This window comes from Lithobates pipiens, unplaced genomic scaffold (assembly GCF_037356315.1).
Source record: "Lithobates pipiens isolate NorthernLeopardFrog02 unplaced genomic scaffold, aLitPip1_a1.2 Scaffold_27, whole genome shotgun sequence".
NCBI classification, from domain to species: Eukaryota; Metazoa; Chordata; class Amphibia; order Anura; family Ranidae; genus Lithobates; species Lithobates pipiens.
In genome coordinates this window covers 31,443,126-31,515,214 of record NW_027507788.1, presented here as the reverse complement: position 1 = coordinate 31,515,214, position 72,089 = coordinate 31,443,126, and the positions used below count along the sequence as shown (strand labels likewise).

General features: G+C 44.7%; 1 protein-coding gene and 1 pseudogene across 1 annotated transcript; both read left to right on the top strand.

The window, feature by feature from the left end:
• The first annotated feature begins 12,914 nt into the window (after window positions 1-12,914).
• LOC143933143 (phospholipase A2 inhibitor and Ly6/PLAUR domain-containing protein-like) lies at window positions 12,915-33,282 on the top strand. The gene is made up of 5 exons (XM_077456078.1): window positions 12,915-13,026; window positions 19,099-19,230; window positions 23,068-23,229; window positions 28,363-28,506; window positions 31,759-33,282. Exons 1-5 carry the CDS (start codon window positions 12,978-12,980, stop codon window positions 31,893-31,895), a joined length of 624 nt encoding a protein of 207 aa, XP_077312204.1. The 5' UTR covers window positions 12,915-12,977; the 3' UTR covers window positions 31,896-33,282.
• A 14,715-nt stretch (window positions 33,283-47,997) lies between these two features.
• LOC143933142 (prefoldin subunit 1 pseudogene) lies at window positions 47,998-48,312 on the top strand (annotated as a pseudogene).
• The last annotated feature ends 23,777 nt before the right edge of the window (window positions 48,313-72,089 follow it).

The following is a 72,089-nucleotide window of genomic DNA, read 5'->3' as shown; positions in this document are numbered from 1 at the left end:
GGGGGAGGGGAACTTCAAATAGCCACTCTCAGGTCACCGTCCATGTAGCCACTCCATAATTAATTTCCAATATGGCTCAAAAAATAAATGTAAGGGCGACCATAGTGTAGCAAGTTTAAAATCACGACAATTTATTCACAACGTAAAATACTCACAAACAAATGAGGTGAGTCAAGCAATAACAGCAGCAGAGTTACGAGCAAACCACTCGGGTGCAAGTGTCACTTCCGGTCTCGGTATCCTCCGTATCTGGATACGGAGACCGGAAGTGACGCTTGCACCCGAGCGGTTCGCTCGTAACTCTGCTGCTGACTGAAACTTAAACATCCAACCAGACCTGGTTCTGGCCTGTCATGTTCACCTCACCGTTCACATGACCAGGCCGAACTTCAAACACAGCCCGGCCAGACTGATGTTAAGGCCTAACCTACACAATCAACCCTCAGTACCCCTATTGTTCTGAAGCAAAAAACTAAATTTACATGCGTATGACATTTGGTCCAAAATGTCATCCGCTACACTTATATTGTGTAGGGCGTGAACTTAGCCCCCTGAGCCATGATTGGCTAAAGGCACCCTGCCGTTAGCCAATCCTGGCTCTCATAGCAGAGTGCGCTGTGATTGGCCAAAGCATGCAGGTCAGGTGCTACTTTTGCCCTTCATCATACAGTAATGCACTGCGATCTCGCCATGGAGGCCAAATGCAGGAGTCTCCCCCGCCCCTGGCGCTAACGTCATTGGATTTGATTGACAGCAGCGGGAGCCGATGGCTGCACTGCTATCAATCTATCCAATCACGAGCCGAGAACACCGGGCAGAGAGACATTGCAACCCCGCTGGGTCACGTTTCGAGGGTTCAGGTAAGTAAAGCAAGGGGGGGGGGGGGGGGGCTGGGGAGCCGGTCATTTTTTCACCTTAATGCATAGGATTCGTTAAAGTGAAAAAAACACAAACCTTTACAACCCCTTTAACGTCAGTCCTGCATTAAATGGCAGCCTTAGCCAAACATGGGAGCTCATTTGAAAATGGTCCAATAATTTTTATATTTTTTCCTGGACTTCTGTTTTAATTCTGAGATGATCTTGAAACATCCACATAGTCTGTTGTCATGTTATAAACTTCTGTTTTAGAAAAGAGAATCTTCTTTGGAAGACTAATGCCGCGTACACACGAGCGGACTGTATGGCGTACTTAGTCCGTCATACAATCCGACGGACAGTCCATCATACTTTCCACTGAACGGACTTGACCACACACGGATGCACAAACAGTCCATCGAAAGCTTGCGCGATGACGTGTACAGCACGTACGACGGGACTAGAAATAGGAAGTCCAATACACAGCAAAGCACCTTTCCGCCGTGTAAATTCTTTCTGGGCATACGCCATTCTTAGTCCGTCGAACTAGCACACTGACGAGCGGATTGTCCGCTGAAACCAAAGTATGACGGACAGAATTTCGAAAAATCCGAAATACTTAGTACGCCAGACTGCACGCTGAAAAAGTCAGCTGAAGCCCACACACGAGCGGACTGTCCGCTGAAATGTGTTTCGACGGACTAAGTAGGCCATACAGTCCGCCCGTGTGTACGCGGCATTAGTGCAAGAAATAAAGCCATGGGGGCCATAAGAAGTCTTGTGACAAGTCAGCACACTATAGAGTTATTCTGCAGGAGCAGACCCAAAGAACACGTGCACTAATTAGGATACATTGGACAATATTTGAGAAAAGGCTTTAAACCAGGATGAGGTGACTACCCAACAGTCTTACAGCCAAAAAATTGTTCTAGGAGGCATTGCCAAGCTTCCTGCGTTCTTAAAATGTTCTGAACAGATGGAAAAACCTGGCAGAGTACTGTTTACTGGTGTAAATAATTCTAAAATTGACATATGCCAAGATAAATTTAGGAAGAAACTAATTGACACATAAGGAATATGGATAAGCTTCCAAAAAACATTGTGACATAAGTCTAGACGCAAGTTTGCCATTCTTGCCCAACAGGTTCTATTAAAGTATACTATATGTGGAAACGTTTGTGGACAATAGACCATCACATTTGTATGAGATCATTGGACATCCCCTTCTAAAACAATAGTCATTATTAATGAGATTTTCTCCCTTTGTGGCTAAATTTTTCTGGGAGGGATTTCCACAAGATTTTGGAGTTTGGAGTGTGTCTGGGGAAATTTGCACCCATGCAGCCAAGAGAGCATTTGTGAGGTCAGATATTGTTGAATGGTTTTCACCCGGTTCTCAAATAAATCTCAAATGTGTTCAGTAGGGTTGATGCCAGCGGTCACAAACTCATCAAACCATGTCTTTATGAAGTCGGCTTTGGAGGCACAGTCATGCTGGAACAGAAAAGGGTCTTCACCAAACTGTTACCACAAAGGTTGGAAGAGCCCATCTACTAGGGTGGAGTGACAGTCTGCTGGTCAGTGGCAGAATTATAGGGGTCGCCAAGATCGCCATGGTGACCGGGCCCCTTGCTGCAGGGGGCCCCCTGTACTCTTCGATAGGAGGGGAGGCTGAGAGGCTCCTCACATTAGGGTAAAGTGAAAGCACTGTGTGTGCTCTTTGTCTCCCCCTACAGTGCAGTACCCGGCAGGAAGAGCCAAGGTAAATGTCTGCCGTTCTTTTTTTATAAGACTAGCTACTGTATTTGTGTTTGTATGTGTGTGTGAGCATGCATCCATGTGTGTGTGTAAGTGAGCATGCTTGTATGTGTGTGTGCGCATGCTTGTATGTGCGTGTGTGTGAGCATGCTTGTGTGTTTGTGTGTGAGCATGCTTGTATGTGTGTGTGTGAGCATGCGTGTATGTGTGTGTGAGCATGCTTGCATGTGTGCGTGTGAGCACGCTTGTATGTGTGTGTGTGTGAGCATGCTTGTGTGTGTGTGTGTGAGCATGCTTGTGTGTGTGTGTGTGTGTGTGAGCATGCTTGTATGTGTGCGTGTGAGCATGCTTGTATGTGTGTGTGTGTGTGTGTGTGTGAGCATGCTTGTATGTGTGTGCAAGCATGCTTGTATGTGTGTGTGTGTGAGCATGATTGTATGTGTGTGTGAGCATGATTGTATGTGCGTGTGTGTGAGCATGCTTGTATGTGCGTGTGTGTGAGCATGCTTGTATGTGCGTGTGTGTGAGCATACTTGTGTGTGTGAACATGCTTGTATGTGCGTGTGTGTGTGAGCATGCTTGTGTGTGTGTGTGTGTGTGCGTGTGAGCATGCTTGTATGTGTGTGTGTGTGTGAGCATGCTTGTATGTGTGTGTGTGTGTGAGCATGCTTGTATGTGTGTGTGGGCATGCTTGTATGTGCGTGTGTGTGAGCATGCGTGTGTGTGTGCGAGCATGCATGTATGTGTGTGTGTGTATGGGCATGCTTGTATGTGCGTGTGTGTAAGAACGTTTGTATGTGCGTGTGTGTGAGCATGCTTGTATGTGCGTGTGTGTGAGCATGCTTGTATGTCCATGTGTGTGAGCATGCTTGTATGTGCGTGTGTGTGAGCATGCTTGTATATGTGTGTGTGAGCATGCTTGTATGTGTGTGTGTGAGCATGCTTGTATGTGCGTGTGTGTGAGCATGCTTGTGTGTGTGTGTGTGAGCATGCTTGTATGTGTGTGTGTGTGAGCATGCTTGTGTGTGTGTGAGCATGCTTGTATGTGTGTGAGCATGCGTGTGTGTGTGTGTGAGCATGCTTGCATGTGTGTGTGCGTGTAAGCATGCTTGTATGTGTGCGTGTGAACATGCTTATATGTGTGTGTGTGTGTGTGTGTGAGCATGCTTGCATGTGCGTGTGTGTGTGTTTGTGTGAGAGAGCATGCTTGTGTGTGTGTGAGCATGCTTGTATGTGCGTGTGTGTATGTGTGTGTGTGAGAGCATGCTTGTGTGTGTGTGTGTGTGTGTGTGTGTGAGAGAGAGAGCATGCTTGTATGTGTGTGTGTGTGAGCATGCTTGTATGTGTGTGTGTGTATGTGTGTGTGTGAGAGCATGCTTGTGTGTGTGTGTGTGTGTGTGTGTGTGAGAGAGAGAGCATGCTTGTATGTGTGTGTGTGTGAGCATGCTTGTGTGTGTGTGTGTGTGTGTGTGTGTGTGTGTGTGTGTGTGTGTGTGTGTGTGTGTGTGTGTGTGTGAGCATGCTTGTGTGTGAGCATGCTTGTATGTGTGTGCGTGTTCATATATGTGAGTGTGCATGTATGCATATGGGCTCTAATAGGCTTCAAAATATGTGAACTGGGAGCACCATGCTTGACGCTCACAGTCCACCCAGGTGTGTTACAAAAGTGAATTAATATTCACTTTCCTAACACTGAACCGCCTCTCCATCAATCAAGTGTGTGGGTCTGTTACCCATCACCCGATTGGCTGAAACGATAGACGCAGCTATTGGACGCCCATCAGGAAGAGAAGACGGGAAATGAGGATGGCAGGAGATGCAGGGAGGACCCCGCTCATGGCAGTTACCCGCTGCCCCACCAAGACAGGGTAAGTGGCGGGCAGACAGCGAGCGGGCGGTGGGTAGCATTTGATAGGCACACCAACAGCATTTGATGGGCACAGTGGCAGCATTTGATGGGTACACTGGCAGCATTTGATGGGCACAGTGGTGGCATTTGATGGGGACAGCAACAGAGTTTGATGGGCATAGCGGCAGAGTTTGATGGCACAGTAGTGACATTTGATGGTACAGTGGTGGTGTTTGATGGGCACATTGGCTGTAATTGATGTTTTTTAAATCGGTTCCTTTATATGCAGCCACCCACTTGGGACTGGGCCCTGGTGTTCCACCATCGCGCTCGGAGAAAAGAGCCCTGTCCGGAGGTCGGGCGGTGGGGGGGTGGGCCCACCATGGTTTCCTGCGTCGGGGCACTGAAGCTTCTAGTTATGCCACTGCTGCTGGTCATTGGTCAAGGTCTACCAATACTGAGTGGATACGCTGTCTCTTCTAGTCTTTCCACCTCCAAGCTCAATATGCATCGTGTGTCTATAACATGACCTTGTTAGTGTGATATTAATGACAATTCAAATCTGTATTTTGGTGTGTAGAAGCACCAATAAAGAAGGAAACCAAGATGGAGTCATCAGATTTGACCTACACTATATTACCAAAAGTACTGGGATGGCTGCCTTTACATGCACTTTAACTTTAATGGTATCCCAGTCTTAGTCCGTAGGGTTCAATATTGAGTTGGCCCACCTTTTGCAGCTATAACAGCTTGAACTCTTCTGGGAAGGCTGTCCACAAGGTTTAGGAGTATGTCTATGGGAATGTGTGACCATTCTTCCAGAAGCTCATTTGTGAGGTCAGGCACTGATCTGGCTCTCAATATCGGATCTAATTTATGCCAAAGGTGTTCTTTCAGGTTGAGGTCAAAACTCTGTGCAGGCCAGTCAATTTGCTCCACCCCAAACTCGCTCATCCATGTCTTTATGGACCTTGCTTTGTGCATTGGTGTACAGTCATTTGGAACAGGAAGTGGCCATCCCCAAACTGTTCCCACAAAGTTTGGAGCATAAAATTGTCCAAAATGTCTTGGTATGCTGACGCCTTAAGAGTTCCCTTCACTGGAACTAAGTGGCCAAGTCCAACCCTTGAAAAACAACCCCACACGATAATCCTCCCTCTACCAAATGATTTGGTCCAAAGCAAGGTCCATAAAGACATGGGTGAATGAGTTTGGGGTGGAGGAGCTTGGCTGGTCTGCACAGAGTCCTCACCACAACTTGATAGATCACCTTTGGGGTGAATTATAGAGGGGACTGTGAGCCAGGCCTTCTCATTCACATCAGTGCCTGACCTCACGAATGTGCTTCTGGAAGAATGGTCAAACACTCCCATAGACACACTCCTAAACCTTGTGGACAGCCTTCCCAGAAGAGTTGAAGCTGATATAGTTTCAAAGGATGGGCATACTCAATATTGTACCCTACAGACTAAGATTGGGATGCCATTAAAGTTCATGTGCGTGTAAAGACAGGTGTCCCAATACATATGGTAATATAGTACATATATTCTTTGTATACTAAGTTTAACCACATCCAGCCAAAGGCCGTCATATGACGTCCTTGAGTTTCAGTAGGAATTTCTGAATGATGCCTGCAGTTACAGCCATCATTCAGAAATTCTTGTTTTCAGCCAGCGATTCTGTGCACCATAAGAATGATCATAGTGGCAGTTCCACAACTTGATCGTTCTTACAGGTGACGGGAGGGGACGTCCCCCTCCATCCGCTGCCATTAAGAATCGGCCACCGATGGATGACGACCATAGAGATTTACGGTGACCAGATGGTCACAAGTCATCTTTATGACCATCAGAGGCGGTAAGCATGAGATCGTGAATTTTTATTTATTTTTTGATCTCATGCTTTCCAGCCTAGAGGAGAGATGTGGGGTCTTATTGACCCCGCATCTCTCCATAAAGAGCACCTGTCACACACCATTCCTATTACAAGGGATGTTTACATTTCTTGTAATAGGAATAAAAGTGATCACATATGTAAATGTCGTTCAAACCACACACAGTTATCACCATGTGCGCTAGAGCGCGAACAACAATTCTAGCACTAGACCTCCTCTGTAACTCTAAACTGGTAACCTGTAAAACAATTTAAAGCGTCGCCTATGGAGATTTTTAAGTACCGAAGTGTGGCGCAATTTTAAAGCGTGACAGGTTGGGTATCTATTTACTCGGCATAACATCATCTTTCATTATACAAAAAAATTGGGCTAACGGTACTGTTTTGTTATTTTTTTATTCATAAAACTTTTTTCCCCCAAAAAAAGCATTTGAAAAATTGTTGTGCAAAATAAAAAGTTGCAACCAACGTCATTTTATTCCCTAGGGTGTCTGCTAAACACCCCCCCCCAGCTTTAAAACACCCACACACATTTTTAATGTTTTTAAGAATATTTATTGCATGAATTTCACAGGCCCTCATCACAGTGCCCCTTGGAGTCTGCCCACCCAGTCTCTCTAATCACAGTGCCCCATTTTACCCTTTGCCTCCCCTGCACATTCCTACCTTTGGCTAAACAGATAGCTAATACTATTAGCATAGTGTTTAAAGGGGTTGTAAAGGTAAATGTTGTTTAGTACCTTAATGCATTCTAAACACATCACACGGATTCAATTTCCTGGCATTGGATCAGTGTGCTGTCTATCACAGCAGCCAGTCTAGGAGGCGGGACTTTGTTACAACAGCCACCAAAAACATTTCAGATCCAAGCTTCGTGACACAGCAGGAGATTGCCACTCTGCATAACACGCAAGGAGAGGAGGAGGGAGGGGAGTACTCTGACAGGGGTGTGCCGGCATGACATATAAATTTGATTATATGATTATATTCAACACCCCTCCCTGACACCCCCCAATTTGTGGCACCCGGGGCGGACCACCCCCTCATTAGTACACCACTGATTCTGGGTCTTGCTGGCTTTGCTGGGGCACTGGGAGCCATTGGCTCCTAGTGCTGTCAATCAAAGCCAGTGAGCAGGGACCGTCCCATTGTCTGTGCTAATGGACGCAGCAGTAGGGCTTGGGAGCAAGCACAGTACAAGTGCCCCCATGGAGTGTCCCGAAGATCCATAGGGTTTCACCATGGCACAGGTCCCCGGACGTCCTGGTCTTGCACGCTTGGGGCAATGATCTGGGTGTCTGCTCCAGCTGACACCTCATTCGGGATATCAAGTTTGATATCCTCCGGCTGCAGTTGGATTTTCCTCACACAGTGGTAGTGTAAGAGTCCAGGGCTTACTACGCATGCACCAGTGGTGTGTTGCCGCAAAAGGAAATCTGTGCCAACTGAGCATGCGCCAAAGACACCTCAGGGTGCTAACCCACACCCGTGCAGAAGATTTGATGGAAAAAGGCAGGAAAATGCCCAGGACGTGCACAGGAAGCGACCTCAACCTGATGAAAAAAAGGTGGGAACATTTCTAGGAGGTGCACAGGAAGTGACATCAACCTGATGGAAAAAGAGGGGAAAATCCCCAGGAGGCACACGTGAAGTGACCTCAAACTTCCCTATATAAGCCCAGCCCAGACACTGCCAAATTGCTGGATTATCTTCAGTCCCCCCTTGTTCCTCTGCTAGTGTTTGATCTGTCTGAACCTGTTGTGACCCGGAAACCTGTTTGATTACTCTTGATTGCTGCTTGACTTTGACCTCGGATTTGTACCTCAACCAATCTACTTCTTTGCCCCTTTTGTACTCAGCTGCCAGATTGGAACCGACCCTGGCTTGGATCTCGACCATTTTTCTTAACCCTTTTATGCTTCGTTGCCCAACTGGACTTGACCTCGGCTCGGATCCCGGAATAAGGCTTGCACAGTGTTCCACACCCTTGGCACCCTTGCCACTCGGTGTCCCCACCAAGTCTCTGTCTCCATCTATAGAGGCTTTAAGGGCCCGAGGTGCAAGGGAGGCCTCCCCAACACTTCGGTCTCACATTAGGTACATGGCCCTCGTGACAGAATAATGCAGCCATGTCTGAGACTGAGGGGAGTGCTTCCGCCTTCAAGGCCCTGTGCCAACAAGTGGCATCTGTGTCTCGGGCACGAGGGGTACTTATAATTGGAATGTCGGCTGACTGCAGTGGCTAATCCCTCAGTTCTGAGCCCGGCGGAACCACCTGTTATGGCTATGGAGCAGCTCGTCTCTACTCCAGCTCCTGAACCACTGGTTCCCATGCCGGAACACTTTTCAGGGGTTCACCACAAGTTCAGGGCTTTCAGGAACGCCTGTCGGCTATACTTTACCTTATAGCCTATGACCTTCTCTTCAGAGGATACACAGGTTGGGTTCGTAGTAGCCTTATTTACAGAAGAACCTCAAGCATGGGCTCATCAGCTATTGGAAAGGACAAGTAGCACCCTTGGCACCCCTGCCACTCGATATTCCCACCAATCTCTGTCTCCATCTCAAGAGACTTTAAAGCGGTGGACTAGCTGAATTATTTTTTAAAATATACAATACGTAGCAGTGAAAAACAATGTGAAAAAATGACAATTATGCAAAATAGCAAATGTGCAATAAAGCAATATGTGCAAATAGCCTGTGCATAGGTGCAAACAACAAACACATAGGCGCAAATCTTCAATTGTGTAAGCTGCAAGTCTATCATAAAGTCCAACCAAGTTCCAAATGGGCAGAAAATTTAAATCCAGTAATACAATTGGTAGTTTTCTTCCTTTGTGCAAAAAAGCATTCAAATGTGCAAAAAGCATGCTGGAATGGTACACTCCTCTTCGTGCAAAGATATACACCAATAAAAGTGGTCTCTTACCTTGCGGCAATGAGGTGTGTATATATATATATATATATATATATATATATATATATATATATATATATATATATATATATACACCTGGGATAGCTGTTTCCTGGGCCAATCTGGTTAAATATTCGTCTTTAATCCTCATATAAAGGAGAGTGATAAAAAGAAGGGGGATTCTGGATAGTGTATTATTTAAAACATAAGTAGCGTTTATTAAAACAACAGCAAAGGGATGCTCACAAACATATGTAAACAATAAACTTAACTCCTACGAGTGGCAAGCTCGTCTGCCCACGTCAGTGTCTTTCCTTCCCTACATGTGACGTCACGATTGCCTTGGTCACACCACAAGAAACCATCTCCTGCGTTCCTGTTTAAGAACTAGCTTTGCTGACATCCCTTCTGGTTCCTTATCCTGCTTGCTGTTCCTCTACTTGAATCCCTGATTTCTGGACTGGCTGATTACCGTATCTGGTTACTGAACTCTGACTTGGCTGATTACCCGATCTGGTTACTGAACTCTGGCTTGGCTAACTACCCAATCCGGTTACTGGACTCTGGCTATGCTTTGACTACACGTACTCGATTTACCTTTTTATTTTAATTAATAAACAAGTGTGATTTTACTGCCCTTCTGTCTCGGTCTGGATCATGGTTTCTGACAGTAGGCGAAGACCATGAATTCAGAAGATACAGTCAATCCCCTTGTTGGTAATATTTTTTCCAGATTGGATGAGTGAGATCACCGCATGGATCAGTTTGCCACGGCACTACAAATGCTTCTGAGTCACATGGCTCACCTGGAATCCCCCACTGTGGCTGTTCTGGTACAACCTGAGTTGCAGTCTGTCCCTGATTCTGTGCCATTCTCTGTGCAGGCACCCGCCTTGAGTATTACCTCTATAAGAGGTATGTCTGCTTCCACCCCACTTCCGATTGCGATTTGGGGGTGATCCAGTTCAATGCAAAGGGTTTCTTAACCAAGTTGAGATATACTTTGAGATGCTATGGTAAGAAATAGAAAAGACTATCATTCTGACTCCAGCATTTTTCATTCTTGTCACACTCATTTTTGGCCCTTACTGTCTATTGATATGTCAAACACCTTTGTTTTTAAATCATTCATTTGTTAGCAATAATAACATCTAGTTAAAGCGGTAGTAAACCCGCAAATTTTTTTTTTTTTACCACCTGCAAAGCAAAAGGCATAATGAGCTAGTATGCACTGCATACTAGCTCATTATGAAATACTTACCTTAGAACGAGGCCCCGACATCTGGCCCAATCCACGCCAAGGGAGCTGACATGCTCCCTCTGCGTTTCTTTCGGGTATCATGGCTCCGGCGCTGTGAGTGGCCGGAGCCGCGATATCGTCACTCCCGCGCATGCGCGCGGGAGATTTCATCCCGGCCGGGCCGGCCACTGCCGGACTTTCAGCCGAGAATCCCCTTGTGCGCATGCGCCGCTGCAGTCAGCGGCGCATACCGAGGGGTATATCTCCTAAACCGTACAGGTTTAGGAATTTTTTTTTTACCTACAGGTAAGCCTTATTATAGGCTTTCCTGTAGATAAAAGTTTAAAAAATGAGTATACAACCACTTTAACAACAATCATTTTCAGACAATAAATATATTAAAAAATACTATACCTGGCTCCAGCTGGTCCTCAATTTCTTCCAGGATGAAAGGCCCAGGTTGATCCTCGGAAGCCTCAGCTGGGGTTGAGGGAAGGGTGGATGGAAGTGTCAAAGTGATTCCCTGGCTTCCATCTGGTCTTCCAGAAACCGCATCCTGTTGTAGTACCACAGACTGGGTACATACACATCCTCTGCTGCTGCTCCTGATCTCATGGAAGCCTGCATCTTATTAAGCTCCTTCCTATATGTGCATCTAGAGCTACCAATTTTCCTCTCCACAAAGTCGATGTCTGCGTCTGGGACCTGCATCTTCACAAATCGCAGCAGTTTCTCCAGCAATGCCTTCCTAGCTGATTTATTGCGACATAAGGGGTTTTCAACCTCCCACAAAATTGCGCGTGTCCCTGTATTTGTCTATGAACTGGCCCATGAATTAAGGGTCTTTGAATTGGTTCATATTTGCTGAAAGACAAAACACAAGACCAAAACACTAATATCAGGGTAAAGAAGAAATTGCTGAAGAAATGCATCCCCACAACATGATGCTGCCACCAACATGTTTCATGGAGGGGATAGTGTGTTCAGGGTGATGTGCAGTGTTAGTTTTACGCCCCACATAGTGTTTAGTTTTAGCACTTTCTTCCCACATGGTTCCTCGCAAATGGGACTTCCTATGGCTTTCTTTCAACAACGGCTTGCTTCTTGTCACTCTTCCATAAAAGTCAGATTTTCGGAGTGCACGACTAATAGTTGTCCTGTGGACAGGTTCTCTCACCTGAGCTGTGGATCTCTGAAGCTCTTCCAGAGTCACCATGGGCCTCTTGGTTGTTTCTCTGATTAATGCTCTCCTTGCCCGGCCTTTCAGTTTAGGTAGACGGCCATGTCTTGGTAGGTTTGCAGTTGTGTCATATTCTTTTGATTTTCTGATGATCAATTGAACAGTGCTCCGTGAGATATTCAACATTTGGGATATTTTTTTATAACCTAACCCTGCTTTAAACTTCTGCACAACCTTATCCCTGACCTGTCTGGTGTGTTCCTTGGCCTTCATGATGATGTTTGTTCACTAAGGTTCTCTAGCAAACTCCTAAGGGCTTCACAGAACAGGTGTATTTATGCTGAGATTAAATTACACATAAGCGGACACTAATTAATAATTAGATGACTTCTGAAGGCAATTGGTTCCACTAGATTTTAGTTAGGGGTATCAGAGTAAAGGGGGCTGAATACAAATGTACACCACACTTTTCAGATATTTATGTGTAAAACATTTTGAAAACCTTTTATCATTTTCTTTACTCTTCACAATTATGTGCCACTTTGTGTTGGTCTATCACATAAAATCTCAATAAAATACATTTACGTTTTTGGTTGTAACATGACAAAATGTGAAACATTTCAAGGGGTATGAATACTTTTTCAAGGCACTGTATATTGTATATACACGTGCCCTCTTCCCCAGCTTTCAACCTGCACCATCAATTATTTACAAAGGTATCACAGTGAATGACTGAAGATGCTAATGGTCATTTCTCACATTGCCGGAGCAATCTATGAGCTTTGAGCTAATGGCACAAGCAGAAAATCAAATTGATCAAAATTAATCAAATTCTACTATTTGGGTTTAGATCTATTTTAAGGATGCCCTTGTCCACCATTGGGGACACAGAGAGCCCATATATATTATTGATATTATCCACTTCTGAAAACCTTCTTCAGTATGCCATCTGCAGAACACCCTTCTGATCCAATTGCCTTGGGCAAAGTATTAATAGCACGTGTGATAAATATCTACCTACTTCAAAGGAACTCATAAAAGGTTCCAATTCTTCTTGTTTCCACGCAGGTGTTCAAACTTTACACGTAATTGCTTAGATAAACAGTTCTCCCAAAATTTAATTAAGATACTATGGCTTTTGCCAAGGATTGTTAAAGTTCTGGCATAACAGGGCACTCAAAAATATATAAATACCAATGCTGCGGATATCCATTGCACATGAGCGAGTAGACTTGTCTAATCAACTCAACAACCTACAAATCTGAATTCAGGTTTCCATAACCATGAATTACATCCTTGCCTTCTTAATCTTCAGCGGCGTAATTGCTACAGGTAACAAATTATTAACAAGTATTTTTTTTTTTTGTTGTAACATTTACCTTTCTGTAATTTTACAGGTTTCTCACATGTCATGCTATTGGGTGGCACAGTGGTGTAGTGTGTAGCACTTTCACCTAGTAGTAAGAAGGGTCGCTGGTTCAAATCCCAACCACGACACTACCTCCCTGGAGTTTGCTTTTTCCCCCTGTGCCTGTGTGGGTTTCCTCTCACACTCCAAAGACATGCTGGTAGGTTAATTGGATCCTGTCTAAATTGTCCTTAGTATGTATGAATGTGAGTTAGGGACCTTAGATTGTAAGCTCCTTGAGGGTCGGGACTAATGTGAATGTACAATGTATATGTAAAGTGCTGTGAAAATTGATGGCGCTATATAAGTACAGTAACTGAAATAAATAAATAATAGGGTGGCTTAGTAGTTAGAACTCCTGCTTTGCACCACTAGACTTCTCAATTCAAATCCCAATGAGGATACCACCTGCCCTAGTATGTAAAATAAGTAGCTTGGAAGCTCCTCGAGGGCAGGGACAATATGTCAAGTGCTGCATAATAGCTCAGTAGTGTAGGCCAGCCTTTCTCAAGCTTTTTACCCCATAGGAACCCTTGAAATAATATTCAGGTCGCAGGGAACACCTGGTAAGATTAGTCCATTGGAGATCATGGGAAAAATGTCCCTTACATTGATGATGGTGAGTGGGAAGAATGTCATCCTTTTACAAGGGTGGCCAGAAGGACAACCTTGAGGTCGCTGACTTGGCCAAGTGGCACCTTGAACTATGTGGGCACCATCGGAAGGGAGGTCAGTTAGCCGCAGATCAAGGAACCCCTAGCCACCCCTGGAGGAACCTTAGGGTTCCACAGAATCCTGGTTGAAAATGGCTGATGTAGGCAATGCAATAGTGTAATAAATCAGAAAAATTAACACAGCGTTGTATTAATTTAATTCGGTATGTGCCTTTTGTTCAATCTCAAAGTATAATTTAACTTTCAGTTTAAATTAGCTAAATACATTCCAAATGGATAAAAATAGTGTGCAAAATCTTACAGTTTGTTTTCTTTAAACATTAGCCAGATCCTGAGTAGAAAAGCCTGTACCCTGCCAGCAGCTGTATCTAATAATAATGACCAAGTAATTATCCCATTATTAGGTCAGTCTACACGGTGATCCATTCCACAAAATCAGCTTAATTCATAAAGTTAAAGCAGAACTAAACCCTCTTATTCCTGGCACGTTCCTGGGAATGCAACTGTTTTTTGAAACTGTTAAATAGATGGGTTTAGTTCTGCTTTTACAAACCAAGATAAGTGACAGTTATTTTTAGGTATTTCCAATGAGAGTTGAAAATTCAAGTAGCTTGGCTGCAAATAGAGTGCCCTAGGTCTGTGTAAACTAAGCCTTGAACCTTTCATCGGTTCCATTCAAAGCTTAAAGCGGAACTAAAACCATCAATTTAACAAAAAAAACAATTACTTTACCGGCATGCTGGGAATGCTAACGATCAAATTTGCTTGTGCTCTTAGCCAAGCTGTTAAACCATCAAATGGTTGGTGTCATGACTGATCACATGTGCAGTATCATGGCAGTTGAAGAGCAAACAGAGGTCAAAATGGCATCCTCCTTGGCTGAAAACGATAAGGTGGTTTAGTTGCGCTTTAAAAATGTACCTCTGTGCCAAATATTTTCATTCAAAACCAGAATCATATTGTCAGAGAGTTAGAAAAACAATAATGACCAAGTAATGGACATGAAGGGACCATTGAATGCATTTGACCTTTTAATTGTTTAGGGGACATCATAACTGACAAGTGGCTTGGAGTGCAGGTTTCGGCCCAGAGTAGTACTTTTTCCAGTTCTGGGAGGAACAGCTGAAATGATCAAAGAGAAGAAGCTATAAAGCCCAACCTTGGGGTACCCAAAAAGTGAAATCTGGCTGTCCTCACAAATATGCATAATGCCTATCTAGAGGGGAAGTTATAGAAAGTATGACTTACAGGCTTCCTCCCCGCTGATTGTGGTAGTGTGGACCAGTTCCACTATGCCACACTTTTTGCTGGCCCCTGCCTGTCTCGTGACTACTGGTCCTACATTGCACCTAATGAAATTGGAATGCCTGACCATTTAGGATGGGAGAAAACATAACCTGAGCTCTGGCTGTTGAGGGACTGAAGAATGAGATAAGTATTCCTCACTATTAGGCCCCTTTCACACTGGGGCAGGAGTGGCATTGGAGATAAAGCGGCGCTATTTTTAGCGCCGCTTTACTGTCGTTTTAACGGTGATATTCAGCTGCTAGAGGGGGGGTTTTAACCCCCACTAGCGTGCAAAAAAGGGTTAAAACAGTCCTCAAATCGTCGCTGCAGAGGTGCTTTGCCGCGCTGACCCATTGATTTCACACTGGGAAGGGAGTGGTGTCGGCGGTAAAGGGGCGCTAAAAATAGCTAAACGCGAAAATAGCTAAACGCTAAAAAATAGCGCCGCTTTACCGCCGACGCCACTCCCTTCTCAGTGTGAAATCAACGGGTCAGCGCGGCAAAGCGCCTCTGCAGCGACGATTTGCGGACTATTTTAACCCTTTTTTTGCACGCTAGTGGGGGTTAAAACCACCCCTCTAGCATCTGAATATCACCGTTATAACGACAGTTTAGCGGCGGTATTCGGCCGCTAGCGGGGTGGTTTTAACCCCAGCTAGCGGCCAAAAAAGGGTTAAAACTGCCTGCAAAGCACCGCTGCAGCCAGCGGTATAGCCGCGTTGCCGCATTGATTTCAATGGGTAGGAGCGGTGAATACACTGCTGCTTCACCGCTCCAAATATGCTGCTAGCAGGACTTTTTTTTATCATCCTACTAGTGCACCGCTCCAGTGTGAAAGCCCTCCGGCTTTCATACTGGAGTGAAATGGGAAGTTTTTTTTTTCAGGTGCTATACAGGAGCTATATTTAGTGCTGTAGCGCCTGAAAAACGCCTCAGTGTGAAAGGGGCCTTATATTCTAGGGAAGAGCCTAGAATGAGCTCAGCTAGATGAGCGGTTCGAGACGGTGTTTGCCCTTTCATCGAATTTCAAATTTTATGGGGCGTTCACTGCAAATATGAGCCCGTGCAGAACGCCGCATAATGCACTGCGAGATCGCAATGTCTGATGATTGGCCAAAGCATGCACTTGACCTGGATGCTTTGGCCAATCACAGCTTGCTCTGCTGCGAGAGCCAGAATTGGCCAAAGACAGGGTGCATTTGGCCAATCATGGCTCAAGGGGACTAAGTTCACACTATATAAGGCTGCTTACATAGAAGCCATGTATAGTGTGTGGACTGGACAGAGATAGATTGAGCTAGATTAAGCAGGCAGGTTAGTTAGTTAGTGGCAGTGTATTTGGTATATATATATATATATATATATATATATATATACATACACATATACTCTGCCCCCTATGTGAATGGGTATCGGGTACATTGTACACCTACCCATCCACCGAAAAAAACGACAGGAGACAGTTTTAAACAATTCCTTTATTTTAAAAAAAAAGTGTCCCGCAGTGTCCATCCATCTTCAATCATGACACCAATGGACCCAAAAAATATAAAATAATAACATTTAAAAAAAAACTCAAAGCTCTATTGGCTGTGACAGCTGTTATACAAGCAAGAGCGGGACCACCCGGTGACATAACCAGGTGCCCCACCCCTTCTGATGTTGTGACGTCAGAGGGGGCAGGGTCACCAGTTTACATCACTGGGTGGCCCGCCCTTGCCTATATAAAAGCTGTCACAGCCAAGAGACAGCAGTTGGTGGGACGCCTCCCATCGAGGAAGAGCTTGTTTTTTCTGCGCCGTGATTGAAGATGGATGGACATCGCAGGACACATTTTTTTAAATAAAGGAAATATCTTACCCATAGGGAGGGGGAATCCGGGGGCTTCCTGATTCCGATAAGCCCCCTGCCCGCACACCCGACAACCACCGGGCAAGAGTTGTGGGAATGAGGCCCTTGTCTCCATCAACATGATGTCTCATCCCCCCATTCCAACAAGCCTTGCCCGGTGGTTGTGGGGGTCTTATCAGAATCTGAAAGCCCCCTTTAACAAGAGGGCCCCCAGATCCTGCACCCCAGCTGTTATATAGCCAAGGGCGGGGCCACCCAGTGATGTACCCGGGTGACTCTGCCCCCTTCTGATGTCATGTGATGTCGGGTTCTAGCAATCCATGGCCTTAGGCCGCGTACACACGCGGGGACTGTTCGCTCAACTTTGTCCGCTGAACAGTGTTTCGGTGGACAGTCCGCTCGTGTGTGGGCTTCAGCGGACAGTTTCAGCGAACAGTCTGCTGAACAAAGTTTTTCGGAATTTCCGAAAAACTGTCCGCTGAAACTTTGTTTGAGCGGACAGTCCCCTCGTGTGTAGGCTTGTTCGTCAAACTAAGTTCCGCGCATACTCAGAAAGGATTTACACGCCGAAGGTTGCATTGCAGTGTATAGGACGTCGTTTTCTAGTCCCGTCGTACATGCCGTTCACGTCATCGCGCACGGTTTCAGCGGACTGTTCGTTCGTCGTGTGTGGCCAAGTCCGTCCATGCTAATTTTGAGCGGACTGTCCGCTCAAACTGTTTGACGAACAAAGTTGAGCGAACAGTCCCCGCGTGTGTACGCGGCCTTAGTCTGCTTGTCTTCAGCAAACCATTTGCGGGCTTTCTTGTGCATCATTTTTAGAAGAGGCTTCCTTCTGGGACGACAGCCATGCAGACCAATTTTATGCAGTGTGCGGGGTATGGTCTGAGCACTGACAGGCTGCCCCCCCCCCCCCCACACCCCTTCAACCTCTGCAGCAATGCTGGCAGCACTCTTATGTCTATTTCCCAAAGACAACCTCTGAAAATTACTCTGAGCACGTGCACTCAACTTCTTTGGTCGACCATGGCGAGGCCTGTTCTGAGTGGAACCTGTCCTGCTAAACTGCTGTATTTTAGGAGGGAAGTTTAAGGGAAAAAAAAACTTACATTTGAATGCCCATCAATGCAGCCTTATCAGTGTCCATCTTCAGCTTTGCCCATCATTACAGAATGATCAGTGTCCATCTGCAGGCATGCCCAATAGTGTCCATCTGCAGCCATACCCAATAGTCTCCATCTGCTGCCATGCCCAATAGTGTCCATATGCTGCCATGCCCAACAGTGTCCCTCTACTGCCATGCCCAATAGTCTCCATCTGCCGCCATGCCCAATAGTGTGCATCTGCAGCCATACCCAATAGTCTCCATCTGCTGCCATGCCCAATAGTGTCCATCTGCTGCCATGCCCAACAGCGTCCCTCTACTGCCATGCCCAATAGTCTCCATCTGCCGCCATGCCCAATAGTGTCCATCTGCTGCCATGCCCAATAGTGTCCATCTGCTGCCATGCCCAACAGCGTCCCTCTACTGCCATGCCCAATAGTCTCCATCTGCCGCCATGCCCAATAGTGTCCATCTGCAGCCATGCCCAATTGCAGCATGATCGTTTTTTTAAATTGAGACGCTCGTCTCGCAGTCCCGCCAAGTCCCACTCCTTGGCCCTATGATTGACACAATACCAGTCCAATGGCGGGATGTAAATGCTAGGAGGTGGGACTGGGCGGGAATGGGTGTGACTGCGAGTAGAGCCTCGCCTCACTGAGTACACAGTACACTGGGCTCGGTCTATGTCGGCTATTTTAAGGGGAAAAAAGTGCATGTTAGACGCCGATAAATATGATTTATATATATATATATATATATATATATATATATATATATATAGATAGAATATAGAGGGATGGATAGATATATATACAATGTATATGTAAAGTGCTGCGTAAATTGACAGCACTATGTAAGTACGTGAAATAATAATAATATTATAGAGGGATAGCTAGACAGATAGAATAAACTAAAGAGGCATAGATAGATGGATGGATGGATGGCTATTTGATGACAATAAATGGATACATTTGATGATAATAGATATAATAGGTATAAGGATAGGATAGACAAGCAGATTTGAATAGTGGATTTCTCTGTGTCTTGTGCGATGTAACACGCTGCATTTTGTTTTGTAGGCAATGCCCTGAAATGTAACACCTGTGAAGTCGAGGTGAGAGGATCAATTCCAAATAACTGTGAGGGGAAATTAGTAGAGTGCGACGATGATACTTTTACATGCGCAACACAAATTGAACAGAACAACGTGGGTAAGATTAAAAAACAAACAAATATATATATATACTGTATACTGTACATTAGAGAACATTTAAAAAGACGTATAAATATCATGACAGTTCCTGTCCCTTTTGTATCAAATATAACAGGGATCTGCAATTAGCGGACCTCCAGCTGTTGCAAAACTACAAGTCCCATCATGCCTCTGCCCCTGGGTGTCATGCTTGTGACTGTCAGAGTCTTGCAATGCCTCATGGGACTTGTAGTTCTGCAACAGCTGGAGGTCCGCCAATTGCATATCCCTGAAATATAATATAGGCTTGTGAGTTAAAAAAGACAAATTTCAGTGAATTATTTAACCACTTTTCAGCTAAAGGACCAGGCCCCTTTTTGCTATTCGGCACTGCGTCGCTTTAACTGACAATTGCGCGGACGCGTGACGTGGCGCCGAAACAGAATTGGCGTCCTTTTTTCCCCCACAAATATGCTGCACTGCATCTGTGTGCTTAAAGTTTGTTTACCCGGGAGAAGTATGCAGTGCAGTGTGGGCCGGACTTGGGGGGGGGGGGGACTCTGGCTGGGGAGAACAGACATCGGACTGAGCGGCAATGCATGAAGCAGGAGAGGGGTACTCTGAGGAGCCAGCCGAGGACACAGGTCATGCGGAATGCACAACTAAAGAGCAGCCAGTGCGATAGTCGAGCATGGAGCTATTTAGTTTGCTAAACGTGTGCATGGTGCACTGGTACCCCTAGCTGCCTATGCTGCTGCCGGCCATATGTAGAGGGGGCATGGGCCCCCTGCAGCACAGGGCCCAGTTGCTGCACCCCCTATAGTTACGCCCCTGCCTGCAGTTTTTATTTTTTGCACTATAACCAAAAAAATAAGAGCGACAATTTTGAAAAAAAATGCATTATTTTTTACATTTTGCTATAATAAATATCCCCCAAAAATATATAAAAAAACTTTTTTTCCCTCAGTTTACTTATTCTTCTACATATTTTTGGTAAAAAAAAAATCACAATAAGTGTTTATTGATTGGTTTGCGCAAAAGTTATAACGTCTACAAAATAGGGGATAGTTTTATGGCATTTTTATTAATATTTTTTTTTTACTAGTAATGGTGGTGATGAGCGATTTTTATTGTGACTGCGACATTATGGCGGACACGTCGGACAATTTTGATGCAATTAAAAATGCACTGATTGCGCATGTTTCCCGTGCTTAGAACTGTCCCTGCACAAAGTGTAATTTCTGCAGGAAAAAAAGTCATTTAAAAGCACTCGCGACTATAATGAATTGTCGGCTCCCCGTAATACAGAGAACACTCATTGAAAGTCATTGATAAAAAAAAGAAAAAAGCGTGGGGGTTCCTCCCAAATTCAATTACCAGGCCCTTCAGGTCTGGTATGGATATTAAGGGGAACCCCGTGTCAAATTTGAAAATAAAATGACTTGGGGTTCCCCCCAAATATCCATACCAGACCCTTCAGGGGTGTGATTTTTAACAATTTTTTACACTTTCTTTGTGAAATGGTAGGGGTACTACCCCCTTATCATTTCAAACAGGGGGGCTGGGATCTGGGGGACCCCACAGACCCCCACAGCCACTGGTCAGGTTTGTGGGGATGAGGCCCTTGTCCCCATTAACATTAACATGGGGACAAGGTGCTTTGAGGGGTCACAGACCCCCAAAGCATCCTCCCAATGTTGAGGGCATGTGGCCTGGTACGGTTCAGAAGGGGGGGCGCTCTCTCACCCCCCCTTTTTTCCTGTGGCCTGCCAGGTTGCATGCTCAGATAAAGGGTCTGGTATGGATTTTTGGGGGGAACTCCACGCCATTTAAAAAAAAAAAATTGCCGTGGAGTTTCCCTTAAAATCCATACCAGACCTGAAGGGTCTGTTATGGATATTTGGGGGGAACCCCACGTCATTTCTTGTTTTTAATTTGATGAGGGGTTCCCCTTAATATCCATACCAGACCTGAAGGGCCCGGTAATTGAATTTGGGGGGAACCCCGCGCTTTAAAAAAAAAAATGTTATCAATGACTTTCAATGACTGTTCTCTGTTTTACGGGGAGCCGACAATACATTATAGCAGCAAGTGCTTTTTTTCCTGCAGAAATGACACTTTGTGCAGGGACAGTTCTAGGCACGGGAAACATGCTCCCCTTCACAGGCATACTATAGACACCCCCCAGGTACGAAATTTAAAGGAATATTACACTTTTATTGTTTCACTTTAAGCATTATTAAAATCACTGCTCCTGAAAAAACATCAATTTTTAAGAGGTTTTTTTGCATTGATGCATGTCCCCTGGGGCAGGACCCGGGTCCCCAAACACTTTTTATGACAATAACTTGCATATTAGCCTTTAAAATTAGCACTTTTGATTTTGAACGTTCGAGTCCCATAGACTTTAATAGGGTTCACGCGAATGTTGTTCGCAGGTTCTGGGGCGAACCGAACCGGAGGGTGTTCGGCCCATCCTTACCCATGACAAATCTTTTCATACATAGACCCATGCGTGCGTGCGCACAGGGTGGGCCATGTGTGTCTGAGCACACCCTAATCCCCCCTATTTGGAGCAGATTCCCCTTGTTTAAACCCCTGATATTTCACCAAAGCCCCCTAACAGGGCTCCAAATAAAATGTAAAAAAAGAATAGAAAATAAAATAATAAAAATAAAAACTACCGACACCATCCACTGCCTTACTGACACTCTCGGTATATAAACAAATGCCCTCATGCATATGTGTTTGAGCTTTGGGGTGCACACCCTAATGCACTAGGCTGTGCACACCTATGCATAGACCCATATATTAGATTGTAAGCTCCTTGAGGGCAGGGACTGATGAGGATGTACAATGTATATGTATAGAGCTGGGTAGATTGACGGAGCTATATAAGTACCTGTAATAAAAGAGCCAAAAGTTTTAGCTATATCAGAAGTTGTATGTATTTGTATATATACAATATATATAGATGTGGGTGAGAAGGCCTGGCTTGCAATCTCTGCTCTAATTCATCCCAAAGGTGTTCTATTGGGTTGAGGTGTCAGGACTCTGTGCAGGCCAGTCAAACGTGCTCATCTACACTATATTGCCATAAGTATTGGGCCACCCCTTCAAATCAGGAGAGGTGGAGAGGGGTTTATGGTGTGGGGTTGTTTTTCAGGGGTTGGGTTTGGCCCCTTAGTTCCAGTGAAAGGAACTCTTAAGGCATCAGCATACCAAGTCAGTTTGGACAATTTCATGCTCCAAGCTTTGTGGGAACAATATGGGGAGCCCTTCCTGTTCCAACATGGCTGCATATCAGTGCTCAAAGCAAGGTCCATAAAGACATGGAACAGTGAGTTTGGGGTGGAGGAACTTGACTGTCCTGACCTCAACCTGATAGAAAACCTTTGGGATAAATTAGAGCAGAGACTGTGAGCCAGGCCTTCCCATCCAACATCAGTGCCTGACCTCACAAATGCGCTTCTGGAAGAATGGTCAAACATTCCCATAGACACACTCCTAAACCTTGTGGACGGCCTTCCCAGAAGAGCTGAAGCTGTTATAGCTGCAAAGGGTGGGCCAATGCAATATTGAACCCTACCGACTAAGACTGGGATGCCATTAAAGTTCATGTGAGTATTAAGGCAAGCGTCCCAATACATATATATATATATATATATATGTATATATATATATATATATATATATATATATATATATATATATATATATATATATCACCATCTTATTTTATTCTTTAACCTTGACCATAATACTGTGTATAGTGTATACAGCACATTCCTAGCAGCTTGCTTGTGTTTGTATTTCAATCTGTTTAATAGAGTATTTTTTTTTATATTTCCTTTAGATGGTGACCTAGTAACTACAGTCAGAAAAAGATGCTTCCCTTTAAAGGACAAGGATTATTGTGAACGTCGTTTCGAATTAAATGCTCGTGAAAGATTTTACCTTACGGTATTCACAAAATGCTGCGATTTAATAGACGGTTGTAATAGCGGCCCAATTGAAAGTAAGTAATAAGTATGACTTTTTTAAGCATAAGTGTAAGCAAACAGTTTGATGTTCAGTTTACATATATTCTTTTCATCAGTTTTCCAATCCAGGCACCTCTGCCAGATACTGTGGCCAGGTCCTGATCATTTACTTTTCTCTGCTGCAGTGAAAAACAGTACAGCTTGATGAAGACTGTGATTGGATAGTGAAGGAGCATGCTAATTAAGATGCTTCTGTGCTCTGTTTTCCAATCAGCAAGCTCCATTTGGTCTCAGCAGTAAAGTTTGGTGTACTCTGGGCACTTTTTTTTTTTTTTTTAAACCATTTGCCTACTGGGCACTTTTACCCACTTCCTGCCCAGGCCAATTTTCAGCTTTCAGCGCTGTCACACATTGAATGACAATTGCGCGGTCATGCTACACTGTACCCAAAAAACATTCTGATAATTTTTTTCAAACAAATAGTGCTTTCTTCCAGTGGTATTTAATCACTACTGGGGTTTTTATTGTTTGCTAAATAAATTAATAAATACCAAACAATCCGGGTAAAAAAAAGAAAAAAAGCTTCATAGTTTGTTATAAAATTTTGCAAAAAGGTAATTTTTCTCCTTCTCTGATGTGCGCTGATAAGGCTATGCTTGTGGGCAATGATGAGGCAGCACTGGTGGGCACCTATAGGCTGCACTGTTGGACACTGGTGGATATTGCTGGGCCCTAAGAGGCTGCACTTATGGGCACTGATGAGGCTGCACTGATGGGCACTGATAGGCTGCACAAATGGGCACTGATTGGCTGCACAAATGGGCATTTTTGGACACTGATAGGCTGCACTGATATGGTGGCACTGATAGGCTGCACTGATGGGCCCTGATGAAGCTGCACTGATAGGCTGCACTGATGAGCACTGATGGACATTGATGTGCACTAAGATTCTGTACTTATGTGCGCTTATGAGGCTGCACTGATGGGCACTGATGAGGCTGCACTGATGGGCACTGATAGGCTACATGAATGCCCAATGATTGGCTGCACAAATGGGTAATGTTGGGCACTGATAGGTTGCACTGATGGGCACTGATGAGGTGGCGCTGGTGGGCACGGATGAGTAGGCACTGATAGGCTACACTGATGGGCACTGATGAAGCTGCACTGATAGGCGGCACTGATAGGCTACACTGATGGGCACTGATGGACACTGATGGGCACTAAGAGTCTGCACTGCGCTGATGAGGCTGCACTGATGGGCACCGATGAGGCTGCACGAATGGGCACTGATATGCTGTACAAATGGGCATTGTTGGGCACTGATAGTCTACACTGATGGGCACTGATGAGGTGGCACTGGTGGGCACTGATGAGGCTGCACTGATAGTCAGCACTGATGAGCACTGGTGGACACTGAGAGGTGGCACTGATGGATGGCAAAGATAGGTGGCACTGATAGGTGACACTTATGAGGAGGCATTAAAGGGCACTGATTGGCAGCAATGGTGGGCACAGATTGCCAGCACTGGTGGGCACTGTTGGGACTGTACTGATAATCAGGACAATAATAATCAGGACAATGATAATCAGTGTACATATGTCCTTTTTACATAAGCTGGTTATTGGCTTTTCTTTTCTGTTCTCCTCATACTGTCATTGTGAGGAAAGGAGTGCCGATAATTACCAGATTCTCTTTATATCTGTGATGAGCCGTGATTGGACACAGCTGATCACATGGTAAAGATTGGCTCTTTACCCTTAATCTGTGATCAGCAGTCATAGGACGGCCTCCCAGAACTAGCCGGTCGCTCTGTAGCCGACATTCAGCTATAGCACGGTCAGGAAGTGGTAACTAAGTGGTCCCCCCAGGCATAGGTATTAAAAAAGAGCTCAGGCTGCAATATTCACTACATCTCTGTTGCCATAACATAGAATGGTTCAACGCAACCCTAAATATAGTGAATAAAAATAACTTCTAAATACAATCGTATATAATAAAACACACAAATTCTTATTCGTGATGAAATTCAAAGTCCATAAATGTACTTTAATCATATAATATATAATATAAACGAAAGCAGATTTAGCCTGGCTCCATCTAAGTTACGCACTAACGCGTTTTGCCCGACCCCGGAGCATAATCAAGGAGGTGTTTATAGAGCTTTTTGAGTACCGTAATTTTTCTTGATACCAGGGATGCAAACAGTTTTAAGATTCAACATGTTTTGTATCTGTTTACTCAAATATGTGAGTATTGTATTGTTTTTGTTTGCACTAAAATTCAGAAAATATATTCAATAATCTCCAAATACAATCATATATATATATATATATATATATGTAATAAAGCACACAAACCGTTATTCACAATGATTTAAGAGTGTTATATCTTGAAAAATATAAAAAGTGCAACCCCTTCTTTTAGATATTACAAAAAAAAAGGAAAAAGGGTTGTTATATTTTGCTTATCTGTTCTAAAATGTATTTAATTGTATTTTTTTTTCCTGAAAATAGGCTTTCGATCAAATATTCTGACATGACGAATTTCACCAACCGATTTTATAGCCAAAAATGCAGATTTAACAATAATAAAAAAAAGGCTCTAGAAGGGACTTGGTTAAAAATCTGAGGGTTTCATGTCACTTTAAGCCCATGTTCACATCGGGCCGTTTTGACATGCCAAATTGCCGTCTATTGCCGGCAACGGCACCGTCCCAAAAGTAGTTCCTGCACTACTTTTGTCGACTTGCGGGGGGCGATTTCAATAGACATTTGTGCAGGAACCCGCCTAGTCTGCTTATATTTTTGCTTTCCTTGGTTCCTCTACTCTCACCTCCGTCAAAGAGAAAGTTTACTTTGGACACTTTCAGACAGAAGGTAATGCTTTCCACCCTCTGAAACAGGGGTGCCGGGAGGGTGTGGCTAGGGGAGGCTGAAGCCCCGAATGTGACCCCAAAAAGCCCAGAGTCTCAGGCATGCAGCTCTTCATTGTTAGCCCGGGACCGATCTGATCCCGAGCACCACCGAGTGTGACCGTCTGCTGCCAAGTACCACCGAGGGTGGACGATTGCGGCCGAGTGCCACAGAGTATGGCCGAGTGCCAGAGCAGGTCCCGCCTTCTGGAGCCTGCAACGCCTATGATGGATGTCCCACTAGTCCAATGATGGGACCATGGGATGTGTGGTGTCCATCATTGGCGCTGCAGGCTCCAGAAGGCAGGAATTACAATGCAGCCGCCGCGCCACATCACTGCTCGGCGCTTGGACGGGCTGCTCTCCTCTCTTCCTTGGCTCCTTCTCTGATGACTGACTGACTGACTGTCTGGCTGCTCTGACACTGCACACCACGGCTGAGTTGAGGTAGGTCAGACAGTGTATGTAAAAGTCAGTGTATGTGGGTCAGGCAGGTGAGTATACGTAGGTCAGTGTAGGTAGGTCACTACCATCAGTGTATGTAGGCCAGTGTAGGTAGGTCAGTGTACGTAGGTCACTACCGTCAGTGTATGTAGATCAGTGTAGGTAGGTCACTACCGTCAGTGTATGTAGGTCAGTGTATGTAAATGTCAGTGTATGTAGGTCAGGCAGGTCAATGTATGTAGGTTACTACAGTCAGTGTAGTTAGGTCAGTGTATGTAGGCCACTACCATCAGTGTATGTAGATTAGTGTAGGTAGGTCAGTGTATGTAGGTCAGTGTATGTAAAAGTCAGTGTAGGGTCAGGCAGGTGAGTATAGGTAGGTCAGGGTAGGTAGGTCACTTCCATCAGTGTATGTAGGTCAGTGTAGGTAGGTCAGTGTACGTAGGTCACTACCGTCAGTGTATATAGATTAGTGTTGGTAGGTCAGTGTATGTAGGTCACTACCGTCAGTGTATGTAGGTCAGGCAGGGCAATGTATGTAAGTTACTACAGTCAGTGTAGGTAGGTCAGTGTATGTAGGTCAGGCAGGTCAGTGTATGTAGGTCAGTGTAGGTAGGTCAGTGTATGTAGGTTACTACAGTTAGTGTAGGTAGGTCAGTGTATGTAGTTCAGGCAGGTCAGTGTATGTAGGTCAGTGTAGGTAGGTCAGTGTATGTAGGTTACTACAGTCAGTGTAGGTAGGTCAGTGTATGTAGGTCAGTGTATGTAGGTAACTACCCTCAGTGTATGTAGGTCAGGTAGGTCCATGTATGTAGGTCAGGTAGGTCACGGCCCAGCCAAAAAAACATACACCAAAATCCAGATAAACCACGTCTACGGGCCTTCCTTTATCTAGATACACCACGTCTACGGGCCTTCCTTTGTCTAGATGGCAGCTCACCTCCTCATAGAAGGTTAATAAATTGGTTTGGCAAGAACAATTCTTTATGAATCCATTCTGATTACTGCTAATGATACCATTCTCATTACTAAAATCTTGTATACAGGGCTTTTTTCAGGGGGAACTTGGTGGAACTCAGTTCCACCACCTCTGGCTCAGACCCTTTGGTGCCTGCTCACCACAATCACTTGTAAACACAGAAGTCCGGTTTCTGTGTTTACAAGTGACAGCTCTGAACTCAGTGTGTAACCCCCCTGAACTCTGCACTCTGTATGTAATGGAATCCTGATACTTAATGCCCGTTTGGGAAATATGACCACACCCTCTATTTGATGTGATTTGGAGGGTGTGTGTGTGTGTGTGTGGGGGGGGGGGAGTTTTGGGGGGTCGTGGTTGAATTCCAGCACCTATTGTTTGAGAAAAAAAGCCCTGTTTGTATATAGTCCCTGATCCTCCCCTCCAAGAGAGGTGTGCAGCCTCTCAAACTCTTCAGCCTGAGTTGACATTCCTGCAGTCGCAACATTTTGCTGCCACTTGGCAGTTGAAGTTGTGTTGACTAACCATCCAATTAAATGCAAGTAAAAAATCTTGTTTTTTTTTTTTTTCCTTGCACATAATTGGATGTTCTTTGCAAATTGAATTTTCACTCTGTTTTACCTTATTCACAAAGATATGGGAAAATACACTTTGGTAGGTAATCCAAACCCCAGTGGGTCTTTGGGCACATCAGAAAAACTGATTCTCCTTGTAATGCAACTACAGATTCTGATAGGGTCATATTAGGGAGATGGTATGGAGGTTTCTTACTGGTGTTGGTCACTGACTATGTTTTCCTTCTTTCTTACAATTACTTTTTCTGCATTGTCAAGTGCCGGCTGGAGACACAACTCCGAACGGTCTTACATGCCCACTCTGCTTTAAAGAGGACTCCGTCGCTTGCACACCAACTGATATAAAATGTGTTGGCGATCAGCTACAGTGCATAGACTTCCGTGGCCCTGCCGCTCGCCCAGGTAATGTTGACACCCTTTAATCCAAGCAAGCCTGCTAATGCACATGTCCTCACACACACACACACACCTACTCAAGTGTTAGAAGGCACAAAAAATATAAATGTAACCACTTTCCAACCCACATAACACATATGAGTGGTGGAAAAGGGGGTGGGGTCTAAAGCCCACATACTGCACATACACTATATTGTCAAAAGTATTGGGACACCTGCCTTTACACGCACTTGAACTTTAATGGCATCCCAGTCTTAGTCCGTAGGGTTCAATATTGAGTTGGCCCACCCTTTGCAGCTATAACAGCTTCAACTCTTCTGGGAAGGCCGCCCACAAGGTTTAGGAGTGTGTCTATGGGAATGTTTAACCATTCTTCCAGAAGCGCATTTGTGAGGTCAGGCACTGAAATGTGCCCTTACACACACATGAACTTTAATGGCATCCCAGTCTAATGCCCTGTACACACGGTCGGATATTCAGACGGTAAAGGTCCAATCGGATTATATTGTCAGAAAATCCGTTCGTGTGTGGGCTCTATCAGACTTTTTCCATCGGAAATTCCGACAGAAAAAAACTGTGAGCAGGATCTCAAATTTTCAGACAAAAAAATCTGATCGGACTTTCTCCGATCGTTGGTAGAGAATTCCAATCAGACAAAGTGCCACGCATGCTCAGATCACATTACAAGACCAAAGCTGTTGGCTATTAGTCGCAATGTAGTCCCGTCGTAATGAACGAACATCATCACATTCCGAACTATCGGATTTTCCAACAACTTTGTCTGACCACGTGTATGCAACACCAGTTTCGGACAAAATCCTTCGGAAAAAATCTGACGGACTTTATTGTTGGAATGTCCGATCGTGTGTACGGGGCTTTGCCCGTAGGGTTCAAAATTGAGTTGGCCTACCCTTTGCAGCTATAACAGCTTCAACTCTTCTGGGAAGGCCGTCCACAAGGTTTAGGAGTGTGTCTATGGGAATGTTTGACCATTCTTCCTGAAGCGCATTTGTGAGGTCAGGCAATTGGATGAGAAGGCCTGGCTTGCAGCCTCCACTCTAACTCATCCCAAAGGTTTTCTTTTGGATTGAAGACAGGACTGTACAGACCAGTCGAGTTCCTCCACCCCAAACTTGCTCATCCATGACTTTATGGACTTCTTTGTGTACGTGACCTCAACCCGATAGAACACCTTTAGGATGAATTAGAGAGGAGACTGTGAGCCAGGCCTTCTCGTCCAACATCAGTGCCTGACCTCACAAATGCACTTCTGGAAGAATGGTCAAACATTCCCCATAGACACACTCCTAAACCTTGTGGACAGCCTTCCCTGTTCTTTTACTCAGAAGTGAGAGCAGATACTTGTCAAAACCAGGTACCCGCTCCTAGACATGGGCAATTCATTTAATTCTGAATTCGTTTTTTAACTAATTATGACAAATTCGGTAATTCCGAAATTTATGAATTTTTACAATTTCTAAATTTATGAATTTATGAAATTCCGAAATTTAGAATTTTCGGAAATTCAGAATTTCAGAATTTCGGAATTGGGAAATTTTGAATTTCAGAATTTCGGAATTGGGAAATTCCAAATTTTGGAAATTTGAAATTTAAGAAATTGGAAAATTTCAGAATATGGAAATTCGGAAATTCAGAATCCAGAAATTCTGAATTCAGAATTTGGAAATTCGGAATTCATAAATTGGAAAATTTCAGAAATTCGAAATTTCGGAAGTTCGGAATCGGACATTCAGGAATTCAAAATTTTGGAAACTCGGAAATTGGAAATTCGGAATTCTAGAAATTTGAAAATACTAAAATTTTGAAATTTGAAAATCCGAAAATAAGGATGAAAATCTGAAAATTCAAAAGAATGAAAATCCGAAAAATTCTAAAACCTGAAAATCTGAAATAATACCTAACTAATAATAACTATTAAAATATAGGTATTGGAATTCCCTTTCAAATTTGGCTGTTAGTGAACGTAACGAGTACAAATTTATCCGAAGTTACGAATTATCTGAAATAACATATGTCGTATCTAAACAAATGGAATGTAACGATCTAATAATAATAAATAACAATAATAATAATAATAAAACGTTTTCTTCTTCTTATTTATTATTAATTTGTTCCATTCCATTTGCTTAGAGGCTTAGATTCGTTATTTTGGGTAATTTGTAAACTTCAGATAAATTTGTATTCATTACGTACACAAACAGCCATATTTGAAAAGGAATTCCAATACCTATAATTTAATAGTTATTATTAGTTAGCTATTATTTTGAATATTACTGATTTTGTTTCTTTTTTTTCAGATTTTTGAATTTTTGGATTTTCAAATTTTTTAATTAACGAATTTTCGTATTCCGAAAATTCGGAAATTCGGAATTTGAAAATTCGGAAATTTAACATTTCAGAAATTCGGAACTTGAAAATTCGAAATTTGGAAATTGGAATATTCTGAAATTGGAAAATTCGGAAATTCAAAATTCGGAAATTCGGAAATTTGTAATTCCGGAAATCCGAAAATCAGAAATTCAGAAATCTGAAAATTCTGAAATTCTGAAATTCAACATTTTGAAATTCGGAAATCTGAAAATCAGAAATTCAGAAATTTGGAAATTTGGAAATTCAGAAATTCGAAAATTCGGAAATTCAGAAATTCAGAAATCCGAAAATTCAGAAATTTGAAAATCTGAAAATTCGAAGATTCAAAATCGGAATTTTGGATTTCTGAATTCAGATTTTTTCCGAATTTTCGAAATTTTCGAATTTCCAAAAAAAGCAAAAAACGGATGAAATTAAATTGAAAACAAATTTTTTTTTGTCAGTGCACATGTCTACCCGCTCCCTCTCAAAACATGCCAAATGTGGCAGTGGGGGTGTGAACAAGCAGAGCATCCCCTTTTGGGTGGATCTCCGCTTTTTAAGCAATCAAAAAAGCACTGCTTCTGGTCCAATATATTTTTTTTAAACTTTTTTTTGCATTGGTACATGTTCCCCAAGGCACTGCTCCCCATCACTTCCAGGCTATTTTGATGACACCCCCTTGCTTATTAGCCCAGAAAATGGCCATTTTTAATTTGGCAGATTGGGCTCCCATTGATATCAATGGGGTTGGGTTTCTTTGAAGTTCACCGAACCCTCATCGAACCGAACCCCAGGGCAGCTCAGCTCATTACTACACAACATCCTTAGCAGTAGACTGAACTACAGAATTTCTTCTTTTAAGTCTTTTTTTTTTCTTTCTTGCAGGGGAAAAGGAGAAGGACTATGCAATTCAAGGCTGTCTCACTCAGTATGCATGCTATCTTAACTTTGACGGATTACCAGCAACTCGGGTTATATCTAAAGAATACACATGCACCCCACATCTCATACCCTCCTCCTAAAGGGGAAAGTTTGATGGATTGCAGAGTTAACAAAGCTGTGTAGTAATTCAGTTATTTGCTTTACATTGATCCTGCCCAGCATACTGGAGGTCACCACCTCTTCTCTCCTTCTTGCTTTCTCTCTCCTGTGGGTTACACTTGAATTGCTGAGGAATGACCATCATTGAGACATTGGTAGTAGGGATGGTGCTACCATTACTCTCAGCCCCAGTCCTCTATCTAGCCTAACGTTAGTGAGAGTAGCCCACAAGTTGGTTTCTAGTCCCAGGTTCACTAGGCAATTTCCAAAGTAAGGTGAAAACCCCCAGCAATGCATGATCCAATTTGCTCCAGCAGGGGGAAAAAAATCCTTCCTGATCTCACGAGAGGCAATCAGATATTCCCTGGATCAACTTTACCTATAAATGTCAGTACCCAATTATATTATGTTACATTTAAGAAATCCAGGCCCTTCTTAAAGCAATCTACCGAGCTGGCAAGAACCAACTCTGGAGGAAGTCTATTCCATATTTTCACAGCTCTTAGCCCTTGTACACACGGTCGGATATTCCAACGGAAAATGTTCGATCGGACCGTGTTGTCGGATAATCCGACTGTGTGTGGGCTCCATTGGACTGTTTCCATCGGAATATCCAACGGAAAAAGTTTTAGAGCTGGGCTTTAAAACTTTCCGACAACATGATCCGATCGGACTTTGTCCGATTGTGTGTAGAGAATTCCGATCGAACAAAGTGCCACGCATGCTCAGATCAAATTCCTAGACCATAGCTATTGGCTACCAGCCTGAACGTAGTCCCCTCGTAACGAAATAACGTCATCACATTACGTACGATCGGATTTGTCCAACCGTGTGTATGCAACACAAGTTTCGGACAAAATCCGTCGGACAAAATCCAACGGATTTTGTTGTCCGAATGTCCGACCGAGTGTACAAGGGCTTACTGTGATGAAACCTTTGATGGGGTGGCAGAAGCAGTATGCTGGGCATTTATTACTTTTTATTAATCTTCCCTAAAGCAAACCCGCAGTGTGTGAAACTTTGTCAACCGACATTGGAAAGTGATATACGGCTCCACGGTGTGCTTGCATGTAGTGCCAACTTCCACCTTGATACTCCAGGAGGAGCCCCTAAGCCCAGAGCACACCAACCCAGGTGAAGAACCTAGAGGTGCCTATTTAGGCTTCCTAATGTTAGGTTATAAACTTTTATTTGACTGCCGGTAGACTTTTAGGCCTTTGATGAATTGTTCTTTCATGTAGGAAAGTCTTTGCTATATGTTTGCAACTGCTAGAGAATTGCACCTTCTTGTAACCGCCAAGATATTGTACCTGGACTCTGTCCTGAGCTGTAAGCTTCAATAAAACAATACTTTACTCTGCAACCAAATTGTCTCCGGTGTCTCATTCCGCTGCAGAAAACCTCAATATATATAGTATGTATATAGTTCAAATAAACAATAAAACTGAATAATTAAATTGTTTAAAGCATATCTAATCCGAAAAACTAAACAAATGAACCACTTGACCTGCAGAAGATTTATTCCCCCTTCATGAGCTTAGAGGAAGAGCAGTGGAGAAGGTGTCCAGCTGACCGATGTCTTTAAACGATTTTTCAGTCCTCAGCCCCAAGGGCTGATAGGTTCAAGCAACCATCACCAGCTTCTGCATTATATGGTGCAGGAATGTCTAGGGGCAAGAGCAGACTTGACCATTTTTTGCTTTACGGCACTGCACTACCTTAACTGACAATTGCGCAGTCATACATCACTGTCCATGAATGAAATGTATTTACTTTTTCTCCCACAAATAAAAATTTTGTCTGGTGGTATTTAATCACAACAGGGTTTTTTTTTTATTTTTTGTGCTAAAAACCCCCAAAAAACTGACAATTTTGCAAAAAAATAATAATATATTTTTCTCTTTTTGCCATAAAACACATCCAATAAAAAAATGTAAAAAAATCAAAAATTCACAAATTTAGGTAAATATGTATTCTGCTACATAGTTTTCGCAAAAAAAAACCCCCAAAACCTCACAATAAGTATATATTAATTGGTTTGCACAAAAGTTATAGCGTCTACAAACTATGTAAACAATGTACAGTGCCTTAAAAAAGTATTCATACCCCTTGAAATTTCCCACATTTTGTCATGTTATAATCAAAAACATAAATGTATTTAATCGGGATTTTCTATGATAGAGCAACACAAAGTGCCACATAATTGGAACATAAGTGGAAGGAAAATGATAAACGGTTTTCAATTTTTTTTACAAATAAATATTTGAAAAAATTAGCCCCCTTTCACCCCCCCTTTACTCTGGTACCCCTAACTAAAATCTAGTGGAACCAACTGTGTGTAATTTAATCTCGGTATAAAGCCCTCAGAGGTTTGTTAGCGAACCTTAGTGAACAAACGGCACCATGCAGGCCAAGGAACACACCAGACAGGTCAGGGATAAAGTTATGGAGAAGTTTAACCACTTGCTTACTGGGCACTTAAACCCCCCCTCCTGCCCAGACCAATTTTCAGCTTTCAGCGCTGATGCACTTTGAATGACAATTGCACGGCTATATAACACTGTACCAAATGACATTTTTATCATTTTTTTTCCCACAAATAGAGCTTTCTTTTGGTGGTATTTAATTACAGCTGGGTGTTTTATTTTTTGCTAAACAAACAAAAAAAGATGCAAAAAAAAAATCATGTTTAATAGTTTGTTATAAAATTTTGCAAACAGGTAATTTTTCTCCTTCATTGAAATGCGATGATGAGGCAGCACTGGTGGGCACTGATAGCAGGCATGTACTGGCCATTGAGACTACAGGGAGTTTCCCGGTGGGCCGATGGCTCAGTGGGCCAGTTTCAGTGACAAAGTAATGGCTGCACGGCTTTCCCTCAACTTCACGCAGTGATGTGAGAAGGATGAGAAAAAATACAGAGGAGAATAAGTGAAATAATAAAAGAGGTTAGTGAGGACTCCTTATGTTTTACTACTTATGTTTTTTTTTTGCACAATTATGTACAGTTTTATATACTGTTTTTGTGCTTGTTTGCAAAATTAAAGGGGGCTGGTCTGGATGAAGTCCAGGGCCAAATTTTTGTCCCAGTCCAGCCCTGACTGATAGGCTGCACTGATGGGCACTGATAGGCTGCACTGGTGGGCACTGATAGGCACAGTTAAGGCGGCACTAATAGGCACAGATAAGGTGGCACCGATAGGTACAGATAAGGCAGTACTGATGGGCACAGATAAGGCAGCACTGATGGGCAAAGATGGGCACAGATAAGATGGCACTGATGGGTGGCTCGGATGGGTGGCACTAAGGGGCACTGATAAGTACTACTGATAGATGGGACTGAGGGGCACTAACAGGTGGCACTGATAGGTGGCTCTGATAGGTGGCACTGCTGGGCACTAATGGGCAGCACTGATGGGCACTGATGGGCACTGGTAGATGACACCGATGGGCACGGATATGTGGCACTGGGGTGCAGCACTGTTGTTGAGACAGAATGTGGGCACTGATAGGTGGCACTGTGGGCACTGATGGGTGGCACTGATGGGGGGCATTTTTTTATTATTTGGGTGGCACTGGCAGGGGGCAGGTGGGCACTGATAAGCTGGCCATGATCGGGACTGATGTCCTGATCACGGCCGCCGGTGATCGGCTTTTTTTTTTTTCTCCTCACGCTGTCAGCGCGAGGAGGAAAAATAGCCGATTGCTGGCTCTGTTGTGTCACATGATCCGCTGTCATTGGCTGACAGCTGATCACGTGGTAGGGGGTCGGGATCCTCCCCTTGCTCCGATCCATGATCAGGTGAGTCTCATAGACTCGCTGATCACAGAGCGTGCCGCACGTGCCCCTCAGGGGGCGCGCAGGGCGCTCGTGCACGGGACAACGTCAATAGACGCCGTCATTCGGCTATAGCGCGGATCTCAAGCGGTTAAAGCAGGGTTAGATTATAAAGAAATATTTCAAGCTTTGAACAACTCACAGAGCACTGTTCCATTCACCATCTGAAAATGCAAAGCGTATGGCATAACTGCAAACCTACCAAGATATGGCCGTCCACCTAAACTGCAAAGTAGTGACAAAGTATTTTAAAAACTATTTATCATTTTCCTTCCACTTCACAATTATGTGCCACTTTGTGTTGGTCTATCACATAAAATCCCAATAAAATACATTTGCGTTTTTGGTTGTAACATGACAAAACTAGGAAAATTTCAAGGGGTATGAATACTATATCAAGGCACTGTAACTAAACAGCCACCGCGCAGACCTCCATAGTGTGATATCTAATGAGCGCCTGCCAGCATACACATATGTCCCCACATCAAATTAATTGACAAAAATAAAGGCAATACGGCGCTGCGCCAAACTGATGACTATAAAGTATTAGTGAAAACACCCTTTTCAAAATTATTACATACGGTGGACAAAAAAAACTTAAAAAAAAAATTATCTATGTGAATACGTGTAAAAAACACAAAAACTGCCCAGTGAGACCAAAAAACCCTAGGGGTTAAATATACGCTGCAAACCAGTGTATGTGATATGTGCAATAATTTTGTCAACCTCTATGAATACTATAGAGATATACAGCCTGAATGTATAGCAAAACCCATAAAAAAACAGCAGTGTGCACAAAAAGTGCAATATAACAATAATGGCGTCACTCTCTGCAAAATATTGAAACCGACCATAAAATGCAAAAAAAAAAAAAAAATGCAAACCAAACACACAAGTATTACAGTATTATGAAGGAAAACCTCCTAAGTACATGTGAATGTGAGAGATGACATTACTAAGGGAGCTAGGGAGGAGGGGGGATCCTTATGGGTAGAGCTCCAAAAGGATTAAGCTAAGGAGAAAATAATGCTGGGAGTATGCTATAGGCACCTGGCCTAACCTGAGGGAGGAGGCGAAGGTGTAACTCCTATCACAATTTGGATTAGCAGCAAGGATGGGAAGTGTCATCATAATGTTTTTTTTTTTTTTTTAACAATACATTTTTATTGAAAGTTATTATTAGCAATACAAATAGTCATTTACTTTAGTCATATATACATCCAACATGGTTACATTGATTTAAAAAGGTTGTGCGTAAGTATAAAATAGCTGATAACCTGTACCAGTCTACCCCTAATGGGTTCAAACTGTAGGCATGGACAGGCAACCAAATTTACTAGATAGCTGGGTTCAAAAAATGAAAACGAAAACAAAACTTGCAAATCCGATTGAAAAGGTAGGTCCAAGATGCCAGACTACATCAAAGATATGCACATATATGGCTTAACGGTACTTCAAACTTAAGGCTAAGTTACAAGTTACACTCTTTTAAGTAGTTGGATGCTCTAGGATGGGATAGCCAGGTATTCCATTTTTTTTTATGTGATGGTGGAGTAGTTCATACTGAGGTTGAATATTTAGTCTGGCTATAGCTGTCAATAATTTGGGTGCGTCCCTGGATTTCCAGAGGCTGGTTATAGTGAGCCTTGCCGATATTAGTGTATGTATTACTATTGTTCTAAATGTTGTAACGTATATGTCCAAATTTTTGTTACACAGTTAGTAAGGTTGAATAAAGACACCAGTCCATCCAGTTCAACCTGAGTGTGGGTGCGTGTCTACAATTGTCCCTATCCCTGTACATTGCACACTCACATAGGTCCCTACCCTCAAGGAGCTCATAATTCAAGGTCCCCAGTCATATACTAGGGCCAATTTTAGGCAGAAGCAAATCAACCTATCTACATGTCTTTGGAGTGTGGGAGGAAACCGGAGTACCCAGTGGAAACCCACGCAAGCACAGGGAGAACATGCAAGCTCCAGGCAGGTAGTGTCGTGGTTGGGATTCAAACCAGCGACACTTTTTTCTGCTAGGTGAGAGGGCTAACCACTACACCGATGTGACACCAAATTTGGGCCGAGTAAGGCTGTGGCTGGTGTAAGTTTGGTTAGGTTTTTTGTAAGGTCTGCTATAAATGAAGCTATTGAGTTCCAGAAGCTTTGCAAGTTTTTACAGCTCCATAATATGTGCAGAAGGTTACCTGTCTGTTCGTTACATCTCCAACATATGTCAGATGTAGAGGGATACATTTTTGATACCATCTATTCAATGGAACGATTTACTAGATATATGAACGGCTTTTTTCCATTATGCCCAAGAGAATTCTTTAGCTAAGTCTTTCTCCCATTTAATCATGTGTGTGTTTTTAATATTATTTGAGTAATTAGTTAGTAGTTCATAGAAAAAAATTCCCTTAATTTTTGGTTAATATGTTGAGTAAGAAATTGCCACTTTATTGAGGGTATTTCTAGAAATTATTGGGAGTGAACTCTTTTAAACTAGTGTACTTTCCTAGTTTGCTTCAAATTATCGTTTTATACTGCAAGGGTAGATTTATATAAAGATGATATCCTTCCTTGACCCATTCAACAACATTTAGGTGTATTCTGCAATAATTAAATGGTCCAATGTTAAATGTCGGTATAGATAGTATGGATTTATTTGTGATGACTTTAGTTTTGAAAAGTATGTGCTAGTACAAAGCTAGTGTAGCTCTGATACTAAGTAAATTAGGTTTTTGGAAGTATAGAGTAAGCTGTTGCCAGGGCGTATAAGTCATGTTTTTTGATGGCTTCTTTTTTTTTAACTGTGTCTAACTATAGTTTGTCTTCTGTGGTAGAGAACCAAAATTTCATCTGATACAATAAGGTTGCATAATAATAATTCTTGATGTCAGGTAGATTCATTCCTCCCAAAGATTTTCTAGTGGTTAAAATGGAGAGTGCCACCCTGTTTTATTTTTCCATTCCATATATAATTTTTTAGTTTTTTATTTATTTGTGTAAATTTTTTTTGGGGAATTGGGATCGGTAATGATCTAAAATGGTATAATATTTTAGGGAGGGTTTGCATTTTAAATGCCATAAATATTGAACAAAGCCGCGCTTATGTAATACAAAAAATAGAAAAAATAGCTTGCAGCCCCCCAGCTAAGAAATCCCCACAAGTCGTTTTCACAAGTAATTCATAATCTATAAAAATGGGGTATCTGGTGCTACCTGATATTGGAGAAGTGGACCCCGGTGTTTCTAACAATCCAGGTGTCACATCGATTTAGTAGATTTGTTATTGTACATTAACCTTTCTGTATCAATTATGGGTATTCTAATTACCGTATCCCTAAAGTATAAAGACAATAAGTTGTGACAGAAGGATATAAATGCCCATAGAAAATGCTTTGTGCAAGAATAAGTGCAAAGTAATAATATAATAATCAATGGGATTTATGTTTAAAATCGCATAGACTGATAGACTACATATTCATCAACTTGATGAATTTACCGTATGTAGTCTATCAGTGTTTTGGAGAAAATTCAACACATAATAGTACCTATGCGATTTTAAACATAAATCGCATTGGTAATTGGTAATTGGTAAGTAATTAGTAAGTAATTTTTTGTGTTTTCTTGATGATTTTTGTGGATGAATTGGTTAGGATTTTTATTGGGGGCATAGATGTTAACAATTGTGTAGATTATGTTGTCTATTGAGGCCACCAAAATGATATAGCTGCCTTGTGTGTCGGTTTTCAGGTTAATAAACTAAAAAGAGACTGTCTCTTTAATTGCCGTAATCACTCCTTTTTTTTTTTGCAGCTGGATGAGAAAATTTGAGGGGATTTGTGATGGTTAAATTTGGGTGCTTTGTCCAAAGCGAAATGGGACTCCTGGATGCAGATGATGTCACATTCGCATTTTAAGACATCCGTCCATAGAGCTCTTCTTTTGACTATTTAGTCCTTTTACATTTAGTGAAAATCTTTTAAGATTCCTTGTAGGTCTGTGTACATTTACTGAAGAGTATAATTTGCCTTATATATAGATGAGTTTTAAAAGAAGTGCAATTTAGATTATTGATGAAGTTATGATTTTCTTCCAGTGGGTGGAGGTGTTGGACCATATAACAAGTATGGGTGTCATTGGAGAAAAAGAAAACATGGTCATTTAACTCAGGCATAAAGGAATGGGAAAAAAATAAAGAGTTGCAGGGCAACTCCAGTGTACTTTGAACTTGTACTAATTTCCAGGGGTTAAAGGGAAAAATACGAGATATACCAATTAACGGGATCCCTGAGTGTCAAAGACCCTGGTTGATTGATATGTGAGGAATTTTTGATTCTGTAAAACTGCAGCATGTGATTTTGTAGAATGCATGGTATTATCTTGCAGTGTAAAGAGGATTCATCTGTGGCTTTTTTTGCCAGTCTTGTGATAATTTTCCAGGTGTGGATTTATCCATTATGTCCTCTTCCTTGTTGGGGGAGAATGCCCCATGAGTGTAGGATTTTCAAACCTTGCTCCAGAATATTAATTGCGTATGAGGTACCTTTATGATCCACAAGTATTTTTATGGGGGATCCTCATTTATAGATTATTTATTTTATGTGTCCGAGTAAAGAAAACACCCAAACAGTTTACACCTCATCCCAAACAGTCAAGTATTTCCAATAGGGAGGAAGGAGGGGATTGCCATGGTGCTTACAGATAATAATGGAAACCAATATATAAAAAAGTATAAGTTTAGTTTAATAAGATTACAGTTAACAACCAAACAGAGCCATTTGTTCAAAGGTATTCAGCATTTCATGATGAAAGTGGTCATTTGGCGAGTATTAAATTGAAACAGGAAATTCATATTCGTATATTAGCCCGACATGTTTCGCCTAATAGCTTCATCAGGGGATATACAAATCAAAAAGTGCCTTTGACTGTGCAAAGATACAAAGAAGACAAAATTAGTAAAATAAATCAAAAAGGTTATGTAACATTGTATACAAAATCGAATTTACACCACTTGACAATGCTCTCCCCAAAAGAGGGGGAACCTACCACTTCAGATCTCCCGGAGTGGACCACCGCCAAGAAAGGATCAACTAACCAAAGGGGAAATGAGCCCTATGCAGCCACAAAGGGCACAATAAGACCAGGCTAGGAAGTGCAACAAAAGTAAAATGTATAAGACCTATATAGATTGATAATTATAAATAATTATAAATTAAAAAAAAATGGCACCATATTCAAAATACAGTGCCAGAGTGATAAAGCTATAATACAGAAAAAAAAGCTTATGCATAAACAAAATACTTATTTAAATGAAAATATATTCAGAGCATGGGGTGGAGGGCAAATGGGGTATAAGATGAATTATATTCAGTAAGAACAACATAAACTAGTACTGAGATGAGGAGAAAAAAGAAGAAACCATAAGGAAATGGAGAACAATTATTGGTAGCAGCTATTGGAATCACAGCTTGTGGTCATATATGAAAAAAAAAAAACAATGGAATTGTGGATTTATAGATCATGCTATATGTTCTGTAGGATCTTGGTAATTGAGTTTAGGTTTTTACGGGCTAAGATCGTCACTTGTGATAGATCAGAATACAATGTGGAATGTGAGACGGTTTAGGTTATCTGTGTGCTCTGTCAAATACCAATTCTTGATGTGGGATTGATGGAATTAGCTTTGTTTTCATATCTTTAATAAAAGGTTTCCATTCAGGCGGTTTAAAGTTTTTGTGTATACTGTATTTATCCTCTTCCTTTCGTGAATCTGCAGCATTATGTTCTGTGCCGTAGTTAGGGGAAGAGAAGTCAGCACTATCTTTATTCCTCTGTGTCCCGACTGGGCTGAGGAATGCACTCGGGGCCCCTCTCTTGATTTACGTTTTGCTGACATGATCATTTGGTTCCCTGCCGCTTCTGGGAATCGGATCTTATCTCCGGGGTTTTAAAGTAGTTTTGGAAGTCGCTCAGGGGTGTCCGTGATTACAGAGCTCCCTTACAGTGCGGCCATTTGATTCTGCGGCTAGCCACGTCTCCCATAATGGGGGATTTTGATTATCCGGGTATACACTGGGCAGAGGGAAGCACTCATTCATCTAAGGCTCGCCAGATCCTAAATGTCTTGCAGGACAATTTCATGGGTCAGATGGTTGACGCACCAACTAGAAATAAAGCGTTACTAGTTCTACTGATTACTAACAATAAAGACCTGATCAGGGATGTAGAAATACGGGGCAATTTAGGAAACAGCGAAAACAGGTTAATTGGCTTCAGTATAAATCACACAAATATTAAACATTAGGGGAATACAAAGACACTGAATTTCAAAAGAGCCAATTTCCCTAAACTACGAACCTTGCTAGAAGATATAAATTGGGATAAAATCTTAGGAACAAAGAACATGGAGGAGAGATGGGTTCACTTTCAGAGCATATTAAATAAGGGCATTAGCCAATGCATCCCATTGGGCAATACATTTAAAAGAGCGAACAAATGTCCTGGATAGTGATGGCCGAACGGTTCGCCCGGCGGACGTTTCGTGGCGAATTTCAGTCGTTCGCGGTCCGCTCGTTTCGCGGACTATTGGCGTTGTTTGCCCCGGCGGACTTACGTGTTTAATGTGTAAACGAACTTTGACCTATGCTGACACATCCATCATGGGGTACAGGACAGCCAATTGAGACATGACAGCACATGGACACTTGGACATTCCCCCTAACCTATAAATACACCCGATCCGGCAGCCATTTTACATTCTTTCTTCTGTCACTATAGGGAAAGGTTGCTGTTTGGAGCAGGGACAGATAAACCACTAGCTATTTGGTACACAAAAGTTCTTTTCAGGACTGGTATAGGTGTTAGGTGTATATAGGTTTGCTGTGCTACTGATTCTTGCAGCAGCCTGAGTGTCTTTTGTCAGTTTAGATAAAGGGACAGAGCACTGTGTCTGCTGCTATTTTAGGGACAGCCAGATTAGTCATCATCCTCATCATCACCCATCATCATCATTAGCTGTTACTATCAGGTCCACAAAAGAGCTATTCCAGTAACCAGTAAATGTTCCAGTCTCCTCTTTTTTGCCAGTTTGTATAGGGAAAGGAAGGAAGCAGTGTGTTAGGCAGTGAGGGTCAGTTTAAACAGTTGCTGTTACTATTAGTTCCACAAAGGTTCTTTTCAGGACTGGTATGGTAATAGGCTTGTACACGTATAATATTCTTTCTTCCAAATATAGAAAGAATATTATACTTGACTGCTGCCCATCTGCTGCAGTCTGCTAATCAGTCACAGCTCTTTATCAGGACTGGTAACTTGGTCTGTGTAGGGTGCTACAGTACATAGGGTTGAGTGCGGTACAGTCTGCTGTTCTGTAAGGACCGCTATCGGTCCACAATACATAGGGTTGAGGTGCACCACTGCTGACCGCTGCCCTATACTGCAGCAGTCCTTCATCGGTATAGGGACTAAGAGTTTTGTCACAGGGTGATTTAAAAAAATGACAGGCAGAGGAAGAGGCAGGCCCTTCCGCAGGGGTGGTAGGGGTAGGGCAGGAGCACCAGCCTTGAGCCAAAGTGGGAAGTTGCAGAAGGTGCGTTCAATTACTTTAAAGGACGCACCAGACTTGGTTGAGTGGCTCACTCAGCCTTACTCTTCTGCACCCTCCTCATCCTCTCGATCTGCACCCTCTTCTTCACTCTCTTCTATGTGCACCCCCAAAGACACTACCACCAACAACACCACCACCACCACCACATACCTTCCGCTTGAGTCACAGGAATTATTTTCCGATCCATATCAAGAGGACATTTCTGATGCGCAGCCACTCTTGGTATTGGATCAGGAAGAGGAGGTAGCAACAACCGCTACTCAGCAGTCTGACGACAGTACCCAGTTCAGCCCAAGGAGGAGGTTGGTCCCCGGTGTTGCTGCCTACTCCGAGATCTCTACTTATAGCGGTGGGGAAGGTGACGTTGATGATGACGTGTCTAGTGATGTCACGTGGGTGCCCACAAGAGAGGAAGAGGAGGGGAGTTCAGAGGGAGATATGGACCAGCAGATAGGGAGGAGAAGCAGGACTAACTTACATTGCACAGGAGGGACAAAGCAGACTGCAAATGTATCAGGAGCGAGTCATCGACCATGTACGGTCACATCTGGCGCTCCCAGGACAGCGGCACACTGGCTCCGCAGTGTGGGCTTTTTTTAACGTGTCCGCTGCTGACAATAGCGTTGCCATCTGCAATCTTTGCAGTCAACGCATTAGTCGCGGTAAGCCCAACACTCACCTAGGGACGACCGCCTTAAGAAGGCACATGAGCAGTCATCACCGAGCCGAGTGGGAGCAACAGAACACACAAAGCCACACTGCAGGCTCTCACCGTCCAGCCTCGTCTTCTCCTTCTCCTCTCTCCTCAGAATTGTCCTCCACACCACCTTCCATCACGCCAAGCTCACGTTTTTCTGCAAAAAGGCAGGCTTCCGTGGGCCTAATGTTCGAGCGTAAAAAAATGATGACGCCGGATAACCCTCTTGCCCAACGGTTAACGGCTGGCTTGTCAGAACTGATAGCCCGCCAAGTACTGCCATATAAACTGGTGGACTCGGAGGCCTTTCGCAAATTTGTGGCCATTGGAACACCACAATGAAAGGTCCCAGGAAGGAAGTATTTCTCAGAGAAGGGCATCCCAGAGATATATGGCCATGTTCAGCGGCAAGATCTGACCACAGACACGTGGTCTAGCAAACACGGGCAGGGAAGGTATATCACTTTTACTGCCCACTGGGTGAACCTTCTGACGGCCGTCAAGCATGTAACCCGTGGCACCCGTGTAGATTTGGTTTTACTGCCACGGATTGCATGCAGGCCTGACTCTTCTTCTCCTCCTCCTCCTACTCCATCCTCCTCCCTCTCCTCCTCAGCTGCCTCCTCCTTTTCTGCTGCTAGCGTCTCTTCCGCTGCACCGCCCAAGCTCCCCAGAACCTATTCCACATGCCAGGTGAGACGTTGCCATGCCGTGCTGCGTCTGTTGTGCCTGGAAGCCAAGAGCCACACTGGCCCGGCACTCCTTTCAGCTTTGCGTTCACAGGCAGATCAGTGGCTAACACCGCTCAATTTGACAGTTGGTAAAGTGGTGTGTGACAACGGTGCCAATATGCTTAGCACATTGAAACAGGCCAAAATCACGCACGTGCCATGCATGGCACACGTCTTAAACTTGGTCGTACAGCGATTCCTTGTCAAATACCCTGGGGTCCAGGACATCTTGCGGCAGGCAAGGAAAATCTCGGCCCATTTCAGAAGATCTTACACGGCTATGTCATGTCGGACATCTGCCGGTCAGACGTCTTATTTGTGATTGCCCGACGCGATGGAACTCAACCTTCTATATGCTTGATAGGCTGCTCCAGCAGAAACGTGCAGTTAACGTCTACCTGTATGAACTCTGCGAAAGAAACGGTTCTGGGGAGCTGGGGTTTTTTTCACAGCGCCAGTGGCTGCTAATGCGCGACGCATGCAGACTTCTGCGGCCATTTGAGGAGATCACCAAACTGGTCAGTCGCAGCCATGGCGCCATCAGTGACATGGTACCTTATGCCTTCTTTATGGAGCGTGCATTGCGTCGTGTCATTGATCAGGCTGTGGTGGAGCAGGAGCGGGAAGATGAGGAGGTCGCAATGCTGGATGAATTCCCGGGGGGGCTACTCTATCTGAGACAAGTCAACAACAGGAGTCTGAAGAGGAGTCAGAGGAGGATGGTGCCGGGGCGGATGAGGAGGAGCAAGAAGAGCGTGCTTTAAACCTTTCTGGGATCCCTGTTGTGCGTGGATGGTGAGAGGAGAATGAAGAGGATGACATTATCCTGGATGATGAGCAGGAGCCAGGCCACCACACCGCTTCCACTTTAGTGCAAATGGGGGCCTTCATGCTCCAGTGTTTTAATAGGGACCCCCGTATAAAAAGCATAAAGGTCAAGGACCAGTACTGGGTGGCAACGTACTTAGACCCCCGGTACAAACACAAAATGGCGGAAATGTTACCGCCGTCGCAGAGGGCTGTCAGAATGCAGCACTTCCAGGCCTTGCTTCGAGAAATGCTGCATTCTGCTTTTGCGTGCGCTGGCAGAGGAGCAATTCCCACTCCCAGAGAAGGAGTTGCGGGTACCAATCCAACAGCGCCTGCAAGAAGAGGCCGGTTTGAAGATGTGTTGGTGACTTCGGATATGAGGTCATTCTTTCAGCCGACCCATCGACAGGTGTCATCCGGATCCAGCATCAGGGAACGCCTAGACCGTCAGGTGTCAGACTACATTGGGTTAACGGCCGATGTGGAAGCTCTGAGGAGTGATGAACCCCTGGACTACTGGGTGGGCAGGCTTGACCTCTAGCCAGAGCTTGCCCAATTTGCAATCAAACTGTTGGCTTGCCCCTCATCCAGTGTCCTGTCCGAAAGGACGTTCAGCGCAGCAGGGGGGATCGTGACCGATAAGCGTACTCGCCTAGCTCACAACAGTGTTAACTACCTCACATTTCTAAAAATGAATGAGACATGGATCTCGGAGGAATTCAACACATGTGACCAGTAGACCATGTATATGTCTATAAACAATTTTTTTAATCGAGCACACAGACCTTCTTTCTTCATTTGGCTCACTTCCTTGTCCCAAAAAAGAACACCGTACTATATGCCCCTACCCTCCTCTTTGAAGAGGTTGAGTGGTGTCATATTTATACTGGGGCTGCTTATGAGGGGATCACACCATCCCTGTGCTGTGCTGACTTCCTCCTGGGGGTTCTTATTATGAGGGGATCACACCATCCCTGTGCTGTGCTGATTTTCACCTGGGGGTTCTTATTATGAGGGGATCACACCATCCCTGTGCTGTGCTGACTTCCTCCTGGGGCTGCTTACGGTACTGCTGTCAGTGCTGTATATCACGGTGATGGTGTGAGTGCTTAATGTCATGCTTCTGATGTCAGTGCTCTCTGTCACGGTGCTGCTGTCAGTGCTGTATATCATGGTGCTGATGTCAGTGCTGTATGTCACGCTTCTGATGTCAGTGCTGTATGTCACGGTGCTGCTGTCAGTGCTGTATATCACGGTGCTGATGTCAGTGATGTATGTCACGCTTCTGATGTCAGTGCTCTCTGTCACGGTGCTGCTGTCAGTGCTGTATATCACGGTGCTGATGTCAGTGCTGTATGTCACGCTTCTGATGTCAGTGCTCTCTGTCACGGTGCTGCTGTCAGTGCTGTATATCACGGTGCTGATGTCAGTGCTGTATGTCACGCTTCTGATGTCAGTGCTCTCTATCACGGTGTTGCTGTCAATGCTGTATGTCACGGTGCTGGTGTTAATGCTTTATGTCACGCTGCTGATGTCAGTGCCCTCTATCACGGTGCTGTTGTCAGATGCCTCTATCACGGTGCATGTGTCATTGCTGTATGTCACGCTGCTGGTGATCATCTCCTGCACCCTCTTCTTTGCCTACCCTGGTCCCTGACCTTCCCTCTCCTCCATTGCCTTCATGCGCTCCACAGTCCTGAATTGTCAGAACAATTTCCCATATAAAAAAAGAATGCTTGTAGTTATCGATCCCAAATTCACCTCATACATGTGTTATGTCATTGGCCATGTGGTTAGACTATGTTTGCCCAGCTAATAATTATCCTGTGGCTGCAAATTCGACCTAAAGGTTTGAAACGTTCGCCTCCCATTAAAGTCAATGGGGCCTGCCGCGAACGGTCGGCCTCGTTCGCGGTCCACGTTCGCGAAACGTCCCGTCGGAAGTTCGTCCATCACTAGTCCTGGATGGCTGACCTGGACATTTTATAGATAGGCAACTCCTATCCTCATATTGATTAGTGGTTCCAATAATAACTACTGCAGTAGGGAACAGACACAAAAGATACGCTCATCATCTTTCCAAATAACTGTTCTGCTTTATAATGACACAATTTAAGGTTTTTATACACATAATTACGTAGGTATCACATCAATATTACAATTGTACATTTATAGTAACAAGGGGCATTAAATAGGCAGGCTAATTCTAATCAGGACTCAAAAGAATGCAAACGTGTACTGAAAACATTATTAGTGCTGTGTGCACAGTGAGGGCAGTGTGCAATACATACAAAATAGGATACAATTATATACAGAACCTACAAATTTCCATTACAGTCTCCTCTCTTTTGATCAATATTTTGATCACTACAGACGTGCACACTTCAACTAAAGTAAGATGGCTGGATCTGTAGACCTAGAGTTGAAAAAGGCCTTTACAGAGATTCAGGCCAAAGTGATTGATTCTCAGCAAAAGGTAAAACTTGCAGACTTCCAGATAGAGCAGCTGACAAGAACAAAGAAGCATGCCCAACTTACCAGTGTAGAAATCAAGAGCTTTCCATATGCAACGCTGATGTATGAAGGTGTGGGGAGGATGTTTGTTCTTCAAACGAAAGAAAACATTGGTAGCCAGTTATTGAATAAACAAAATGTTGCTGATGAGAAGATTGCAGAGTTAGAGGAAAAGAAGACTTATCTAGAACAAGTGTAAAGAATGCTGAAGATAACATTAGAGAAATGCCGAAGGCCAGAAGAGCGCCGTAGCATCAGTTTTTATTTGGTGACTTTCTGTAGTAAAAAAATGCTTGTGCATTTTCCTCATGTAAATGGTAACTGTATCATAAAATGCTATATTTTATAGCAAAGGTCCGATAAAATATACGCTTATGTTTCCCACTTTTTTTTAGTTAGTGGAGAATATAATAGCCAAGCAGCTTTTTTCATTATAAAATGACTTTTCATTGTGAAAAAGACATATTTACAGAGAACTGGCTGTACACTCCTGTGGCCAGAATGGCCTTCTAGCTTAATTGTTTGGATGCTGACTTATCAGCATATGTAAACACAGACAATTCTACATAAAATGGAAGACGTACAAAAGAAAAATATGACTTCAACATGGCTAAACTACTTTTAAAATATATATATCCCTTACAATTAAAGTAATTGAATTAAAAAGTACCCTAAACTGTGATTGCAAGAGGGAAACAAATCAAACAGAGAGATTTCTTTCATTTAGTCATATTGCAGTGTCTGGTGTGGATCCCGGTGACTTTTCCTTCAAGTTTTGCAAAACTGTACATGAAATAGATGCTCTATTGAGTCTCCAAACATTTCCTTATATATAAGTGTTTCTTAACAATCACCTGGCTTTAGTTTTAGATTCTTTCAAACTTTTGGAGAGAACACACATAAATGAGGTGGTCAAAAACCTTAAAAGATCAGCAACATTCTCTGTGAGTTCCGAATAGAGGGCTTTAGCTTCTGAGACAAAATATAAGCAAGTGAATAACACACTCCCAAACAAAATCCCATTAGAACAGAGTCCAACATCCCCTTATGCCGCGTACACACGATCGGACTATCCGGTGGACTTAGTCCGGGGGACCAGAGTCCACCAGACAATTCACCCATGTGTGGGCTCCGGTGGACTTTTTTCTTCCCGAAAGTCCGGCAGACTTTGTAAGAAGACTTGACTCAAAATTGCCCGCCGAACTTGGCTCCGGCGGACAATCCGCTCGTCTGTGTGCTAGTTCGCCAGACTTTCCAAATGAACGGACTTGCCCACACATGGACTAAAGTCCATTCATTTTGAATGTGTCTTCAGGTATGACAGGACTAGCGAGGAAGTCAATGTTGCCCCCGCCTCTTATTCCTATATAAGTGGCCACACAACGCATCCCCAGCATTACTGCGGGAGAGAGCGTCATGTCATCATCGGAAGAAGAGAAGAAGGAAGAAGAACGTGACGGCAGCGAACGAGAAGACCAACGTTAGTAAAAGAGCTTGAAGAAGATAGCGGAGGAGCCCGGCAGAAGAACCGAAGAGTGGGAGAAGAGGCTGTAAAGCGCGGAGAAGTTGGAAGAAGGCCCCCAAAGTCAGAAGAAGACCCCTGGATGGCGACGATGATGAAGGAGAAAGCCGGGCTCCTCCGCTAGCAAAAGAGTGGCAAAAGAGCAGAAGATAGCGGAGGAGCCCAGCGAGAAGACGCCTGAAGTCGGAAGAAGACCCCCAGAGCTGCCTAATAAACTACTTTAAAAACCTGTGTTGTGTGTTTTTTATTGACACTTTTTCCCCCCAGGTGAATGGGTACTCATTCACATAGGCAGGGGGGGCCAGGATCTGGGGGCCCCCCTTATTAAAGGGGGCTCCTGGATTCCAATAAGCCCCCTGCCTGCCAACCCAGACAACCAACTGCCAGGGTTGTCGGCAAGAGGCCTTTGACCTCATTAACAAGGGGACAAGGTGCTTTGGGGTGGGGGGGCCGCAGGGCCCCCCTCCCCAAAGCACCCACCCCCCATGTTGAGGGCACGCGGCCTGGTATGGTTCAGGAGGGGGGCGCTCGCTCGCCCCCACCCCCTTTCCTGACCAGCCGGGCTGTGTGCTCGTATAAGGGTCTGGTATGGACTTTGGGGGACCCCCACGTCATTTTTCGGTGTAGGGTTTACCCTTAAAACCCATACCAGACAACGGGGCTTGCAAGGTGTCGATCTTGCCGATGGAAGCGGCGACATTGACTTCCTCACTAGTCCCGTCGTACCTGAAGTCACGTTCAAAAAGAACGGACTTTAGTCCGTGTGTGGGCTAGTCCATTCTTTTGGAGAGTCCGGTGGACTGTCCACCCGAAAAGTCAGTTCATGTGTGGTCATGTGTGGGCAAGTCTGCTTGTTTGGAAAGTCTGGCGGACATACGCTGGAAAGTCCGCCGGATTGTCCACTGGACTAAGTCCGCCGGATAGTCTGATCGTGTGTACGGGGCATTAGGGGCGTAATAGAATAAAACAATCAGGCAAACGTTTTCTAGTTTCTTACTGTACTTTGTCCGTTACATTGTAAACAGTAGGGGGTGTAAAAATAAAACCTCAAACTTCTAGTAAGGACTCTCCTATAAAAATGATTTCCTCTGTTACTCGCTGTAGATTCTGCACTCTGCTCATACAAACTACTTCTGATAACACTTTTTACTGTGGCCTTTGCAGTAGCATTTGCCACTGGATATCCCGAAAACATGTCCATACAGACAAAATGCATACTCATAAGATCCTGACTTGGGCATCTGGATATATCATTTTGTTATCTCTGGAAGGGATGTTCAGCTTTTGGTAACACCTTTGGTAACAGGTAAAACAAAAAGTGGTATGTTATAAAAACAATTGTGGTGAACCCTGGCTCTATCCCACGCTCATTTACTAAGGCAGCCATAACTGCTTGTGATTGATGATGACACGGTCCATGTGTCAAGCTGGAGGGAAAAGAGTGTCTGGCAGACATAAATGGTCACCTTTTCCAAAGTCCTGTTTCATAAGAAGTTGCCCCTGTGGACCACTTGTTCTTCTCGTTCTGGGGTCCTTAAAGTTGAATTATTAATCCCAGCTATACTGGGCCAGAATGAGGGTGGAATCTGTGAGTTGCACAGACCCAGCAAGTGTCCGGGGCTGTAAATGCAGCATCTTTAGTCACTTGGTCTGTTTCCATGTGTGAGTATTAATGTTAGTATGGCTACCTCAGCAAGAACTTGGAAGGCTGAAAACGGCCAATCAAATTAACTTAGCATGCTTGATTGGTTTACCTGCCGAAGTAAAAACAAACTTCTGGCCCTTCAAATGGAACCAAAAGCTCTCTATAGCTCAACTATCTATATAAATATCCACTCTTTTTATAGCTCAGAGGCTTTGCTAACACACGGAGCTCTGCTTCTTGAGCTGGGAAAAGGGATCCAATGACTCTAAATAAAGAGTATCCTTCTGGGTGATAAACTGCATCCTCAGTATAAAACTGGGAATAACTCTATGTAGCGCCCTGCTCAGACGCTATTATTTTTTCAAACTTAGTTGTCTGAAGCTGTAGTTTGGCTCAGACTAATTCTCTCTAAAAGTTCTGGTTTCTGTACCAGTCCAGCCGGGTTGCACTGGTTTCCACTTGAACGTAGGTGTCGCTGTCACTGCTGGAAAGTGTGGAAATGCAACAGGCTGGATGTATTGAATACCACCTCTTGCTCGGAAGTAGCTCAGTGGGAGTGGTTTCCCTGCTGTGCATTCTGGGAGAGGGTATTTAAGGTATCAACACCATTTTGGTGGATCTTCTTCTTGTCCGGGATACGCTATCCCGACCCCATGGCCCTCCTGGCCTGGGGTGTGTGTCGCATGTTCCTGCACCTTGGGGCCGGCTGGCCCGAGGCTTTACAACCGAGAGTGTAGGCTCAGAAATGTCTTGGGGCCTACTGATCCAGGGGTAGTCCTGTGCTGTCTAACCTGCGGGGAGAAGCCAAGAAAACTGGAGGATCCAGGGGAGGACTTTTCCAGTGGAGGACCAAGCACAAGGCTGGTGTCTCTGGAGGAGCCTGCAACCCAGATCAATACCCATGCAGTATCGCTGGGTCAGCTGAAAGAATATGGTACTGTATGGTAGTTCTTCTAAAACTCTCAAGATTTCTAAGTTCAATTGACAAGTCTGTGGCAGAGACTTTGTTGAGCAACTCATCGGCTGCTAGGTCAAGTGAGAGGGGCCTATCCGGTGATTGCTGGATCCAGTTTGTGGAGCTGTTAGTCCCCTGGATCTGACTAATACCTCTAGCCCGCAATTACTAGGTGCCTGAACTCCCCTTTATCCTCTAACCCTCTATTGAAACACTTTTTTTGTATTATTCCTAAATAAATCTTAAAAAAGGGACTAAGTGTCGGACTCATCATCATTTGGGCTACTTTCCAACGGGTCCCCTGAGACGCTGAGGCGAGCAGGTGAAGTAACGTTAAGCCCAAATTAAAACCAACAGCTCCTTCGGGGGTTAGTGCTACGTGTACAAAAAATGAAATATCTGGGTCTTCAGGGAGTGTGTTCTCCACTGGGCTTACAGCAGCTGATTCCTACACCATCAATTTAACACATGTGGCTTCCTTTGTCTCCAGCCTCCTCCAATAGAGGCAATAGGGTGGCTGGATTCAAATGTATGCATTTTTCATTGTTAGATTTGTACATAAACAAACAAAACAAATTCATATGTTGAACCTTTGATTAGACAAACATTTAGTTAGCTGTATATTTGCTGCACAGAATGTTGGACCATAAAAATTTTAATATTTGACCAAAATAATGTATGCAACTTTGTCTAATAGCACCTTTGCATAAAGCTACAGCTCTGATATATTTGGATGAACCCTTCATTACTGGGTCCAGCTTGCATAAATATATTACAATGGCTTGTTTTCTATCATGCTGTTTGTGTAAGAACTCCAGTTTCATGTTTCAAAAAGACAACTTTTTCCTGGCAATATTATAATAAATGATAACAATACCCTGTAGTCATGCAGAGATGTCTATAAATCCAAACTATTCTTCTGCTTAAACAACGGCCCTGCAAGGAAAAGGGGCCCATCATTTCACAATCCACACATTCTGCTTTGGATTTCAAAAATAAAAATAGATAAAAACAAAAGGACCAACGATCTGTATTGTAGTACTCAGCCACATCAAAAACTATAAAACAACTGGCTGCAGGTGGCATCTATCCTAACAGGGTGTGTGGTCTTGATGTGATGGGTCTGTTATATTTAAATTTTATTTATTATTACGTTCACATCATGGACCACACATCAAGTTATTATCAGACCTTAAGATTTAATTTTTGTAGAAAAACTTCTTATGTATCCCATCCATCTTGGCTCTGTTAAATATTATGGCAGCTGTATTCCAATTAACAACCTCATCTTAATCTTTTTTTTTTTCTCAATAAGGGCGTATTACAAATTGTTATCTTAATCTAAACTAAACCCATTCATTACAAATTTCCCCATTAACCTGGACTTCATTTCCAACCAAAGGTTGTTTAAACCAGTTTCAATATACCTATATTATTAATAAAATTGTTAAACTCATATTAGAAATGAATACTCATTATTACTTAATTTTACTTAATTTCCCTTTTTAAATGTACAGTTTCCACTATCAAAGGATATTCAATTTGCGCAATACATGGTTAAATGTAGCCTTCATTTTACCATGTTTGGAAAATAGATTAACAAATAATTGTAATCACATTGTTTATCATTAGATTCAATAACCTGGCACATTTTGTTATAAATGTTTTGTCTAAAAAAATGAAATCCCATCTACATTCTTTCATGAAAGTGGAAAGGAGGGGGTCACATCTGCATACATGACTCACACAAGAGATGGAACTAAAGGTTCCAGCATTCACACACATACTCGAATATCTCTCTAAAATTGCCTACATTTTTCCCATTTGTACACAACACATGCATATCATTCTCTCACTTTCTTTTAACTCTATTAATATTTCCTTGCTTAACTTCTGCTTTCCTTATTTTGTTCTGATGTCCTTTGCATCCAATGTATTGTAATACCATACTTCACATACTGTACCACTCAGAGGCGTAACTACAACCTTCAGGGCCCCGATGCAAGAAATTGTGAAGGGCCCCCCCCACCTCTCGTCCCGGGGCCCTTTATTACGGTCCCACAGTGGCCCCTTTCCTGCCATCTTGGGCCCACCCCCACTGTGGCAGAACACCAGGGTCGCAAGTGCAACCTTTGTGACCCTGGTAGATCTGCCATTGTGTACCACCTGTATTTAGGTACTGCCATAAAATGTAATTGATTTTACTGGTATGCAAGACCTGCACTGCCAGCATTTGAAAAGCTTTTAAAAAGGATGTTACTGACAGGCTCAGTGAGCGGACCCTGAGCAGATCACCCATGACAGGAGAACCAGCATATCCATTGCTGACCCCAGGGACATGACCCACAGTGGTGCAGGAGGAGAGCTCTGACAGCAAGTTGCTCACACTAAGGGCACTGATGGAGGATGGAAGGTCAGACTGGCAGCATTGGGCTAGCAGCAATGGGGAGTGGCGGGGGGGGGGGCAAGTTGGGCAGCGGTTATCAGTACCAGCTGAGCCAGTGCAAGAATTTTTGGCTACACAGGCGAAGGTGCATTTTGATTTTTGAAGCCCTGCCACCCCTCTTCCCTCCACAATGCAACCCCCCACCCTCACTTCACATTCTAACCTCTTTCACATTACACCTGTATTTGTGATGGGGTGCAACGTGTAGGACGTCTCTACAAATCCACCCCCACCCAATCACCCTTTCTGCAAAAATTCTCTCGCAATTTCTAGCACAGATCCTGTCCCCCAGGTCCTCCCTTCCAGTACAACCCTTTCCCACCATCCTGGGTCAAACTCCCCCAGCATTAAATTCTTTCCCCCCATGCCAGCATAAGTATTCTCCTCAGTTCTGTCACAAATCCTACTACTCAAATCCCCCTTCCCATTACAAATCCCCCAAAACACAAAACCTCTCTACTTCTAATACAAATCCATACTTCTAAACTGTCCCGGTTATGGTGGGACCTTCCTGAGATACAAATGAAATCCTGTGTGTCTGGACTAAGGGTCTGTTCACACCAGAATGCCTTGAGGGAAACCTGCGTTTTGGGTGCGTTTCCCACACTGCATTCAAAATGCACTGCCAAAGCGATCTGCAGCGGTTGTCAACTTAATGACTCCCCAAATGCCGGTTGCAAATGCAGTGTTTGCCTGCACCAGATTGTATGACCAGCAGTACCATGCAATCCAGTTGCAGTGCGTTTTGTAAAGTAGCACATGCATAGCTCTTGGTGCAGACCAACACAATTTTAGCCTATTCAAATGAAAGGGCTGAAATCGCACAGCACCTGGAAGGCATGTGTATCGCTTAAAAATGCAGAGTGCTTTCCTCTGTGATTCGTGGTGTGAACTGGCCTTGAGTCCTGGAGTGATTACCCCAAATCTCTAGCAAGGTGCCCGGAATCCCAGAAACCATGATCGTCCCAATAGCAGACAGCCTCTCTTTGAAGGAGGAGGGAGAAAGTTGTCAGAAAAGGATACTTGCAGTGATTTGGGGGGATAAGAGAATGCTGTATGTGCAAGGGGGCATTTTAGGAGCAGAGAGAACTGGTGCTGGGGGGGGGTCATATTTTATATTTAACCCCCCCTTCTAGCACAAGTTCTGTCTGCTCCCAAAGTGACCCCTTGCACATACAGCATCATCTTATCCCCCCAAATCACTGCAAGTATGCTTCTCTCACAACTTGAACAAATCCAAGCACACTGCACATTACCCCACTAGTGCGCAGTGCACCCATTCAGTGCACATGGCATATCCACTGCACAAATCCAGTGTGCACTGCACATTACATGGCACCCATCGAGTGCACAGCACTCATTCAGTGCTCACTACATATTGCAATATACCACTCTTGTGCACACTGACCTGATCCAAAGTGCACTGCCTGTCACACAGCACACATCCAGTGCATGCTGCTTGTTGCACAGCAGTACCCATCCATTGCATACTGCACATTGTACTGTAACCATCTAGTGCAAACTTCACAATGCACTCAGCAAGCATCCTCCTTTCACAACTAGCTCCCTCTTCCTTGCCCCCCCCCCCCTCCTCCTTCCCTGCAAGTACCCAGCATTCAGTCAGTACGAACCTTAAATCAGCATGTCCCGTCCCGTTGAGTGCTGTGTCCTTTCTCCCTCCCTCCCCCTCCTTCTGTCTGTGACAGCCAAGCCGAGGCGGAGGGGGAAGGGGGTTTTAGTCTGTGTGTGAGGCAGGAAGAGGGAGAAATGCTGCTATACAGGGTACTCGTAGCATGGGAGAACTGAAACTTCTCACACAAGCCGGGAGCCAGTCACTGGAGCAAGTACCAGAAGTCATTACCGGCGGTGTTAGAGCTCACCATCCTTGCAGTCAGTGCATCAGGCGCCAGACCGGAAGTCTTTCATGTTTGTCTGGGGGCCCCTCCACAGTGGCAGAACACGTGGGCCCAGTCGCAAGTGCGACTGTTGCGACCCTGGTAGTTTCGCCACTGGTACCACTACCTTCTATGATCAGACAGGCAGCTATAGTGCTCATCCCATCTTCCCTATCTGACAACATGTAAAGTATTCTGTTTTAACTCTAATTTCTCTGTTTCTTGACTTTACTAGTTGTAGTGCCTGACCCCAAATTCACCCCACAACTTAAAATCAAAATGTCCCTTTCTGTCTCGTGTTAATTGTCACCTGTCACGTACCTGGTGGTAGAGCCCGACTTGCAGAGGGAGACCTCTCTTGCAGCTCCGACTTGAGAGCCCTGGTAGTATATACAGGTGACTCAGGAGTCAAGAGGAGCACGAGTGTCTGGCAGGATCAACAGCTGGGTAAGGAATGCTGGACCGGAGGGGAGCTGGAAAGCAGGCAGGTGCAGGGAACTGAAGCAGGACAGCAGGCAGGGAGGTTGTAGTCGGACACAAGTGCAGGAGTTCTGGCAGAGGTAGGACTTCAGGCAGATGCTGGAACCAGTACAGGAGATGGGCAGCGGATGGCACCGGAACAGAAGGCTGGAAGCAGAGTCGTCAGGCAAGCCGGGTCGGAGGTCAGGCGGACAGCAGAAGTACCGAGGATCAGGCAGGTGGATGGTCGGACGAGCCGGGTCAGTAATCGGACAGGCAGCAAGGTACCGAAGGGATAAACAGAAGGGAGGTCAGGCAGGCCGAGGTCAGATGCAGGCGGATAGCAGGAGCAGTAGGTAAACAAGCCGGGTCAACAGGTCACAGGAAGCAGGTTCTCAGGATCAGGGTACTAGCACGCTGTAGATCAGACAGCAAGAACTGGATGTGACCAACAGGACTAAATAGCCCGCCTGGCGCCAACGAGCGCACACACGCGCGCACGACCGCGCGCGCGCACCCGCGCACCCGCGCGCGCACGCACGCGCACAGACGCGCACGCGCGCACCCGCGGACGCGCGCACCCGCGGACGCGCGGCGGAAGGTCCAGGCTGATCGCTGCTGGCAGGATCTTCGTGACATTGCCCCCCCTCAAGGGGCAGCCTCCGGATGCCCAATCGGGCCCATCTTTCCGGGTGCAATCTTCTGAAAGCTTGGATTAGGGTCTTTGCATGGATATTTTCCACAGGCTCCCAAGAATTCTCCTCCGGGCCGTAACCTCTCCATTTAATTAAAAATTGAGCTTGGTTATTCCTTTTCCTACAATCCAGGATAGCTTCAATTTCAAATTCTTCCTCCCCGTTCACCATTACAGGGTCTGGGGGGTTCACATTCCGGTCGGGAAAAGGATTGGGGACAAAGGGTTTCAACAGGGAGACGTGAAAGACAGGGTGGATCTTGAGTGAATCCGGGAGCTCCAGCTCGTAGGCTACCTCGTTGATCCTCCTCCTTACAGTGAAAGGGCCCAGGAATTTGGGGCCCAATTTCCTGGAAGGACACGACAATCGAAGGTTTGCGGAGGATAACCATACGCGGTCACCTGGTTCGAGCAGCAATTCACCCCGCTTCTTCCTGTCGAACACTTCCTTATTCTGTTCCTGGGATCTTGCCATGGTCTTCTGTAGTAGTTGGTTGTTTGAAGAGAAAAAATTTATAGTCTCCAAGACTGCTGGCACCGAACATTCGGGAACGGAATTAGGAAGGAAAGCTGGATGAAACCCATAGTTAGCAAAAAACGGACTTTGCTTGGTAGCAGAATGCACGGAATTATTATAGGCGAATTCGGCCAACGGGAGCAGTGTGATCCAGTCATCTTGGGAATAGGATGAAAAACAACGGAGGTATTGCTCGAGAGTCTGATTGGTCCTCTCGGTCTGACCATTCGTCTGAGGGTGGTAAGCGGTGGAAAATGACAGCGTAATTCCCAGGACTCTACACAGCGCTTTCCAAAACCGTGAGGTAAATTGCACTCCGCGGTCAGACACTATATTAGTCGGGATTCCATGGAGTCTAATTATTTCCCTGATAAACGTCTGGGCCGTTTCGGATGCAGAGGGGGTACCCTTCATCGGGATGAAGTGGGCCATTTTAGACAGCCGATCTACCACCACAAAGATGGCAGTATGCCCAGCTGCAGGGGGCAGGTCGACGATGAAGTCCATAGACAACATCTTCCACGGCCTATCTGGGATGGGCAGAGGTTTCAGTAACCCCCAAGCTCTGGACCTACAGGTCTTGCTCCGGGCACAGGTGGTGCAGGACTCCACGTAACTCCTACAGTCCTTAAGTACTTGGGGCCACCAGAAGGTACGTTGAACAAGATCCGCAGTCTTATAGGCACCAAAGTGCCCTGCTAGAGCATGGTCATGGCAAAGTTCGAGAATGCTCACTCGCAAGCATTCGGGTACAAAGATCTTGCTGCCGTACCAAAACAGTCCATCCCTGGCCTGTAACTCAGTTCCAACGGTGGGTGTTGGTCCCATGGAAGCTTGTTTCAACCGCGAGAGCAGATCTTCCTGTAACAGGAGAAAGTTCCCAGGGGCCAGGATAGTGTCAGGGGGTGGAGTTCCTTCGGATTTGTGGAACATCCTAGAGAGGGCATCGGGTTTCGTGTTCTTGGAGCCGGGCCGGTAAGTAACATGAAAAGAGAACCTGGAAAAGAACAGGGCCCACCTGGCTTGTCGCGGTCTCAGCCTCTTTGCAGATTTCAGGTACTCCAAGTTCTTGTGATCTGTGTAGATCAGGATAGGATGAGCAGCTCCTTCTAACAGGTAACGCCATTCTTCCAGGGCAGATTTAATGGCCAGTAATTCCCGATCGCCTACGTCGTAATTTCTCTCCGCGGGGGACAGTTTTCGGGAAAAGAAGGCAATAGGAAAAAGTGAGGCTTTGGTACCTTGTCGTTGGGAGAGGACAGCTCCAACAGCGATTTCAGAGGCGTCTACTTCCAGGACAAATGGTAGGGAAGAATCGGGGTGTTTTAAGACATCCGCGGAGGTAAACAGTCTCTTGAGGGACTCGAAAGCGACTTGAGCTTCCGGGGACCAGTGAAAACGCACCCCTTGCTTGGTTAGCTGCGTGATTGGGCAGATGATAGCGGAGAACCCCTTGATAAATTTTCTATAGAAATTGGCAAAGCCAACAAAACGTTGGACCCCTTTCTTGTCAGTGGGAGCTGGCCAATCAAGGATTGCAGAAATTTTTTGTGGATCCATCCTTATTCCTTCAATGGAAATAACTAGGCCCAGGAATGAGATACTCTCTTGTTCAAACGCACACTTTTCAGCCTTGGCGTACAGCCCGTGTTGCCGGAGCCGGTTCAGGACACATTTAACGTGTTTGCGATGGGAATCTAGAGAAGGGGAAAAAATGAGGATATCGTCAAGGTAAACAATGACAAATAAATCTAAATAGTCCCGGAAGACATCATTAATAAAATACTGAAAGGTAGCGGGAGCGTTGCACAGTCCGAAGGGCATCACCCGATATTCGAAATGCCCAAAGCGGGTTCGAAAGGCTGTCTTCCACTCATCCCCACTTCTGATACGGACCAGATTGTAGGCCCCTCTGAGATCCAGCTTAGTGAAGATAGAGGCGGTTCCCAGTCTCTGAAATAATTCCGGTACCAGAGGAAGCGGGTATCGATTCTTTATAGTTATCTTATTTAACTCTCTGTAATCGACACAGGGTCGGAGGGTATGTTCTTTCTTTTCCACAAAGAAGATGCCTGCACCCGCTGGAGAAGTGGAGGGTTGAATGAAGCCTTTCTTCAGGTTTTCGTCTATGTATGTCTTTAGGGTTTCCTGTTCCAGTTCGGTCAGTGGGAAGATCCTGCCAAAGGGAATTTCAGCCCCGGGAAGAAGTTCAATGGGACAGTCATATGCCCGATGGGGCGGCAGAGATTCTGCCCCCTTCTTACTGAAGACATCTAGGTAGTCGTGGTATACTTCGGGAACGGATTGGCGAAGCTCGGAATCGGAATTCAGACATAGTAGGGTAGAAGGTTCGCCAGAATTTTTCAGGAGACAATACTGCTGGCAGTAAGGAGAAAAGAACGTGATCTCCCCAGTGACCCAGTTAATAGCAGGGTTATGGGCCTGCAACCATGGCATGCCCAGGATGATTGGAAACAAAGGAGATGGAATGATGTCAAAGCGGAGCAGTTCCTGATGCAGGTTAGAGACAGAAACTGAAATGGGGGTAGTTTCTTGCGTAACTGGTCCAGATCTTATCGTGGAGCCATCGGCCAGGTAGATGGAGAGTCCTTGAGCCTTGCACAGCAAAGGGATTTGGTGTTTACTGGCAAAAGAAGAGTCCATGAAGCAACTACAAGCCCCCGAGTCAATGATAGCGGGGACCTGCAAAGTCTTTCCTGGGAGCTGCAACGAGACAGAAAGGGCGAGGTGAGAAGAGGTCTTAAGCCAAGCAGTAGTAGAGCCAGACGAGACAGACATGCACTTACGAAGCTTGGCCGGACAGTTCCTGACGTAGTGCCCAGGTTCTCCGCAGTAGAGGCACAAATTGTTGACCCGACGACGTTGGCGCTCCTCTACCGTAAGAGCAGGGCAAAGGACTCCGAGCTGCATAGGCTCAGAGGTATCAGGTGCTGGAACAGGACCAGGAATGGGAGCCGGATGAGAGTAGTTAGGTACCCGAGGCAGCATCCAGGTGGGGCGAGTGAGCCCAGGACCTCTTTCAGCTCTTCGCTCCCTCAGCCGTCGGTCAATTTGGATGGCCAGGTTAATCAAGGCATCCAGAGTTTGTGGGATTCCCACACGGGCCAGTTCATCTTTCAGTGGGTCTGAGAGCCCCATCCGAAACTGGTAGCGAAGGGCCGCATCGTTCCAGTCCGTATCAGTACTCCAACGGCGGAACTCAGCGACATAGTCCTCTACGGCCCTACGCCCTTGCTGAAGGGTATGCAGGGCGGCTTCGGCCGTGGCGGAGAGTTGAGGGTCCTCGTAGAGCTGGGCCATCATATCGAAGAAGGTGGTCAGGTTGGTTAGGACCTCTGCTTTCTGTTCCAGTAAACGATGAGCCCAAGCTTGAGGATCTCCCAGGAGTAAGGACACCACGAATCCCACCTTGGTGGCTTCAAGTGAGAAGGTGCGAGGCTGAAGGGCAAAGTACAGTTCACAAGAGTTCCGGAACGCTCTGAATTTACTTCGTTCCCCGGAAAACTTTTCAGGCATGGGAACCCTTGGTTCGGGAGGCAGCATTACTACCGTCGGAGAAGGGGTGCTTGAGCCGGCAGTAGACAGAAGAGACCCCTGAGCGGTTGTGGGCGAAGTGAGAGCTTGGACCCTTTCCTCCAAACGCGTGTAACCCTCCTGGAGACTCTTAACAGCCTGGGTGAGGCCAGCCAGATGCAGACAAAGTTCGTCCATGGGAGAGGCTCCCTGCGCGGGCTCGGACATGGCTGTCTGATACTGTCACGTACCTGGTGGTAGAGCCCGACTTGCAGAGGGAGACCTCTCTTGCAGCTCCGACTCGAGAGCCCTGGTAGTATATACAGGTGACTCAGGAGTCAAGAGGAGCACGAGTGTCTGGCAGGATCAACAGCTGGGTAAGGAATGCTGGACCGGAGGGGAGCTGGAAAGCAGGCAGGTGCAGGGAACTGAAGCAGGACAGCAGGCAGGGAGGTTGTAGTCGGACACAAGTGCAGGAGTTCTGGCAGAGGTAGGACTTCAGGCAGATGCTGGAACCAGTACAGGAGATGGGCAGCGGATGGCACCGGAACAGAAGGCTGGAAGCAGAGTCGTCAGGCAAGCCGGGTCGGAGGTCAGGCGGACAGCAGAAGTACCGAGGATCAGGCAGGTGGATGGTCGGACGAGCCGGGTCAGTAAGCGGACAGGCAGCAAGGTACCGAAGGGATAAACAGAAGGGAGGTCAGGCAGGCCGAGGTCAGATGCAGGCGGATAGCAGGAGCAGTAGGTAAACAAGCCGGGTCAACAGGTCACAGGAAGCAGGTTCTCAGGATCAGGGTACTAGCACGCTGTAGATCAGACAGCAAGAACTGGATGTGACCAACAGGACTAAATAGCCCGCCTGGCGCCAACGAGCGCACACACGCGCGCACGACCGCGCGCGCGCACCCGCGCGTGCATGCACGCGCACAGACGCGCACGCGCGCACCCGCGGACGCGCGCACCCGCGGACGCGCGGCGGAAGGTCCAGGCTGATCGCTGCTGGCAGGATCTTCGTGACATCACCCTTGATCCATCCTGCTCACATAGATAGCTGTTTCTCTAGCTGTTTACTCTGCATGATTCTTAGTCCCTGTCATCGCTCATCTTATGGGCTAGGTACATTGACAACATCCTCTTCCTATGGAGCAGAACTTTGGACTCCCTAAAACAGTTCTTTGACCATCCTAATTCCAATGATAAGGGGATTGCATTGTCTAATGAGGCAAGCAGAAGTAGGATCCGGTTTTTGGACTTGGAAATAGAGATTGTTGACAAACAATTCAAGTTTAAAATCATTTTAAGCCCACAGACTGTAATGTTTTTATTCCCATTAATAGTTGCCATCACAAATCTTTATTGGGTTTAGGGATGAGCTTCGAGTTCGAGTCGAACTCATGTTCTACTCGAACATTGCCTGTTCGCCTGTTCAGCGAACAGTGAACAATTTGGGCTGTTCGCAGCAAATTCGAAAAGCCGGAACACCCTATACAAGTCTATGGGAGAAATCTAAAGTGCTCATTTTAAAGGGTAATATGCAGGTTACTGTCCTAAAAAGTGTTTGGGGACCTGGGTCCTGCCCCAGGGGACATGGATCAATGCAAAAAAAAGTTTTAAAAACTGCCGTTTTTTCAGGAGCAGTGATTTTAATAATGATTAAAGTGAAACAATAAAAGTGTAATATTCCTTTAAATTTCGTAGCTGGGGGGTATCTATAGTATGCCTGTGAAGGGGTGCATGTTTCTGGTGCTTAGAACTGTCGCTGCACAAAGTGTCATTTGTGCAGGAAAAAAAGTCTTTTAAAATCACTTGCGGCTAAATTGTCGGGTCTCCGTAATACAGAGAACACTCAATGAGTGTTCTCTGTATTAGCCGACAATTCATTCATTCATTGATTAAAAAAAAAAAAAAAAAAAAAGCGTGGGGGTTCCCCTAAATTCAATCAAAAGGCCCTTCAGGTCTGACATGGATATTAAGGGGAACCCCGTGTCAAATTAAAAAAAAAAATTGACGTGGGGGTCCCCCCAAATATCCATACCAGACCCTTCAGGTCTGATATGGATATTAAGGGGAACCCCGCATCAAATTTAAAAAAAAAATTGACGTGGGGGTCCCCCTAAATATCCATACCAGACCCTTTATCCGAGCACGCAACCTGGCAGGTCGCAGGAAAAGAGGGGGGGACGAGAGAGCGGCCCCCCCTCCCTCCTGAACCGTACCAGGCCACATACCCTCAACATTGGGAGGATGCTTTGGGGGTCTGTGACCCCTCAAAGCACCTTGTCCCCATGTTGATAAGGACAAGGGCCTCATCCTCACAACCCTGGCCGTTGGTTGTAAGGGTCTGCGGGCGGGGGGCTTATCAGAATCTGGAAGCCCCCTTTAACAAGGGGACCCCCAGATCCCGGCCCCCCCCCTGTTTGAAATGGTAAGGGGGTACAAAAGTACCCCTACCATTTCACAAAGAAAGTGTCAAAATGGTTAAATAAGACAAACACACTTTTGAAAAATTCCTTTATTAAAAATAAAAAAAAAATAAAAAAAATTCCAGCGGTGCTAATCCACTCTTGCTATCCAGCGACGGGTCTCCGGGGTCCAGCGATGGATGATCATATCCAGCGACGGGGGATCTCTCAGTCCAGCGCTGTCCATACCTCCTTCTTCTGTCTCCACTGCGGAGACACTGCAGAGAGCCGAGCGCTGACATTTCTTATATTGGGAGGGCGGGGCCACCCGTCACCTGACCCCGCCCCTCTGACGCAGGAGAGGGAAGCCAGGGGTTCCCCAGTGACGTGTGGGTGACCCCGCCCCCTCTGATGTAACGGAAACCTGCGTTACATCAGAGGGGGCGGGGTCACCCACACGTCACTGGGGAACCCCTGGCTTCCCTCTCCTGCGTCAGAGGGGCGGGGTCAGGTGACGGGTGGCCCCGCCCTCCCAATATAAGAAATGTCAGCGCTCGGCTCTCTGCAGTGTCTCCGCAGTGGAGACAGAAGAAGGAGGTATGGACAGCGCTGGACTGAGAGATCCCCCGTCGCTGGATATGATCATCCATCGCTGGACCCCGGAGACCCGTCGCTGGATAGCAAGAGTGGATTAGCACCGCTGGAATTTATTTTTTATTTTTTTTATTTTTAATAAAGGAATTTTTCAAAAGTGTGTTTGTCTTATTTAACCATTTTGACACTTTCTTTGTGAAATGGTAGAGGTACTTTTGTACCCCCTTACCATTTCAAACAGGGGGGGGGGCGGGATCTGGGGGTCCCCTTGTTAAAGGGGGCTTCCAGATTCTGATAAGCCCCCCGCCCGCAGACCCTCACAACCAACGGCCAGGGTTGTGAGGATGAGGCCCTTGTCCTTATCAACATGGGGACAAGGTGCTTTGAGGGGTCACAGACCCCCAAAGCATCCTCCCAATGTTGAGGGTATGTGGCCTGGTACGGTTCAGGAGGGAGGGGGGGCCGCTCTCTCGTCCCCCCCTCTTTTCCTGCGGCCTGCCAGGTTGCGTGCTCGGATAAAGGGTCTGGTATGGATATTTAGGGGGACCCCCACGTCAATTTTTTTTTAAAATTTGATGCGGGGTTCCCCTTAATATCCATATCAGACCTGAAGGGTCTGGTATGGATATTTGGGGGGACCCCCACGTCAATTTTTTTTTTAAATTTGACACGGGGTTCCCCTTAATATCCATGTCAGACCTGAAGGGCCTTTTGATTGAATTTAGGGGAACCCCCACGCTTTTTTTTTTTTTTTTTTTTTTTTAATCAATGAATGAATGAATTGTCGGCTAATACAGAGAACACTCATTGAGTGTTCTCTGTATTACAGAGACCCGACAATTTAGCCGCAAGTGATTTTAAAAGACTTTTTTTCCTGCACAAATGACACTTTGTGCAGCGACAGTTCTAAGCACCAGAAACATGCGCCCCTTCACAGGCATACTATAGATACCCCCCAGCTACGAAATTTAAAGGAATATTACACTTTTATTGTTTCACTTTAATCATTATTAAAATCACTGCTCCTGAAAAAACGGCCGTTTTTAAAACTTTTTTTTGCATTGATCCATGTCCCCTGGGGCAGGACCCAGGTCCCCAAACACTTTTTAGGACAGTAACTTTCATATTACCCTTTAAAATGAGCACTTTAGATTGTGAACGTTCGAGTCCCATAGACTTTAATAGGGTTCTAAAGTTCACACGAAGTTTAGGTCTGTTCGCAGGTTCTGGTGCGAACCGAACAGGGGGGTGTTCGGCTCATCCCTAATTGGGTTCGGTCCCCCGAAGTCAGTTTCTTAGACTTCGGAGAAACTGTACTGATACAGATACATTTTTAACACAGGCGGATATCTTGAAACAAAGATTTCTGGATAAAGGATACGATAATAGTACTATTCAGTTGGAACTCCAAAGAGTGACTAACATCGATAGAGAGTCCCTGCTTGTAGTTAAACCCAAACAGGAACCGGATGTGAATTTTAAGTGGGCCATGTTAACATCGTTCTCTATACAACACAAACAAATTAAGACAATTATAAATTGACATTGGAATGTCCTTAAAAATGATAACATCCTTGGCACTACACTGCCGGAACAAGCCAAGACTATTTTTAGGGGAGTGACGTCTTTACAAAATCGCATAGCGCCAAATATTATAAACCCGCCGATCTGCCCTCTTTTTTTCATAATTTGATAGGCTTTTTTCCTTGCAAAAAATGTGTTGTGTGTCAACACAATACACTAGGGAGACAGAAGACAGTTGAATTTTCATTAACTGTCACTAAAAAGAAATATATGATCAAACAATTTTGCGCGTGGTACAAAATATGTTGTATATTTGATCACTTGCCCTAGTGGCAAACAGTATGTTGGCAGCACAATAAGGACTTTCTCCATGAGAGTGGGTGAACATATTGCTTTAACCAGTTTCCGACCGCCGCACAACGATGTACGTCGACAGAATGGCACGGGCAGGCATATGGGCGTACATGTACGTCCCTGCCTTCCCGCGGGTGGGGGGCCCGATCGGGCCCCCCCGGTGCCAGCGGCGGTCGGAATCCGTTCAGGAGCGATTCGGGATGAGGGGGTGGCCATTCGTTCATGGCCACCCCCTCGCGATCGCTCCTGACGAATAGAAGTGCAGCGTGACATCACTTCCTCTCCTGTAATGTAAACACAGGCAGAGGAAGTGATGTAATCTCTCCTCCGTGTCGGTATTTTTCGTTCCGGCACCGAGGAGAGAGGATCGGTGAGTTGCACCAACACTACACAATACAGTAGAACATGCCAGGCACACTCTCACCCCCCCCTTTCACCCCCCGATCACCCCCCCAATCACCCCTGCACCCCCAGTCACAGTGACACCAATTGCATTTTTTTTTTTGCATTGGTGTCATTTGTGACTGTAATAACTGTTAGGGCAGTTAGGGTTAGCCCCCTTTAGTTCTAGGGTACCCCCTAACCCCCCCAATAAAGGTTTAACCCCGTGATCACCCCCCGTCGCCAGTGTCACTAAGGCTAGGTTCACATTGCAGCGGTTTATGAGAACGGATGTGATTCGCACCGCACTGCAGTGCAAATCACATCCGATCTCTGTGCGATTCGAGTTCAGCCATACAGATAGTATGGCTGAATTTGCATCGCACCCGCCGCACCCACCGCAAACTCGCACGGGACCCTTTTTTTGGTCCGCAGCAGAATCGGATCGCATGGGTGTTCACACCATGCGATCCGATTCCTGTCCGAGTTTGCAGATCGCACTGCGATATGCGAACTGATCTGGGGGTGTCATTAACATTTCACTGACACTCCCAGCAGTTCACATAGGGCAGTGTGATGCGGAAACCCACCGCGGATTCGTGGCGTTCCCGCATCGCTCCAGTGTGAACCCAGCCTAATAAGCGATCGTTTTTCTGATCGCTGTATTAGTGTCACAGGTGATGCTAGTTAGGCAGGTAGGTATTTAGGTTCGCCGCAGCTTTTTATAGCGCCAGGGACCCCCATATACTACCGCATAAAGCCCCCTGATTGCCCCCTAGTTAACCCTTTCACCAGTGATCACCATATAACTGTTACAGGTGACGCTGGTTGGTTAGTTATTTTTTTATAGTTTCAGGGCACCCGCCATTTATTACCTAATAAAGGTTTAACCCCCTGATCACCCGGCGGGTGATATAAGTTTGAGGGTCAGATAAGGTCTGCGTCGCCCCAGGCAGTGTCAGGTTAGTGCCAGTACTGCTAACACCCACGCACAAAGCATACACCTCCCTTAGTAATATAGTATCTGATCAGATCTATATTAGCGTCGCCAGCAGTTTAGGTTTCCCAAAACGCATTGTTAGCGGGATCAGCCCAGATACCTGCTAGAACCTGCGTTTAGCCCCTCCGCCAAGCCCAGCCCAGCCCACCCAAGTGCAGTATTGATCGATCACTGTCACTTACAAAACACAACACACATACCTGCAGCGTTCGCAGAGTCAGGCCTGATCCCTGCGATCGCTAACAGTTTTTTTGTAGCGTTTTGATACAGTCGCTGACAGCCTAGGTGCTTTTTTACCTGTGAGTCTCACTAGTGTACCCCTGAATTTAGGGGTGTCTACTTTCCAAAATGGGGTCATTTGAGGGGGGGGGGGGTTTGTGCCATATTGGCATTTTATGGCCTTCAAAACTGCGATAGGTAGTGAGGAGTAAAATCAAAAATTTACACCCTTAGAAATCCTGAAGGCAGTGCTTGGTTTTCGGGGCCCTGTATGCGGCTAGGCTCCCAAAAAATCCCACACATGTGGTATCCCCGTACTCAGGAGAAGTAGCAGAATTTATTTTGGGGTGTCATTTCACATATGCCCATAGCATGTGTGAGCAATATATCATTTAGTGACAACTTTGTGAAAAAAATAAATAAATAAATAAAAGTTTGTAATTTTCCCGCAACTTGTGGCAAAATATAAAATATTCCATGGACTTAACATGCCTCTCAGCAAATAGCTTGGGGTGTCTACTTTCTAAAATGGGGTCATTTGTGGGTGTTTTGTGCCATCTTTGCATTTTATGGCCTTCAAAACTGTAATAGGTAGTGAGCAGTGAAGTCAAAAATGTACGCCCTTAGAAAGCCTGAAGGCGGTGCTTGGTTTTCGGGGCCCCGTACGCGGCTAGGCTCCCAAAAAATCCCACATATGTGGTATCCCCATACTCAGGAGAAGCAGCAGAATTTATTTTGGGGTGTCATTTCACATATGCCCATAGCATGTGTGAGCAATATATCATTTAGTGACAACTTTGTGAAAAAAAATAAAAAAAAAATAAAAGTTTGTAATTTTCCCGCAACTTGTGGCAAAATATAAAATATTCCATGGACTCAACATGCCTCTCAGCAAATAGCTTGGGGTGTCTACTTTCTAAAATGGGGTCATTTGTGGGTGTTTTGTGCCATCTTGGCATTTTATGGCCTTCAAAACTGTGATAGGTAGTGAGGAGTGAAATTACAAATGTATGCCCTTAGAAATCCTGAAGGCGGTGCTTGGTTTTCGGGGCCCCGTACGCGGCTAGGCTTCCAAAAAGTCGACCACATGTGGTATCCCCGTACTCAGGAGAAGCAGCAGAATGTATTTTGGGGTACAATTCCACATATAACCATGGCATGTGTGAGCAATATATCATTTAGTGACAACTTTGTGTAAAAAAAAAAAAAAAAATTTTTTGGTCATTATTCAATCGCTTGAGGCAAAAAAATAAAATATTCAATGGGCTCAACATGCCTCTTATCAATTTCCTTAGGGTGTCTACTTTCCAAAATGGGGTCATTTGGGGGGGTTTTGTACTGCCCTGCCATTTTAGCACCTCAAGAAATGAGATAGGCAGTCATAAACTAAAAGCTGCGTAAATTCCAGAAAACGTACCTTAGTTTGTAGATGTGATAACATTTGCACAAAGCAATAAATACACAGTTATTGACTTTTTTTTTTACCAAAGACATGTGGCTGAATACATTTTGGCCTAAATGTATGACTAAAATTGAGTTTATTGGATTTTTCTAATAACAAAAAGTAGAAAATATAATTTTTTTTCAAAATTTGCGGTCTTTTTACGTTTATATCGCAAAAAATAAAAATCGCAGAGTCAGTCAAATACCTTTAAAAGAAAGCTCTATTTGAGGGAAAAAGGACTCAAATTTTGTTTGGGTACAACATTGCATGACCGCGCAATTACCAGTTAAAGCAGCGCAGTGCCAAATTGTAAAAAGACCTCTGGTCATTGACCAGCAAAATGGTCCGGTCTGAAAGTGGTTAATTAAGAGTAGGGACTCTAAGCATAGTGTCCCTAGACATTATAAGGAATGCCATAATAGCAATCCGACAGACAAGTATGTCCCCCCCTGGAGAGGGGGTGCTATGACCAGAGGCATCTCTCGTCTCGAGACCTTCTGGTTCTACGAGCTCCAGTCCCACTCCCCGTTCGGAATGAATGTGGAGTGGGACATTAATGCTTTTATTAATGAATCCTAACTAGGTTTTTTTTTATCATAAGGATTAACAACTTTTATAGGTATAAATACAAGTTAAATATTTAGGTATTCTGGGCTGTATTGAATCTATGACCCAAAAGATTGGTCTTTTTGGATTTAAGGCTCCTTTAACCACTTGCCGACCGCCGCACGACGATGTACGTCCTATTTTTGAAGAGGGATATCTCGGTAACGGCAGCAGCTGCTGCCACAACCGAGATATCCATCTCTTCAGGCGGCGGTCGGCTGTACGATAACGGTGGTTTCCGAGGCGGATTCGCCACGAGATCACCGCTATCGGCGGCGGGAGAGGTGCCACCCCCCCTCCTGCCGCCCTCCCGCACCTTCCGCAGCTTACCGGAGCCGTCGGTAGTGGCGGAGGCGATCGGGTCCTTTCATCTGCTGGGCATAGAGACAAGTGAGGCTAAGATGGCCCCCACTCGTCTCTATACCATAGGAGGGTGGAAGCGACGTCAAAACGTCACTTCCGCCCATACCACTTAAAGGTATATTTTTTTTAAATATCAGATTTTTTTTTTTTTTTTTTTTGCATTTTAGCCCAAATATGAGATCTGAGGACTTTTTGACCCCAGATCTCATATTTAAGAGGACCTGTCATGCTTTTTTCTATTACAAGGGATGTTTAAATTCCTTGTAATAGGAATAAAAGTGATCCATTTTTTTTTTTTTTAAACAGTGTAAAAATAAATAAAATCAATTAAAATAAATAAGAAAAAAAATAAATTTTTTAAAAACACCCCGTCGCGACGAGCTTGCGCACAGAAGCGAGTGCATACGTGAGTAGCGCCCGCATATGAAAACGGTGGTCAAACCACACATGTGAGGTATCGCCGCGATCGGTAGAGCGAAAGCAATAATTCTAGCCCTAGACCTCCTCTGTAACGCAAAAAATGCAACCTGTAGAATTTTTTAAATGTCACTTATGGAGATTTTTGAGGCTAAAAGTTTGACGCCATTCCACGAGCGGGCGCAATTTTTAAGCGTGACATGTTGGGTATCAATTTACTCGGCGTACCATTATCTTTCACAATATAAAAAAAATTGGGCTAATTTTACTGTTGTCTTATTTTTTCATTCAAAAAAGTGAATTTTTTCCAAAAAAAGTGCGCTTGTAAGACCGCTGCGCAAATACGGTGTGAAAAAAAGTATTTCAATGACCGCCATTTTATTCTCTAGGGTGTTAGAAAAAAAACAATATAAAATGTTTGGGGGTTCTAAGTAATTTTCTAGCAAAAAAAACTGTTTTAAACATGTAAACACCAAGTCTGAAAAAGAGGCCTGGTCCTAAAGTGGTTAAGAGAATCCATCTTGAATATGTGTCTCAAAATTTGTGATATCACATTTTTGTCTCAATTTGGGTTGGGTATTGCCAATGTAAATGCTTTTCATTATCAATATAAAATCAGTTGTATCAGTGTACATTGATTTCTCTGGTACCATTGATATAGAACAGTCGTTTTTGAATTTTAAATTCACGTTTATGCATTATGCAGAATGGCGGTTGGAACGCATGCCTAATGAGGCTTGGAACGCATGCCGGTCCTCCATTTTGGAAGAACCGGAAGTCGAGCGGTTGTGGGAATGCATTTCCAGACATGATATGGAGGTGTGGAACGCACGCCGGTCAGCCATCTTGGCATGAACAGGAAGTAAGTGTCAGAATCGAAAGGTGACACCGGGAGCTGGATTCTCATCATTGGGGTCAAATTGTCTTTAAATGTAAGTTAAACTGCAGTGGAGGGACACCCCAGACGAAGTCTATTGAGACAAAACGCGTCAGTGGGACTCCACT

Coding starts and splice junctions, on each gene's coding strand:
- LOC143933143 (XM_077456078.1), top strand. CDS start 12,978: ATGAATTACATCCTTGCCTTCTTAATCTTCAGCGGCGTAATTGCTACA. Junction 13,027..19,098: donor CAGCGGCGTAATTGCTACAG/GTAACAAATTAT, acceptor TTTGTTTTGTAG/GCAATGCCCTGAAATGTAAC. Junction 28,507..31,758: donor TGGCCCTGCCGCTCGCCCAG/GTAATGTTGACA, acceptor TCTTTCTTGCAG/GGGAAAAGGAGAAGGACTAT.